The sequence below is a fragment of the Oncorhynchus mykiss genome, chromosome 27, assembly GCF_013265735.2.
Source record: "Oncorhynchus mykiss isolate Arlee chromosome 27, USDA_OmykA_1.1, whole genome shotgun sequence".
Lineage (NCBI taxonomy): Eukaryota > Metazoa > Chordata > Actinopteri > Salmoniformes > Salmonidae > Oncorhynchus > Oncorhynchus mykiss.
The window spans coordinates 41,169,421-41,241,509 of record NC_048591.1 but is presented as its reverse complement, the minus strand read 5'-3'; the positions used below and the strand labels follow the sequence as shown (position 1 = coordinate 41,241,509).

The 72,089-nt window shown below is 45.0% G+C and overlaps 3 protein-coding genes across 3 annotated transcripts; 1 reads left to right on the top strand and 2 right to left on the bottom strand.

Moving 5' to 3' along the window:
* The first annotated feature begins 14,206 nt into the window (after positions 1 to 14,206).
* Positions 14,207 to 18,495, top strand: LOC110507278 (extracellular calcium-sensing receptor-like). Its single transcript, XM_021587162.2, has 11 exons — positions 14,207 to 14,436; positions 14,544 to 14,835; positions 15,039 to 15,281; positions 15,443 to 15,541; positions 15,710 to 16,025; positions 16,109 to 16,281; positions 16,437 to 16,667; positions 17,139 to 17,262; positions 17,357 to 17,550; positions 17,668 to 17,946; positions 18,067 to 18,495. The coding sequence occupies exons 1-11, from the start codon at positions 14,207 to 14,209 to the stop codon at positions 18,493 to 18,495; spliced, it is 2,610 nt and encodes an 869-aa protein (XP_021442837.2).
* Positions 18,496 to 37,814: 19,319 nt separating this feature from the next.
* LOC110508050 (extracellular calcium-sensing receptor-like) lies at positions 37,815 to 46,710 on the bottom strand. Its single transcript, XM_021588498.2, has 11 exons — positions 46,481 to 46,710; positions 46,083 to 46,374; positions 45,678 to 45,920; positions 45,484 to 45,579; positions 44,997 to 45,312; positions 44,741 to 44,913; positions 44,355 to 44,585; positions 44,032 to 44,155; positions 43,744 to 43,937; positions 43,353 to 43,631; positions 37,815 to 38,276 (listed from the first exon to the last, which is right to left on the bottom strand). Exons 1-11 carry the CDS (start codon positions 46,708 to 46,710, stop codon positions 37,848 to 37,850), a joined length of 2,607 nt encoding a protein of 868 aa, XP_021444173.2. The 3' UTR covers positions 37,815 to 37,847.
* A 9,335-nt stretch (positions 46,711 to 56,045) lies between these two features.
* On the bottom strand, positions 56,046 to 61,024 carry LOC110508049 (extracellular calcium-sensing receptor-like). Its single transcript, XM_036965615.1, has 11 exons — positions 60,776 to 61,024; positions 60,374 to 60,665; positions 59,885 to 60,127; positions 59,635 to 59,733; positions 59,151 to 59,466; positions 58,895 to 59,067; positions 58,509 to 58,739; positions 57,951 to 58,074; positions 57,663 to 57,856; positions 57,278 to 57,556; positions 56,046 to 57,164 (listed from the first exon to the last, which is right to left on the bottom strand). Exons 1-11 carry the CDS (start codon positions 61,003 to 61,005, stop codon positions 56,736 to 56,738), a joined length of 2,610 nt encoding a protein of 869 aa, XP_036821510.1. The 5' UTR covers positions 61,006 to 61,024; the 3' UTR covers positions 56,046 to 56,735.
* Between the last annotated feature and the right edge of the window lie 11,065 nt (positions 61,025 to 72,089).

Below are 72,089 nucleotides of genomic sequence, written 5' to 3'. Positions count from 1 at the left end.
ACTTCTGCTTCTTATGATACATTTTTTTTGACTGTCCCTTTTGTTATTTATGAATGTGTTATTCAATGTGTTTCTATGGGCTATAGAAGTAAAGGCCACAATATATATTTTATCAAATACATTTGTTAAATATTTGTTTTATAAATAAAGGGGTCCTACATTTTTAAAAATCAAATAGGTAAATGACCAACAGTATGACCATCTTAAAAAAATATAATGTCAGTTTAGAACCCCCCACGCAGCGCCTTAGATTCTGAAGAATTAACGGTGTTATTCCCATATACAGTGCCTTGCGAAAGTATTCGGCCCCCTTGAAATTTGCGACCTTTTGCCACATTTCAGGCTTCAAACATAAAGATATAAAACTGTATTTGTTTGTGAAGAATCAACAACAAGTGGGACACAATCATGAAGTGGAACAACATTTATTGGATATTTCAAACTTTTTTAACAAATCAATAACTGAAAAATTGGGCGTGCAAAATTATTCAGCCCCCTTAAGTTAATACTTTGTAGCGCCACCTTTTGCTGCGATTACAGCAGTAAGTCGCTTGGGGTATATCTCTATCAGTTTTGCACATCGAGAGACTGACATTTTTTCACATTCCTCCTTGCAAAACAGCTCGAGCTCAGTGAGGTTGGATGGAGAGCATTTGTGAACAGCAGTTTTCAGTTCTTTCCACAGATTCTCGATTGGATTCAGGTCTGGACTTTGACTTGGCCATTCCAACACCTGGATATGTTTATTTTTGAACCATTCCATTGTAGATTTTGCTTTATGTTTTGGATCATTGTCTTGTTGGAAGACAAATCTCCGTCCCAGTCTCAGGTCTTTTATAGACTCCATCAGGTTTTCTTCCAGAATGGTCCTGTATTTGGCTCCATCCATCTTCCCATCAATTTTAACCATCTTCCCTGTCCCTGCTGAAGAAAAGCAGGCCCAAACCATGATGCTGCCACCACCATGTTTGACAGTGGGGATGGTGTGTTCAGCTGTGTTGCTTTTACGCCAAACATAACGTTTTGCATTGTTGCCAAAAAGTTCAATTTTGGTTTCATCTGACAAGAGCACCTTCTTCCACGTTTGGTGTGTCTCCCAGGTGGCTTGTGGCAAACTTTAAACGACACATTTTATGGATATCTTTAAGAAATGGCTTTCTTCTTGCCACTCTTCCATAAAGGCCAGATTTGTGCAATATACGACTGATTGTTGTCCTATGGACAGAGTCTCCCACCTCAGCTGTAGATCGCTGCAGTTCATCCAGAGTGATCATGGGCCTCTTGGCTACATCTCTGATCAGTCTTCTCCTTGTATGAGCTGAAAGTTTAGAGGGACGGCCAGGTCTTTGTAGATTTGCAGTGGTCTGATACTCCTTCCATTTCAATATTATCGCTTGCACAGTGCTCCTTGGGATGTTTAAAGCTTGGGAAATCTTTTTGTATCCAAATCCGGCTTTAAACTTCTTCACAACAGTATATCGGACCTGCCTGGTGTGTTCCTTGTTCTTCATGATGCTCTCTGCGCTTTTGACGGACCTCTGAGACTATCACAGTGCAGGTGCATTTATACGGAGACTTGATTACACACAGGTGGATTGTATTTATCATCATTAGTCATTTAGGTCAACATTGGATCATTCAGAGATCCTCACTGAACTTCTGGAGAGAGTTTGCTGCACTGAAAGTAAAGGGGCTGAATAATTTTGCACAACCAATTTTTCAGTTTTTGATTTGTTAAAAAAGTTTGAAATATCCAATAAATGTCGTTCCACTTCATGATTGTGTCCCACTTGTTGTTGATTCTTCACAAACAAATACAGTTTTATATCTTTATGTTTGAAGCCTGAAATGTGGCAAAAGGTCGCAAAGTTCAAGGGGGGCGAATACTTTCGCAAGGCACTGTATAGTTCCTGTGTCAAACGATGTCTTGGCATTAGAAAACAAAGCAGCATTTCTCTTGTGTTTCTCCATTTGTGAATGAGAAATAAGATCTAGTGGTGGTGGGCTTGGATTTCTGATTTGCCTACCGGAAGCTTTTCTGTCAGCTCCTGGGATGCTCTGAATTAATTCCATTATATCCTGTTCTCTTTCCCAGTCTTTGCTCTTTTTTCAGCCATATTTTTCCCATTTACCTGGAATTCTGACGGTAGAATTGTGTCTAGCGTTTACCTGGCATTCTGACGGTAGAATTGTGTCTAGCATTTACCTGGCATTCTGACGGTAGAATTGTGTCTAGCGTTTACCTGGCATTCTGACGGTAGAATTGTGTCTAGCATTTACCTGGCATTCTGACGGTAGAATTGTATCTAGCGTTTACCTGGCATTCTGACGGTAGAATTGTGTCTAGCGTTTACCTGGCATTCTGACGGTAGAACTGTGTCTAGCATTTACCTGGCATTCTGACGGTAGAATTGTGTCTAGCGTTTACCTGGCATTCTGACGGTAGAATTGTGTCTAGCATTTACCTGGCATTCTGACGGTAGAACTGTGTCTAGCGTTTACCTGGCATTCTGACGGTATAACTGTGTATAGCCAGTATGCGAGCGTATCCAATCGGTTCCTCTGGCCTCAACTCTGCACCACTGCTCATAGCTCTCTCTCTCTCAATTCAATTCAATTCAATTCAATTCAAGGGCTTTATTGGCATGGGAAACATATGTTAACATTGCCAAAGCAAGTGAGGTAGACAACATACAAAGTGAATATATAAAGTGAAAAACAACAAAAGTTAACAGTAAACATTACACATACAGAGGTTTCAAAACAGTAAAGACATTACAAATGTCATATTATATATATATATATACAGTGTTTTAACAATGTACAAATGGTTAAAGGACACAAGATAAAATAAATAAGCAGAAATATGGGTTGTATTTACAATGGTGTGTGTTCTTCACTGGTTGCCCTTTTCTCGTGGCAACAGGTCACAAATCTTGCTGCTGTGATGGCACACTGTGGAATTTCACCCAGTAGATATGGGAGTTTTTTAAAATTGGATTTGTTTTCGAATTCTTTGTGGATCTGTGTAATCTGAGGGAAATATGTCTCTCTAATATGGTCATACATTGGCAGGAGGTTAGGAAGTGCAGGTCAGTTTCCACCTCATTTTGTGGGCAGTGTGCACATAGCCTGTCTTCTCTTGAGAGCCATGTCTGCCTACGGCGGCCTTTCTCAATAGCAAGGCTATGCTCACTGAGTCTGTGCATAGTCAAAGCTTTCCTTAATTTTGGGTCAGTCACAGTGGTCAGGTATTCTGCCGCTGTGTACTCTCTGTTTAGGGCCAAATAGCATTAAAGTTTGCTCTGTTTTTTTGTTAATTCTTTCCAATGTGTCAAGTAATTATCTTTTTGTTTTCTCATGATTTGGTTGGGTCTAATTGTGCTGTTGTCCTGGGGCTCTGTAGGGTGTGTTTGTGTTTGTGAACAGAGCCCCAGGACCAGCTTGCTTAGGGGACTCTTCTCCAGGTTCATCTCTCTGTAGGTGATGGCTTTGTTATGGAAGGTTTGTGAATCGCTTCCTTTTAGGTGGTTGTAGAATTTAACCTCTCTGATCTCCCAAACCCGGATCCGGTATCGTGACTACAGCCTCAAGCTCATTACCATAACGCAACGTTAAGTATTCATGAAAATCGCAAATGAAATGAAATAAATATGCCATCTCTCAAGCTTAGCCTTTTGTAAACAACACTGTCATCTCAGATTTTCAAAATATGCTTCTCAACCATAGGAAAACAATAATTTGTGTAAAAGTAGCTAGCTAGCGTAGCATTTAGCGTTAGCATTAGCGTTAGCATCCAGCACGCAACATTTCAACAAAAACATAAAAGCCTTCAAATAAAATAATTTACCTTTGAAGAACTTCTGATGTTTTCAATGAGGATACTCTCAGTTAGATAGCAGATGCTCAGTTTTTCCAAAAAGATTCTTTGTGTATTAGAAATAGCTCCGTTTTATACATCACATTTGGCTACCAAAAAAAAACGAAAATTCAGTCCTCAAAACGCGAACTTTTTTCCAAATTAACTCCATAATATCGCCTGAAAACATGGCAAACGTTGTTTAGAATCAATCCTCAAGGTGTTTTTCACATATCTCTTCAATGATATATCGTTCATGGAAGCATGGTTTCTCCCCTCAATCAAATGGAAAAGTACAAGCAGCTGGCAATTGCGCACCGAATTCCACGCAGGACACCAGGCGGACACTTGGAAAATGTAGTCTCTTATGGTCAATCTTCCAATGATATGCCTACAAATACGTCACAATACTGCTAACACCTTGGGGGAACGACAGAAAGTGTAGGCTCATTCCTTGCGCAATCACAGCCATATAAGGAGACAATGGAAAACAGAGCTTCAGAAATTCTGCTCATTTCCTGGTTGACGCATCATCTTGGTTTCGCCTGTAGAATGAGTTCTGGGGCACTTACAGACAATATCTTTGCAGATTCTGAAACTTCAGAGTGTTTTCTTTCAAAAACTGTCAAGAATATGCACAGTCGAGCATCTTTTCGTGACAAAATATCGCGCTTAAAACGGGAACGTTTTTTATCCAAAAATGAAATAGCGCCCCTAGAGATCAAAGAGGTTAACGGCTCTTTTCTGGATTTTGATAATTAGTGGGTATCGGCCTAATTCTGCTCTGCATGCATTATTTGGTGTTCTACGTTGTACACGGAGGATATTTTTGCAGAATTCTGCGTGCAGAGTCTCAATTTGGTGTTTGTCCCATTTTGTGAAGTCTTGGTTCCCCAGACCTCACAACCATAAAGGGCAATGGGCTCTATGACTGATTCAAGTATTTTTAGCCAAATCCTAATTGGTATGTTGAAATTTATGTTTCTTTTGATGGCATAGAATGCCCTTCTTGCCTTGTCTCTCAGATCGTTCACAGCTTTGTGGAAGTTACCTGTGGCGCTGATGTTTAGGCCAAGGTATGTATAGTTTTTTGTGTGCTCTAGGGCAACAGTGTCTAGATGGAATTTGTATTTGTGGTCCTGGTGACTGGACCTTTTTTGGAACACCATTATTTTGGTCTTACTGAGATTTACTGTCAGGGCCCAGGTCTGACAGAATCTGTGCATAATATCTAGGTGCTGCTGTAGGCCCTCCTTGGTTGGTGACAGAAGCACCAGATCATCGGCAAACAGCAGACATTTGACTTCGGATTCTAGCAGGGGGAGGCCGGGTGTTGCAGACTTTTCTAGTGCCCGCGCCAATTAGTTGATATATATGATGAAGAGGGTGGGGCTTAAGCTGCATCCCTGTCTAACCCCACGACCCTGTGTGAAGAAATGTGTGTGTTTTTTGCCAATTTTAACCGCACACTTGTTGTTTGTGTACATGGATTTTATAATGTCGTATGTTTTACCCCCAACACCACTTTCCATCAGTTTGTATAGCAGACCCTCATGCCAGATTGAGTCAAAGGCTTTTTTGAAATCAACAAAGCATGAGAAGACTTTGCCTTTGTTTTGGTTTGTTTGGTTGTCAATTAGGGTGTGCATGGTGAATACATGGTCTGTTGTACGGTAATTTGGTAAAAAGCCAATTTGACATTTGCTCAGTACATTGTTTTCATTGAGGAAATGTACGAGTCTGCTGTTAATAATAATGCAGAGGATTTTCCCAAGGTTACTGTTGACACATATTCCACGGTAGTTATTGGGGTCAAATTTGTCTCCACTTTTGTGGATCTCTCTCTCTCTCTCTCTCTCTCCTCTGACTTCAACTTTCTGGCAAATGTTAGCTTGCTAGCTACATAACCAGAGAGTTTCTCTGAAACTGTTGGATTACAATTTCTCAGTTTCTCTCCCTTGCTTTGTTGGCTGTAGTGATTGATAGGACTGGGGGCATTGAGGAAACAGAAAAGAGGCAACAACATTTTTTGAGGGAGGAGTATGTAGCTAGCTAGTGTCGTTGGTTGAATCTCACGTCACTTGTCACGACGTGCTGACCTCCTCGCACTGATGTGACTCATCTGCCTGCATCAGCTGCAGCGCTCTGTCTCAGCAGTACACACACACACGCCGCTCTGTACCATCCCAATGACTGTATATGAAACTCCCCTCGCACCACTCAACTTGGAAGTTGCCCACAAACCCACAAGCCGCGACCAATACATTGTCAACCGTGACATCATTTTCAAAAGTAGCTCAATTTAGCAGTAAAGCCGAGGACATGGCAACCCTGGCATGCAACATGGCATGCAACCCTAGCTTGTTACCCTGGCATGCAACCCTGGCATGCAACCCTGGCATGTAACACTGGCTTGTAACCCTGGCATGCAACCCTGGCATGTAACCCTGGCTTGTAACCCTGGCATGCAACCCTGGCATGTAACCCTGGCATGCAACCCTGGCATGCAACCCTGGCATGTAACCCTGGCATGTACCCCTGGCTTCTAACCCTGGCATGCAACCCTGACATGTTTTATTTATTTTAGTTTTTTCGATGGCAGGATTTTTTATTTATTTAATTTCACCTTTATTTAACCAGTTAGGCTAGTTGAGAACAAGTTCTCATTCACAACTGCGACCTGGCCAAAATAAAGAAAAGCAGTGCGATACAATTAACATCACAGAGTTACACACAGAATAAACAAACATACAGTCAATAATTGTCACGTTCTGACCTTTATTTCCTTTGTTTTGTATTTATTTGATATGGTCAGGGCGTGAGTTGGGTGGGCAGTCTATGTTTGATTTTCTATGATTTGGGGATTTCTATGTTTCGGCCTAGTATGGTTCTCAATCATTGGCAGGTGTCATTAGTTGTCTCTGATTGAGAATCATACTTAGGTAGCCTGGGTTGCACTGTTTGTTTGTGGGTGATTGTCTATGTCAGTGGCTTGTGTCAACACAGGTCTCATTTGTAGCGTCACGGTCGTCATTGGTTTATTGTTTTTGTATAGTGTTGCAGTGTTCAGTGTTTTCTTTATTAAAATTCACTATGAACACATACCACGCCGCATTTTGGTCCTCTGATCCTTCTCGCCTCTCCTCTTCAGATGAAGAGGAGGAAGACCGTGACAGAATCACCCACCACAACAGGACCAAGCGGCGTGGTAACGGGCAACAGCAACAGCAGCGAAAAGAGGAATGGACATGGGAGGACGGTTTGGATGGCAAGAATATGGACTATACAACTTGGGAGGAAATAGACAGGTCGGCGGTCGACCCAGGAAGAGTGCCGGAGCCTGCCTGGGATTCGCTGGAGCAGTGCGAAGAGGGTTATAGGAGAATGGAGTTGGAGAGACAAGCACGGCGGCGCGGTAGGAAGCCCGAGAGTCAGCCCCGAAAATGTATTGGGGGGTGGCACACAGCAAGTGTGGCGAAGCCAGGTAGGAGACCTACACCAACTTCCTGTGCTTACCGGGGGGCTAGAGAGACCGGGCAGGCACCGTGTTATGCTGTGAAGCGCACAGTGTCCCCAGTGCGGGTGCATAGCCCGGTGCGGTACATTCCAGCTCCGCGTATCGGCCAGACTAGAGTGAGCATTGAGCCAAGTGCCATGAAGCCGGCTCTACGCAGCTGGTCTCCAGTGCGTCTCTTTGGGCCGGCTTACATGGCACCAGCCTTGCACATGGTGTCCCCGGTTCGCCTGCATAGCCCAGTGCGGGCTATTCCACCTCGCCGCACTGGCAGGGCGACCGGGAGCATGCAACCAGGTAGGGTTGGGCAGGCTCGGTGCTCAAGAGCTCCAGTGCGCCTGCACGGTCCGGTCTATCCGTCACCACCTCCACGCACCAGCCCTCCGGTGGCAGCCCCCCGCACCAGGCTGTCTCTCCGGCTCATCCTTACAGGTGCTCCTTCCTGTCCAGCATTGCCGGAGCCTTCCTCCTCTCCAGCGCTGTCGGAGTCTCCCGCCTCTCCAGCACTGCCAGAGCCTTCCTCCTCTCCAGCGCTGCCGGAGTCTCCCGCCTCTCCGGCGCTGCAAGAGCCTTCCTCCTGCCCAGAGCTGCCGGTGCCCCTCAGCCCCAAGGCGCCAGAGCCCCTCTGTCCCGAGCAGCTGCCCCTCTGTCCCGAGCAGCTGCCCCTCTGTCCCGAGCAGCTGCCCCTCTGTCCCGAGCAGCTGCACTTCTGTCCCGAGCAGCTGCACCTCTGTCCCGAGCAGCTGCACCTCTGTCCCGAGCAGCTGCACCTCTGTCCCGAGCAGCTGCACCTCTGTCCCGAGCAGCTGCACCTCTGTCCCGAGCAGCTGCCCCTCTGTCCCGAGCTGCCCCTCTGTCCCGAGCTGCCCCTCTGTCCCGAGTTGCCCCTCTGTCCCGAGTTGCCCCTCTGTCCCGAGTTGCCCCTCTGTCCCGAGTTGCCCCTCTGTCCCGAGTTGCCCCTCAGTCCAGTGGGGTCATTTAGTAGGGTCGCCACAGAAGCGGACAAGTTGGGGGACTAAGACTATGTTGAAGTGGGGGCCACGTCCAGCACCAGAGCCGCCACCGCGGACAGATGCCCACCCAGACCCTCCCCAATAGGTTCAGGTTTTGCGGCCGGAGTCCGCACCTTTGGGGGGGGGGGGGGGGGGTACTGTCACACCTTGACCATAGTTTTCTTTGTATGTTTTGGTTGGTCTGGGGGTAATCTGAGTGGGCATTCTATGTTGGATGTCTTGTTTGTCTATTTCTATGTCTGGCCTGATATGGTTCTCAATCAGAGGCAGGTGTTAGTCATTGTCTCTGATTGGGAACCATATTTAGGTAGCCTGTTTGGTGTTGGGTTTTGTGGGTGATTGTTCCTGTCTCTGTGTTTGCACCAGATAGGGCTGTTTAGGTTTTCGCACGTTTATTGTTTTGTTAGTTTATTCATGTATAGTGTCTTTATAAATTAAACATGAATAACCACCACGCTGCATTTTGGTCCACCTCTCCTTCACCGCAAGAAAACCGTTACAATAATGCAATAGAAAAAGTCTATACAATGTGTGCAAATGAGGTAGGATAAGGGAGGTAAGGCAATACATAGGTAGTAGTGGCGAAATAATTACAATATTGCAATTAAACATTGGGGTGATAGATGTGCAGAATATGCGTGTGCAAGTAGAGATTCTAGGGTGCAAAGGAGCAACATTTTTTAAATAAATAACAATATGGGGTTGAGGGTAGTTGGATGGGCTATTTACAGATGAGCTATGTTGTAACGATTGTCGTTGGTGGAAGAAGGAGTAGACCAAAGCGCAGCGTGGTACGTGTTCCTGATACCTTTAATAAACTGAACACTGAATACAAACAAACAAGAGAATACAGGAAAACCTGAAACAGTCCCGTATGGTGAAAACACTGAAACGGAAAATAACCACCCACAAACAAAAGTGGGAAAACAGGCTACCTAAGTATGGTTCTCAATTAGACAACGATCGACAGCTGCCTCTGATTGGGAACCATACCAGGCCAAACACAGAAATATAAACACAAGAACAAAACATAGAATGCCCACCCCAACTCACGCCCTGACCAAACTAAAATAGAGACATAATAAAGGAACTAAGGTTAGGACGTGACATATGTAGGCTGTTTACAGATGAGCTATGTACAGGTGCAGTGATCTGTGAGCTGTTCTGACAGCTGGTGCTTAAAGGTAGTGAGGGAGATATGAGTCTCCAGCTTCGGTGATTTTTGCAGTTCGTTCAAGTCATTGGCAGCAGAGAACAGGAAGGAAAGGCGGCCGAAGTAGGAATTGGCTTCGGGGGTGAACGGTGAAATATACCTGCTGGAGCGCGTGCTGCGGGTGGGTGCTGCTATAGAGACCAGTGAGCTGAGATAAGGCGGGGCTTTACCTTGCAAAGTCTTATAGATGACCTGGAGCCAGTGGGTTTGGCGATGAATATGAAGCGAGGGCCAGCCAACGAGAGCATACAGGTCGCAGTGGTGGGTAGTATATGGGGTTTTGGTGACAAAACGGATGGCACTGTGATAGACTGCATCCAATTTGCTGAGCAGAGTGTTGGAGGCTATTTTGTAAATGACATCACCGAAGTAAAGGATCGGTTCCTTTGATTCTAGATTTAATTTTGGATTGGAGATGCTTAATGTGAGTCTGGAAGGAGAGTTTACAGTCTAACCAGACACCTAGGTATTTGTAGTTGTCCACATATTCTAAGTCAGAACCATCCGGAGTGGTGATGCTGGATGGGCGGGCAGGTGTGGGCAGCAATCGGTTGAAGAGCATGCATTTAGTTTAACTTGCGTTTAAGAGCAGTTGGAAGCCACGGAAGGAGAGTTGTATGTCATTGAAGCTCGTCTGGAGGTTAGTTAAAACTTGTTATTGCTGGGGGGCCGTATTGAGTAGCTTGGATGAATAAGGTGCCCAGAGTAAACTGCCTGCTACTCAGGCTCAGTTGCTAATATATATGCATGTAATTAGTAGATTTGGATAGAAAACACTCCGTTTCTAAAACTGTTTGAACGATGTCTTTGAGTATGTTAAATGAATTAATTTGCTCTATGTTTTAATACCCAATTAAAATTAAACACTCTGTCAATTCATAAGGATTTGTAATTCCCTTATTCTATAATGATAGACAGAGCCCAGTCTTAAAATCAGACAGCAGAGTTTATTCAAGAGAGTACTCAGTACTTACACATTTTACCACAGGTTATAAACTGAAAATAACGTCAGCGTTTTCTAAATGTTCCTTTTCTAAATGTCTCTTCTTGACACTGGTAGAAAGGTTCTATAGTTCTCAAGCCTTCCCTCCTCGCCTAGAGCCAAGGTCAGCCAGTGTAGATCAGCATTCTAGTCAGTCTGGAGATATAGTTCATTCATTTGTACCAAGGAACAGACCGTCATTGTTCTAAACTCTTGACCACATTCACCACATTATATTCAGTACTGGGATCAAGAAAGAAAATTCATACATGTACAGTGACATAATAGTATTCTGATTAGTACATCCTGATTGAAATGTATACATAATTAGTCATTATAGATAAAAATTCCCTTTAACAGAGTATAACAGAACTCATATGGCAGGCAAAAACCTGCGAAAAAATCCAACCAGGAAGTGGGAAATCTGAGGTTTGTAGTTTTTCAACTCTTTGTCTATCGAATATGCAGTGTCTTTGGGGTCAAATTGCACTTCCTAAGGATTCCACTAGATGTCAACATTCTTTAGAACCTTGTTTGATGCTTCTACTGTGGTCTGGCAGAGTGGCAGGAGCTGACCACGCCCATTCACGTGAGAATTAGCATGAGTTCCATTGCATTTCTGAAGACAAAGGAATTCTCTGGTTGGAACATTATTGAAGATTTATGATAAAAACCTCCTAAAGATTGATGCTTTACATCATTTGACATGTTTCTACGAACTGTAATATAACTTTTTTGACTCTTCGTCTGAACTAAGCAATCGTGCATTGAGCATTTGGAGCATTGGATTACTGGGCTAAATGTGCAAACAAAAAGGAGTCATTTTGGACAAAAATTATGGACATTAACGAACAAAACAAACATTTATTGTGGAACTAGGATTCCTGGCAGAGCATTCTGATGAAGATCATCAAAGGTACGTGAATAATTATAATGCTATTTCTGACTTCTGTTGACTACACAACATGGCGGATATCTGTTTGGGTTGTTTTGGTCTTTGGTAAAGCTTTTTTGAAATATGACACAGCGGTTGCATTAATGAGAAGTTTATCTAAAGTTCCATGCATAACAGTTGTATCTTTTAGCAATGTTTATTATGAGTATTTCTGTAAATTGAGATCTCTGCAAAATAACCGGATGTTTTGGAACTACTGAACGTAACGCATACTGAGATTTTTTTATATAAATATGATCTTTATCGAACAAAACATACATTGTGTAACATGAAGTCCTATGAGTGTCATATATGAAGATCATCAGATGTTAGTGATTCATTTATCTCTATTTCTGCTTTTTTCTTTGGCTTGAAAAATGGCCTTGTTTTTCTGCCCCTAGGCACTCACCTAACATAATAGTTTGGTGTGCTTTCGTCGTAAAGCCTTTTTGAAATCGGATACTTTGGTGGGATTAACAACAAGATTACCGTTAAAATGGTATAAGATACTTGTATGTTTGAGGAATTTTAATTCTGAGATTTCTGTTGTTTTGAATTTGGCACACTGCACTTTCACTGGCTGTTGTCATATCGATCCCGTTAGCGGGATCTCAGCCCAAAGAGGTTTTAAATCTCACTACATGGCCTGGTGTGTCAATGTCAGGCTGGGACAGGATGTGGAGTGCATCCTGCATTTTTGGGCACCATATTTTGGACACCTTGTTGTCGGGGAAGAGTTTATCCTCTTTGTTTAATTTCCCATTTGGGTCAATGAGGATGGCCACCTCAGTTGGTTTTACCAGAGTAGTTGGTTTACGGTCTGGGGCTGGGGTACACAGGGTCTGTGTAGAAGGAGGGGTGTGTGTGGGGGACCGGAGAACTTCTCTCTTTAGTAGGTGTCCCCATATGAGCCTCCTTGCTGACTGGGGGTGTGGGTGAAGGGTTGGTGAGGGGCTGCAGTTTCTCTCTATGAGTCTCTACAGTCTGCTCTATCTGCTGTGGCACCCTCTTGATGACAGACAACTCCTTTAACATCTCCTTCTTTACCTGCACCAGCTCTCTCCTCATGGTGGCTTTTACCTCCTCAAGCGCTGTGGTAAGGCTCTCTCTCAGCTCCTAGACAGAGTTCTTCATCTGGGACCTGCACTGGTTGATCCTGTCCTGTAGAAGCTCTGTGTCTGGGCTGTAGGTGGTGTAGCTGAGGGGCTGCTCCTTTAGGTCAGTAACCCATACCTCTAACTCTAACAGAGAGAGCCTGTATCTCAGCAGGCAGATGGTGGTCTTGACTATGTTGGTTGTAGGCAGGTAGGGGGCAGGATAGACCTGTTGTGTGGGTATAGGTCTGGGTCTGGGCTGGTGCTGTTGGTGTGCCTGAGGAGAGAGGTCAGGGGGCTGTCCTTGTCATTTTTGTATTCCGCTATCTTCCTTAGGGTGGGGAAGTCCTGCACAAAAGAGCTGAGTGCAGCATCACTGCCCTGGACCATGATAATGCCGTTCTGGTGCATGTTTACCATCAGAAACCTGTTTTCCTGGTCCTTCTCGCTGTCCTCAAAACTGTGTATTTGCCTTCCCTTGCAGATGCCTTTCTTTGTTCTACAACTGAAATGCCTGGTTCCAGCTGTAGTGTGGTCTGTGTAAAATAACAGGTTTGTAACAGTCCTGTTGTGTGAGCAGTCTGCAAAGAAAGCATCCCGGTTCTTCATCAGAATTCTGTGTTTAAAATGGATTCTTCCCTTCTCTGATTTGATTTCTGCTTGAAATTCAAAAAAAGGGGGGAAAGTCTCTGTCTGCTGCTGCGGGTGTTGCCATGGTTACCACCAGTAAACAGTTGGAGTTAGATGGTAAGCTAGCTGGCACATTTGACACACATGTGTTAAACTCACTCTTGACAACCAGAAAGTTATAAAAAGTCAGGAGCTGTTCTTCTGCATGACTCTCTCTCTCTCTCTCTCTCTCTCTCTCTCTCTCTCTCTCTCTCTTTCTCTGTCTCTCACGCTCTCTCTGTCTCTATCTCGCTCTCCCGTTCTCCCTCACTCTCTCTCTCTCACTCTCTACCCATCTCGCCAATCCATTTAGCCACAATTAATAAAATAATTTAAAGTACAGTATGATGTAATATTGTCTGAATGGATCCATCAGATGTTGTTGAAGAACAGATACTGTATCTCCTGTACTACACATTACCTTCAATAACATCACCCTCACAGGCTTTCTCCAATTACCCCCAATTACCTGCTCCCCAAGTTATCCTCCAATAACAAGTCCCCAATTAACCCCCTCCTGCCCCGTCCTCCCTACAAGCACCGTGTGCTTGTTTTTTAGCCGGGGGCTCATTTCTCCCTATATCAGCAGCTCCCCTTCTCTCCTCTTCCTCTCCCTCTTTCACTCTCACACTCTCTGCAGGAGATGCCAGACTGACAGACACTCATCCTCTCTCTCTCTCTGTCTGTCTGGCTCACCAGGATAAGGCTTGCTGTTGCCAGATAGGGCAGAGGTAGAACAAGATTTTGTGTGTCAATCACTGTTTTTTCACATCTGGTTACAGGTGTCTGTGGTGTATATCTTCACTGATGGCACTTTTTGTTAATATCGTTCTGTTTACAGAGTGTTCTGTCTGCAAGTTCTTGGTTTGGTCTCTCTCCAACAGGTGACGGAACTCTCCCAGTCTTCAGACTTATCTCTCTCCAGGTGATGAGCCTGTGTGGCTGGCTGTGGCTGCTCTACTGTCTCCATGTCCCTGGGTCTGTCTGGGGTCTGGATGGAGGTGGAGAGGGGGCTTGTCGGCTGGAAGCTAAGCCCGTCTCCGGCAGTGTTTATCGGGCAGGAGATGTGGTCATTGGGGGCCTGTTCCCGATCCATGTAGAAGCCCCTCTACCAGAGCAGGAGTTCAGGAGCATTAAGGGAAATTCTACCTGTACAATGTATGCAGCTTGTTTGATAACAGCTTTTTGTCATTGTGTTTTCACTTGAAGGTAATGTGTATTCAGTTATCTCATCTCTCTGTTTCTTCCTTTCTTCTGTCTGTCAGGTTCAACCAGCGTGCTTACCGCTGGCTCCAGACTATGATCTTTGCTGTGGAGGAGATTAACCGTGACCCAGCCCTCCTGCCTAACCTCAACCTGGGGTTCCTGGCATCTGACACATGCTTGTCAGAGGGCACCACCCTGGGGGCGGCCCTAGCCATGGTGACCGGCAAGGAGGCCTCTGTGGTGGGCACAGAATGTGGCACAACCCCTGAGGTTCCCATCATCATCGGGGATGCCCGCTCCTCAGCTTCCATCGTGGTGGCACAGACCCTCGGGCCGTTTGATTTACCCATGGTGAGGCAGGGGTTGGATTACAGGTTGGGATGAGATGATGACTCTTTTCACAGTACATTTCAATCTCTATCTAGATTTCTCTCTCTCTAACATTTACTTTCCTTCTCCCTCTGCTCTCAGTCATTTACAAATTATAATTATCCTTAACTCTCGCTCTCTCTCTCTCTCTCTCTCTCTCTCTCACTCACTCTCTTCTCTCCCAGGTGAGTTACTTTGCCACCTGTGCGTGTTTGAGTGACACCTGGAGGTACCCCTCATTCTTCCGTACGGTACCCAGCGATGCCTTCCAGGCTCGGGGCATGGCCAAGCTGCTGCGTCAGCTGGGCTGGGTGTGGGTGGGGCTGTTGTCAGGGGATGGTGACTATGGCAAGTTTGGGGTTCAGCTGCTTCTCCAAGAGCTCCAGGGATCTGGGGTGTGTGTCGCTTACTCTGAGGTCATTCCCAAGGTACGACCTCACTCTGATGATCTGACAATGTACACTCTCTCTTTTGCTCTATCTTTCTCTCTCTTTCACTCTGACTCCCCGTCTCTTCTAATCTAACATATACGCTTTCTCTGATTTTCTCTGACTCTCTTCCCTTTCTCTCACTGATGGTCATCCCCAAGGTACCGTCTAAGAGACAGATCAGGCACATAGTGGATACCATCAAAGGATCTACTGCCAGAGTGGTGGTGGCGTTTGTAGGATTCACAGGTCATTCAGGGGTGAGCAGTTACCAGTCAGAGTATTGTTAATGATTTGTAACACAGCTCTATCAGTGTCCTTGTGTCTTACCATGTCTTGATGCCCTTTACAGACACAATCATTTCCTTATTGATAATCATGCATTTCATCTTGACTATCTAGATCTCTTTAACGATTTCATTCTCCAGGCCCTGATGGAAGAGGTTGTCCGTCAGAACATTACAGATAAGCAGTGGATTGCCTCAGAGGCCTGGGTCACCTACTCTACTATCGCCTCCCAAAAAAACATGCCCTCTCTTGCCGGGACAATCGGTTTTGCACTGAAGAAAGCTGACATTCCCGGCCTGGGTCCTTTCCTAACACGCCTCCATCCAGACGGGAACTACCAGAAGTCCGACCCCTTCCTGAGGGAATTGTGGGAGGCGATGTTTGGGTGTTCTCTGGGGGTTGACCCCAGCGTGACACTGCCGTCCCGGCGACAGTGTACTGGGTCAGAGGTCATACGTGAGGGAGACTTTACACCTAAAGCTCTGTTTTTTAGTCCTGGTTCCCAATGTTATCTCAGTAAAATAAAGTGTCAATCCTAGGTGAGGGGGAGAGCCAGTATGCTGACGTGTCTCAGCTGAGAGCCAGCTACAATGTGTACAAGGCTGTGTACGCCATCGCCTACGCCATACAGGATATGATGGCCTGTCGACCAGGGGATGGAGTCTTTAATGGTGGACAGTGCCCTGATATCAGGAAGCTTCAGCCCAGCCAGGTGAGAATAACATGTTGATCTGTTTTCAAGTTAAGAACACTAATGTTTCCAGTCAGGATACAGTGAAAACACTTTGTAAGGTTTGAATACTAAAGAACAAAAGCCACAACTGGTTCTAACTCTTAATCCTGTTCCAATGCCCTTTTCTCTTTGAGATTGTTCATTACCTGAGGGGAGTGAACTTCAGTACTCCTGTGGGGGAATCTTTCCACTTCGACATTAATGGTGATCCGCCTGCCTCTTATGACATCATCAACTGGCATGTGACCCCCGAGGGGACGGCAGAGTTTGTCCAGGTCGGACATTTTCTGTCCTCTGAGGGATCGGACGACCAGTTTCACATCGACATGGATAAAGTGGTGTGGGGTGGGGGCAGCGGAGATGAGGTTAGAACTGTTCAGTTTGGTGTGTGTGTGTGTGTGTGTGTGCGTGCGTTATAATTTTTTATTTTATCACCCTGAGGCAACCATACAGAAAAGAGAAAGACATAAAGTAGACCTCAGAGTGAAAGCTCTGACATCGACATCTTTTATTTTAATTTAACATTCATTTATTGAGGCAAGTCAGTTAAGAACAAATGTTATTTACAATGACAGACAACCCCGGCATGATGCTGGGCCAATTGTGCATTGCCATATGGGACTCTGAATCACCGCCTAATGTGATACAGCCTGGATTCGAACCAGGGACAGTAGTTGCACCTCTTGCACTCATATGCGCCTTAGACTGCAGCGCAACTGGTCATTTTCCTGACATAATCCCCAGAGGGGTCCAGCAAGCCTGCCTGTCTGTGAAATAATTATGATAATAGCAATGACTTTGAAAATGATGGCTTCATCCTCTCCCACCTCTGATAGGTCCCTGTGTCTGTATGCAGTGCTGACTGTCCCCCTGGTACCAGGCATGCGGTACAGAAGGGGAGGCCTGTGTGCTGCTTTGACTGTCTGTCCTGTGCTGAGGGAGAGATCAGCAACACAACAGGTAGTCTATCAACTGTTCTGATTCCAATTCATATTTTTCCTCAACCCTGATTGGTCCTGATTTGGACTCCTCATTCTTCTTCCTTCTCTATCAGGGTCAGTTGAGTGTATCAGGTGTCCAGAGCGGTTCTGGTCCAACCCTGATCGTACGGCCTGCATCCCCCAGCTGGAGGACTTCCTCTCCTACAGCGACACCATGGGCGTCATCCTGTCTGTCATCTCAGTTTCCGGGGCAACACTCACAGCCGGTGCCCTGGCCACCTTCCTCTACCACCGTCACACGGCCCTGGTGAGTTGAATCATATGATCATATATAGAGGTACTGGACAGAGACGAGATTGTGTCATATAACGATGGGATTTTTGACATGTCATTGTGTAAATTATCTTTCTCTGTCTCGTTCCAGGTGAAAGCAAACAACTCTGAGCTCAGCTTCCTGCTCCTGCTGTCACTCAAGATCTGCTTCCTGTGTGCACTGGTTTTCATTGGCCAGCCGAAGCCATGGACGTGCATGCTGAGACATACTCTGTTTGGTATAAGCTTTGTGTTCTGCATCTCCTGTCTGCTCAGCAGGACTGTGGTGGTGCTGGTGGCCTTCAGGGCCACTCTGCCTGGAGAGAACCTGATGAGATACTTCAGCCCCACCCAGCAGAGGATGGGTATCTCACTCTGCACACTCATCCAGGTGAACATCTAGTTTTTACTATATTCTTTAGGAATGTAGTTGTTTCCTTCATTGACCATATTATTTGTTGTTGTGATAACTGTGCTTGCGTTTTTCTTCCACCTCCGTTCCCTTCCACAGGTGCTGATCTGTGTATTGTGGCTGGCCTTAGCTCCACCCCGACCTGCTGAGAGGGGGGACAGAGAGGGTCGGGGCCCGAGGGTCGTCCTGGAGTGTGAAGTGGGCTCTGTGGTCGGCTTCTCTCTGGTGCTGGGCTACATCGGCCTTCTGGCCTCCCTCTGTCTCCTTTTAGCCTTCCTGGCCAGGAAACTCCCAGACAACTTCAACGAGGCCAAGTTCATCACCTTCAGCATGCTGATCTTCTGTGCCGTGTGGATCTCCTTCATCCCTGCCTACGTCAGCTCTCCTGGGAAGTACACAGTAGCTGTAGAGATCTTTGCCATCCTGGCCTCCAGCTTTGGGCTGCTGTTCTGTCTGTTTGCTCCAAAGTGTTACATCATCCTTCTGAGACCAGAGAGAAACACCAAGAAACACATGATGTCCAAATAGAATCTACCAAGAAACACATGATGTCCAATTAGAAACCTCCAAGAAATACATGATGTCCAATTAGAAACCACCAAGAAATACATGATGTCCAATTAGAAACCACCAAGAAATACATGATGTCCAATTAGAATCCACCAAGAAACACATGATGTCCAATAATAAACCACCAAGAAACACATGTTGTCCAATTAGAAACCACCAAGAAACACATGATGTCCAATTAGAAACCACCAAGAAACACATGATGTCCAATTAGAAACCACCAAGAAACACATGATGTCCAATTAGAAACTTCCATGAAATACATGATGTCCAAATATTAACTTCAACATTCTCACATCGTGATTTAGGGCTCGTTGATATTCATTTCAACAGAGGAATGTCCATTCTGTTTGGACATATTAATTCCCTGCTCTAACTTCACTATATTACTTTGTTAATATTAGAATGTGTTCTTATAAAGTGTCATAATGAAACACGTCTATATGAACAATACCAATAAAGATGACTTAGTGTCTACTCATGCTGGAAGAGTTAGTATTGAGTCTGTCTGACAGAACTTAGACCCCCTACACATGATTCCTTCGTCACCCAGTCAGTGTGTGTGTGTGTGTGTGTGTGTGTGTGTGTGTGTGTGTGTGTGTGCGTGCGTGCGTGCGTGAGTTACTACCCAGTAGCACCACCACAACGTGTAGAGTTACTACCCAATAGCACCACCACAACGTGTAGAGTTACTACCCAGTAGCACCACCACAACGGGTAGAGTTACTACCCAATAGCACCACCACAACGGGTAGAGTTACTACCCAATAGCACCACCACAACGGTTAGAGTTACTACCCAATAGCACCACCACAACGGGTAGAGTTACTACCCATTAGCACCACCACAACGGGTAGAGTTACTACCCAATAGCACCACCACAACGGGTAGAGTTACTACCCAGTAGCACCACCACAACGGGTAGAGTTACTACCCAATAGCACCACCACAACGTGTAGAGTTACTACCCAATAGCACCACCACAACGGGTAGAGTTACTACCCAATAGCACCACCACAACGGGTAGAGTTACTACCCAATAGCACCACCACAACGGGTAGAGTTACTACCCAGTAGCACCACCACAATGGGTAGAGTTACTACCCAGTAGCACCACCACAACGGGTAGAGTTACTACCCAATAGCACCACCACAACGGGTAGAGTTACTACCCAGTAGCACCACCACAACGGGTAGAGTTACTACCCAGTAGCACCACCACAACGGGTAGAGTTACTACCCAATAGCACCACCACAACGTGTAGAGTTACTACCCAATAGCACCACCACAACGGGTAGAATTACCACCACAGTCCAGTAAGCTATCTGGGCCTCAGTAGCAGCATTCTGGGTCCAGTAAGCTATCAGGGCCTCAGGTCATTATCAAGGAATTCTCCCTATGCCACCAGAAGACCATCAGTGACCCAATTAGAGTCCCAGAGAGTCCCAATTAGAGGCCCCATTTGATGCCCCATCAGAGGTCCAATTAGAGGCACCATTAGAGGGACAATTAGAGGTTCCATCAGAGGCACAATTAGATACCCTATTAGAGAACAAATAATAGGCCCCATCAGAGGCCCACTTAGAGACCCACTAGAATCCCAATTAGAGGTGTATTAGAGAAACCCATTAGAGGCCCCATCAGAGTCCCCATTAGAGTCCCCTTTAGATATCCATTAGATGTCCAATTAGAGGCCCCATTAGAGTCCCAATTAGAGGCCCCACCAGAGGCCCAATTAGAGTCCCCATTGGAGGCCCCATCAGAGGCTCAATTAGAGGCCCCACTAGAATCCCAATTAGAGGCCCCATCAGAGGCCCAATTAGAGTCCCCATTAGGGAACCAATTAGAGTCCCCATTAGAGGCCCCATTAGAGTTCCCTTTGGAGCCCATGGTATCACTATCAGTCCTTCAGGGGGAACAGTAGAAACTGAGCCCAGGTGAATGGCTTATTGTCTTTCACCATAGTGAACAGGTGAAAGACAGGATTTAAAGAGACCTGTGAAGAGATGATCAAGTGGTAGAGGAAGAGGAACAAATAAAATCATATCAAATCAAATGTTATTGATCACATACACATGGTTACCAGATGTTATTACGAATGCAGCAAAATGCTTGTGCTTCTACAGTAGTTCCAACATTTATCCAACAACTACCTAATACACACAAATCTTAAGGGGTGAATGAGAATATGTATATATAAATAGCGCCATAGGCAAGGTGCAATAGATGGTATAAAATACAGTATACACATATGATATGAGTAATGTAAGATAAGTAAGCATTATTAAAGCGCCACTTTTTAAAGTGGCTAGTGATACCATTATTAAAGTGGCCAGTGATTGGGTCTCAACGTAGGCAGCAGCCTCTCTGAGTTAGTGATTGCTGTTTAGCAGTCTGATGGCCTTGAGATAGAAGCTGTTTTTCAGTCTCTCGGTCTCAACTTTGAAGCACCTGTACTGACCTTGTCTTCTGGATGGTAGCAGTGTGAACAGGCAGTGGCTCGAGTGGTTTTGTCCTTGATGATCTTTTTGGCCTTCCTGTGACATCGGGTGCTGTAGGTGTCATGGAGGGTAGGTGGTTTGCCCCCGGTGATGTGTTGTGCAGACTGCACTACCCTCTGGAGAACCTTACGGTTGAGGCAGATGCAGTTGCCATACCAGGCGGTGATACAGCTCGACAGGATGGTCTCGATTGTGCATCTGTAAGTTTGTCAGGGTTTTGGGTGACAAGCCAAATTTCTTCAGCCTCCTGAGGTTTAAGAGGCGCTGTTGAGCCTTCTTCACCACACTGTCTGTGTGGGTGGACCATTTCGGTTTGTCTGTGATGTGTACGCCGAGGAACTTAAAACGTACTACCGTCTCCACTGCTGTCCCTTCGATGTGGATAGGGGGGTGCCCCCGTTGCTGTTTCCTGAAGTCTGCGATCATCTTCTTTGTTTTGTTGACGTCAGAAAGTCCAGGACCAAGTTGCACAAGTTGGGTAGAGACCCAAGGCTTCCAGCTTGATGATGAGATTGTAGGGTATTATGGTGTTTAAAGCTGAGCTGAAGTCAATGAACAGCATTCTTACGTAGGTATTCCTCTTGTCCAGATGGGATAGGGCAGCGTGCAGTGTGATGGCGATTGCATCGTCTGTGGACCTGTTGGGGTGGTATGCAAACTGAAGTGGGTCTAGGGTGGCTGGTAACGTGGAGGTGACATGATCCTTGACTAGTCTCTCAAAGCACTTCATGATAACAGCAGTGAGTGCTACGGGGCGGTAGTCATTTTGTTCAGATATCTTTGCCATCTTGGGTACAGGAACAATGGTGGCCATCTTGAAGAATGTAGGGACAGCAGACTAGGATAAGGATTGATTGAATCTGTCCGTTAACACACCAGCCAGCTGGTCTGCGCATGCTCTGAGGACTAGGGATGCCGTCTGGGCCAGCAGCCTTGCGTGGGTTAAAACGTTTAAATGTTTTACTCATGTCGGCCAAGGAGAAGGGGGGTGGGGGGGGCGCAGTCGTTGTTAGTGGTCCGCGACAGTGGCACTGTATTATTCTCAAAGTGGGCAAAGAAGGTGTTTGGTTTGTCTGGAAGTGTGACGTTGGCGTCCGTGACGTGGCTGGTTTTCGTTTGTAGCCTGTGATTTCTTGTAGACCTTGCCACATACGTCTCGTGTCTGAGCTGTTGAATTACTGAGCCATTGAATTACACTACAGTACAGACCTCAGAATGTTTACTGTATTACAGGCCTGGCTGGTAGACCCCTCAGAATGTTTACTGTATTACAGGCTTGGCTGGTACGCCCCTCAGAATGTTTACTGTATTACAGGCCTGGCTGGTAGACCCCTCAGAATGTTTACTGTATTATAGGCCTGGCTGGTACGCCCCTCAGAATGTTTACTGTATTACAGGCCTCGCTGGTACGCCCCTCAGAATGTTTACTGTATTACAGGCCTGGCTGGTAGACCCCTCAGAATGTTTACAGTATTACAGGCCTGGCTGGTACGCCCCTCAGAATGTTTACTGTGTTACAGGCCTGGCTGGTACGCCCCTCAGAATGTTTACTGTGTTATAGGCCTGGCTGGTACGCCCCTCAGAATGTTTACTGTGTTACAGGCCTGGCTGGTACGCCCCTCAGAATGTTTACTGTATTATAGGCCTGGCTGGTACGCCCCTCAGAATGTTTACTGTTTCACAGTGTATGAAACATCTTGCAGCACATTAGAGGTTTGAGATAATGTTCCCTTCCCCTCTCCTCATCTGAATCAAACCAGCTCTAGGGTACATGAGATTCCCTTCCCCTCTCATTGTCTGAATTAAACCAGCTCTCTCACTGTTTCTCCCTCTCCTCTGGAAACAACCAAACTAAGGGCTAACAACCAAACTAAGAACTAACTACCAAACTAAGGGCTAACAACCAAACTAAGGGCTAACGACCAAACTAAGGGCTAACTTCCGACCTAATGGCTAACAACCTAACTAAGGGCTAACAACCAAACTAAGGGCTAACAACCAAACTAAGAGCTAACAACCAAACTAATGGCTAACAGAAATGACCATACATCCGAAACATTGATATGATCCACCAGGTAGGAATGATCGAACATTGCTTCATTAAAAACCTCTGGGATATGTGGGACGGTAGCGTCCCACCTTGCCAACAGCCAGTGAAATTGCAGGGCGCCAAATAAAAAATAAAATAAATCCCATAATTGAAATTCCTCAAACATACAAGTATTTTACACCATTTTAAACTTCTTGTAAATCCAGCCACAGTGTCCGATTTCAAATAGGCTTTACGCAGAAAGCACACCAAACGATTATGTTAGGTCAGCACCTAGTCACAGAAAACCATAAAGCCATTTTCCAGCCAAGGAGAGCCCTCACAAAAGTCAGAAATAGCGATTAAATGAATCACTAACCTTTGATGATCTTCAACAGATGGCACTCACAGGACTTCATGTCACACAATAAATTTGTGTTTTGTTCGATAAAGTTAATATTTATGTCCAATAACCTCATTTGAAATTGGTGTGTTATGTTCGGGAAATGCATTGTCTCAAACAAACATCCGGTAAAAGTACAGAGAGCCACATCAAGTTACAGAAATACTCATAACAAACATTGATAAAATATACAAGTGTTATGCATGGAAATATAGATAAACTTCTCCTTAATGGAACTGCTGTGTCAGATTTCAAAAAGGCTTTACGGCGAAAGCACACCTTAAGATTATGTTAGGTCAGCAACTAGCCACAGAAAAACATTCCAAAAATGGAGAGGCGTCACAAAAGTCAGAAATAGCATTATAAATATTCACTTTCCTTTGATGATCTTCATCAGAATGCACTCCCAGGAATCCCAGTTCCACAATAAATGTTTGTTTTGTTCGATAAAGTCCATCATTTATGTCCAAATACCTACCTTTTTGTTCATGCGTTTAGTTCACAAATCCAAACTCACGAGGCGCGGGCGTAGAAACATGTCAAACGATGTATAGAATCAATCTTTAGGTTGTTTTGTTATAAATCTTCAATAATGTTTCAACTGGACAATTCCTTTGTCTTTAGAAATCAATGGAATGCAGCTAACTCTCACGGGCGTGCACGAGACTGAGCTCATGGCACTCTGCCAGACACCTAGCTCAAACAGCTCTCAATATCTCCCCCTCACAGTAGAAGCCTGAAGCAAGGTTCTAAAGATGGTTGACATCTAGTGGAAGCCGTAGGAAGTGCAATATGACCCCATAGACACTGTATATTCAATAGGCAATTACTTGAAAAACTACAAACCTCAGATGTCCCACTTCCTGGTTGTTTTTTTTTCTCAGGTTTTTGCCTGCCATATGTGTCATGCGTAGATGTAATAGGTGGCAGGGAAGTCAGGCGCAGGAGAGTCAAATGGAGTGTAAAATGGAGTCTTTTAATAAAGTCCACGGAGTATGCTCCATAACACTAAATGTACATAAACATGGGTACAAGGACCCGACGCACACCTATACAACAATCACACTACACTGACAATAAAACAATCTCTGACAAAGACATGAGGGGAAACAGAGGGTTAAATACACAACAGGTAATGAATGGGATTGAAAACAGGTGTATGGGAAGACAAGACAAAACCAATGGAAAATGAAAAAAGGATCAATGATGGCTAGAAGACCGGTGACGTCGAACGCCGAGCACCGCCCGAACAAGGAGAGGCAACGACTTCGGCAGCAGTCGTGACAGTACCCCCCCCCTGACGCGCGGCTCCAGCTGCGCGTCGACACCGGCCTCGGGGACGACCCGGAAGGCAAGGTGCAGGGCGATCCGGATGGAGACGGTGGAATTCTGATAACATGGAAGGATCTAACACGTCCTCCACCGGAACCCAGCATCTCTCCTCCGGCCCGTACCCCTCCCAGTCCACGAGGTACTGAAGGCCCCTCGCCCGACGTCTCGAATCCAAAATGGATCGAACAGAGTACGCCGGAACCCCCTCGATGTCTAGAGGAGGCGGAGGAACATTACGCACTTCAGCCTCCTGGAGCGGGCCAGCCACCATCGGCCTGAGGAGAGACACATGGAACGAGGGGTTAATACGGTAATGAGTGGGTAGTTGTAACCTATAACATACCTCGTTCACTCTCCTCAGGACTTTAAACGGCCCCACAAACCGCGGACCCAGCTTCCGGCAGAGAAGGCGAAGGGGCAGGTTTCGGGTCGAGAGCCAGACCCTGTCCCCTGGTGCGAACACTGGGGCCTCACTGCGGCGACGGTCTGCGCCAATTTTCTGGCGCCTTATGGCACGCTGAAGGTGGACGTGGGCTGCCTCCCAGGTCTCCTCAGCGTGCCGAAACCAATTGTCCACCGCAGGGGCCTCGGTCTGGCTCTGATGCCAAGGAGCCAGAACCGGCTGATACCCTAATACACATTGAAAGGGAGTAAGGTTAGTGGAGGAGTGACGTAGCGAGTTCTGAGCCATCTCTGCCCAGGGCACGAACTTCGCCCACTCCCCCGGCCGATCCTGGCAATAAGACCGCAGAAACCTACCCACATCCTGGTTAACTCTCTCCACCTGCCCATTACTCTCGGGGTGAAAACCTGAGGTAAGACTAACCGAGATCCCCAGACGCTCCATGAACGCCTTCCAGACCCTTGATGTGAACTGGGGACCCCGATCAGACACAATATCCTCAGGCACCCCATAGTGCCGGAAAACGTGTGTAAACAGGGCCTCTGCAGTTTGTAAGGCCGTAGGGAGACCGGGCAAAGGGAGGAGACGACAGGACTTAGAAAACCGATCCACAACGACCAGGATCGTGGTGTAACCCTGTGAAGGTGGAAGATCGGTCAAAAAATCCACCGACAGGTGTGACCACGGCCGTTGAGGAACGGGTAGAGGTTGTAGCTTACCTCTGGGCAGGTGTCTAGGAGCCTTGCACTGGGCGCACACCGAGCAGGAAGAAACATAAATCCTCACGTCCTTAGCTAAAGTGGGCCACCAGTATCTCCCGTCAAGACAGCGCATCGTCCGACCTATCCCAGGATGACCAGAGGAGGGTGACGTGTGAGCCCAATATATCAATCGGTCGCGTACAGCAGACGGAACGTACAGACGACCAGCTGGACACTCAGGGGGAGAAGGCTCTGCACGTGACGCCCGCTCAATGTCCGCGTCCAGCTCCCACACTACTGGCGCCACCAAACACGAAGCTGGGAGTATGGGAGTGGGATCCATGGACCGCTCCTCTGTGTCATACAGCCGAGACAATGCGTCTGCCTTAACGTTCTGGGAGCCTGGTCTGTAAGAAAGAGTAAACACAAAACGAGTGAAAAACATGGCCCACCTTGCCTGGCGAGGATTCAATCTCTTTGCCTGCCGGATATACTCCAGATTGCGGTGGTCAGTCCAGATGAGAAAAGGGTGTTTAGCCCCCTCAAGCCAATGCCTCCACACCTTCAAAGCTTCTACGACAGCTAACAGCTCCCGGTTCCCCACATCATAGTTTCGCTCCGCCGGGCTGAGCTTCTTAGAAAAGAAAGCACAGGGGCGAAGCTTCAGTGGCGTACCCGAACGCTGAGAGAGCACTGCTCCTATCCCAGCTTCGGATGCGTCCACCTCCACTATGAATGGCAAAGAGGGATCCGGATGAGCCAGCACAGGCGCAGAAGTAAACAGAGTCTTCAGGTGCTCAAAAGCCCTGTTCGCCTCAGCCGACCACTGCAAGCGCACCGGGCCCCCCTTTAGCAGTGAGGTAATGGGAGCTGCCACCTGACCAAAACCCCGGATAAACCTCCGGTAGTAATTGGAAAACCCCAAAAAACGCTGCAACTCCTTTACCGTGGTTGGAGTCGGCCAATTACGCACGGCTGTAATGCGGTCGCTCTCCATCTCCACTCCTGAAGTGGAAATCCGATGCCCTAGGAAGGAGATGGATTGTTGGAAAAACAAGCATTTCTCAGACTTGACATATAGATCATGCTCCAACAGGCGACCAAGCACCCTGCGCACCAGGGACACATGCTCGGCGCGTGTAGCAGAGTATATCAGAATATCATCGATATACACCACTACACCCTGCCCGTGCAGGTCCCTGAAGATCTCATCTACAAATGATTGGAAAACTGATGGAGCATTCATCAACCCATATGGCATGACCAGGTACTCATAATGACCTGAGGTGGTGCTAAATGCCGTCTTCCACTCATCACCCTTCTTAATACGCACCAGATTGTACGCACTCCTGAGATCCAATTTTGTGAAAAAACGTGCCCCGTGCATTAACTCAATAATTGATATTGATCAGAGGTAGCGGGTAACTATATTTCACTGTGATTTTATTAAGACCTCGATAATCAACGCACGGGCGTAAACCGCCATCCTTTTTTTTTTCAAAAAAGAAACTCGAAGAGACGGGTGAAATGGATGGCTGAATGAACCCCTGATGCAGGGATTCAGAGATATATGTCTCCATAGCCTCCGTCTCCGCTTGCGACAGGGGATACACGTGACTCTTGGGATATGCAGCGTCTACCAGGAGATCTATCGCACAATCCCCCAGTCGATGGGGTGGTAATTGAGTCGCCTTCTTTTTACAGAAGGCGAGAGCCAAATCGGCATATTCGGGGGAAATGCGCACGGTGGAGACCTGGTCTGGACTTTCCACCGTAGTAGCACCAACGGAAACCCCTAAACACCTACCTGAGCATTCTCGCGACCACCCTGTGAGAGCCCTCTGTGGCCAAGAAACAGTGGGGTTATGACAAACTAACCAGGGTAGGCCTAGCACCACAGAATACGCAGGAGAATCAATAAGGAAAAGACTAATCTTCTCCTTGTGACCCTCCTGCGTTATCATACACAAAGGTGCGGTTACCTCCCTGATAAACCCTGACCCTAATGGTCGACTATCTAAGGCATGAATAGGGAAAGGCATATCCACAGGAACAATAGGGATCCCTAAACTATGAGCTAGACTTTTATTAATGAAATTTCCAGCCGCACCCGAATCTACTAGCGCCTTATACTGGGAATGCAGTGAAAAGTCAGGAAAAGAGACAGAGACAAACATTAGTGCAGCAGAGGGCTCTGGATGAGAATGGTGCCTACTCACCTGGGGTGACGCCAGAATGCCCTGCCTGCCCTCTCTATTCCCAGAGGAACCAACCCGGCACCGACCAGCAGTGTGCTCTCTGCGACCTTGAATGGTGCTCGAGCGGGAACCCCCTCCGGTCTCCCTGCGCACCATCCCTCCCAATTCCATAGGTTCGGGAGAGAGGGTGCGGGAGGATGGAACAACCAGACCCCGATCTAGACGTCCACGAGTAGCCAGCATGTTGTCCAGCCTGATGGACATGTCCACCAGCTGGTCGAAGGTGAGGGTGGTGTCTCTACAGGCCAGCTCCCAACGGACGTCCTCGCGTAGACTACAACGGTAATGGTCGATCAGGGCCCTGTCGCTCCATCCAGCGCCAGCAGCCAAGGTCCTAAACTCCAAGGCAAAATCCTGTGCACTCCTCGTCTCCTGCCTCAGATGATAGAGAAGCTCACCCGCTGCTTTGCCTTCAGGTGGGTGATCGAATACTATCCGGAATTGGCGGGTGAACTCCTCAAAATGGTCCAGCGCCGCAACCTCCCTACTACACACAGCGCTGGCCCATTCCAGGGCTTTCCCGGTGAGGCATGAGACGAGGGCGTAACTCTTCTCACGGTCAGATGGTACTGGGGAGGCCGTGGCTAGATACAAGTTCAGTTTAAGGAGGAAACCCTGGCAGCCGGCAGTATCTCCGTTGTATCCCGTAGGTAGGGATAAATGGATCCTCGATTCCGGAGAGGAAAATTCGTTCACGGGAGATTCCGGTTGTGGTGGTGGTGGCGCTGGAGAAACTCCCTGTCTCTCCCAGCGATCCATTTTCATGGCAATGTGATCCATGACGGAGCTGATAACGTCAATCTCCCTAGCTTGTTCCTGAACGCGTTCCTCCAGCTCCATGGGCATAGTGTCCTCTCCTGCTGACTTCATATATTTGGTCAGAGATTCTGTCATGCGTAGATGTAATAGGTGGCAGGGAAGTCAGGCGCAGGAGAGTCAAATGGAGTGTAAAATGGAGTCTTTTAATAAAGTCCACGGAGTATGCTCCATAACACTAAATGTACATAAACATGGGTACAAGGACCCGACGCACACCTATACAACAATCACACTACACTGACAATAAAACAATCTCTGACAAAGACATGAGGGGAAACAGAGGGTTAAATACACAACAGGTAATGAATGGGATTGAAAACAGGTGTATGGGAAGACAAGACAAAACCAATGGAAAATGAAAAAAGGATCAATGATGGCTAGAAGACCGGTGACGTCGAACGCCGAGCACCGCCCGAACAAGGAGAGGCAACGACTTCGGCAGCAGTCGTGACAATATGAGTTCTGTTATACTCACAGACATCATTCAAACAGTTTTAGAAACTTCAGAGTGTTTTCTATCCACATCTACTAATGTTATGCATATTCTAGCTTTTGGGCCTGAGAAGCAGGCAGTTTACTCTGGGCACCTTATCTTGTTGAGTGTAGGGGGCAGTATTTTGATGTTTGGATGAAAAACATACCCACATGAAACTGCCTATTTCTCAGGCCTAGAATATAGAATATGCATATAGTTGTCAGATAAGGATATAAACCCTCTAAAGTTTCCAAAACTGTCAAAATATTGTCTGTGAGTATAACAGAACTGATATTGCAAGCAAAAACCTGAGGAAAATCCAACTAGGAAGTGTTGTTTTTCCTGAAAGCTCTCTGTTCCAATGCATGCCTTCATTTAATTTAAAGGGACATCAACCAGATTCCTTTTCCTATGGCTTCCCGGTGGTGTGAACAGTCTTTAGACATAGTTTCAGGATTTTATTTTGAAAAATGAGCGAGAAAGATCACGTGCATAGCTGGGTGCCAGCAGCGTTTTGCATGCGCCAACAGAGTGGAGTAGACATTTTCTCTCTCTCTCCTATTGAAGAAGATACAGTCCGGTTGAAGTATTATTGATTAGATATTGTAAAAACAACCTGAGGATTGAATATAAAAAACATTTGACATGTTTCTACGAACTTTACGGATACTATTTGGAATTTTCGTCTGCCTCGGCTCGAGCCTGTGGATTTCTGAACATAACGCGGCAACCAAATTGAGGGAGTTTGGATATAAAAATAATCTTTATGGAACAAAAGGAACATTTATTGTGTAACTGGGAGTCTCGTGAGTGCAAACATCCGAAGATCATCAAAGGTAGGCGATTCATTTTATTGCTTTTCTGGCTTTCGGGAACAATCTCCCTTTGCTGCCAGCTGTTTGTAATGTTTTGTCTACTGAGATAGATGTCTTTACATAAACGCTTGGTATGCCTTCGCCAAAAAGCTTTTTTGAAATCTGACACGCCAGGTGGATTAACAACAAGCTAAGCTGTGTTTTGTTATATTGCACTTGTGATTTCATGAAAATAAAATATTTTTAGTAATTTAATTTGAATTTGGTGCTCTGCAATTCAACGGATGTTGACGAAAATGATCCCGCTAATGGGATGGGTGCGTCAAGAAGTTATTATCCAAGCTACTCAATACTGCCCCCCAGTCCCCAAAAAGTTAAAACTAATCTAAATTGTGTTAAGGGTATTATCCATTTTTAGCTAGATGAAAGTACGTTTGCTAACGTCTCTTCCTCCCTGCCATAGGTGTGTCTGAAAGAACCCCTACCTGTGTGTTCTCACGCTCGGCTGGGTCCTCTACATGTACACTACAGTACAGACCTCTACAACGACACTACAGTACAGACCTCTTCTATAAGGACACTACAGTACAGACCTCCTCTATAAGGACACTACAGTACAGACCTCCTCTACAACGACACTACAGTACATACATCCTCTATAAGGACACTACAGTACAGACCTCCTCTATAAGGACACTACAGTACAGACCTCCTCTATAAGGACACTACAGTACAGACCTCCTTCATAAGGACACTACAGTACAGACCTCCTCTACAACGACACTACAGTACAGACCTCTTCTATAAGGACACTACAGTACAGACCTTCTCTATAAGGACACTACAGTACAGATTTCCTCTACAATGACACTGCAGTACAGACCTCCGCTATAAGGACACTACAGTAGAGACCTCCGGTCATGACCAAAGGTTTTGAGAATGACACAAATATACATTTTCACAAAGTTAGCTTTTTCATTGTCTTTAGATATTTTTGTCAGATGTTACTATGGATACTGAAGTATAATTATAAGCATTTCAAAAGTGTTTACATTCAATTACATGAAGTTGATGCAAAGAGTCAATATTTGCAGTGACCCTTCTTTTTCTAGGCCTCTGCAATCCGCACTGGCATGCTGCCAATTAACTTCTGGACCACATCTGACTGATGACAGCCCATTCTTGCATAATCAATGCTTGGAGTTTGTCACAATTTGTGGGTTTTTGTTTGTCCACCCGCCTCTTGAGGATTGACCACACGTTCTCAGAGGGATTAAGGACTGGGGAGTTTCCTGGACATGGACCCAAAATATCGATGTTTTATTCCCCAAGCCATTTAGTTATCACTTTTTCCTTATGGCAAGGTGCTCCATCATGCTGGAAAAGGCATTGTTCGTCACCAAACTGTTCCTGGATGGTTGGGAGAAGTTGCTCTCGGAGGATGTGTTGGTACCATTCTTTATTCATGGATGTGTACTTAGGCTAAATTGTGAGTGAGCCCACTCCTTTCGCTGAGAAGCAATCCCACACATGCATGGTCTCAAGATGCTTTACTGTTGGCATGACACAGGACTGATGGTAGCGCTCATCTTGTCTTCTCCGGACAAGCTTTTTTCCGGATGCCCCAAACAAACAATCGGAAAGGGGATTCATCAGAGAAAATGACTTTACCCCAGTCTTCATTAGTCCAATCCCTGTACCTTTTGCAGAATGTCTGTCCCTGATGTTTTTCCTGTAGAGAAGTGGCTTCTTTGCTGCCCTTCTTGACACCAGGCCATCCTCCAAAAGTCTTCACCTCACTGTGCGTGCAGATGCACTCACACACACAAACTTTCTTGGGCTCCCTGAAGCCTTCTTCACAACAATTGAGGAGGTCTGCCCTCCTTGAAGTTCTTGATGATCCGATAAATAGTTGATTTAGGTGCAATCTTACTGGCAGCAATATCCTTGCCTGTGAAGCCCTTTTTGTGCAAAGCAATGATGACGGCATGCGTTTCCTTGCAGGTAACCATGGTTGACAGAGGAAGAACAATGATTCCAACCACCACCCTCCTTTTGAAGCTTCCAGTCTGTTTTTCGAACACAATCAGCATGACAGAGCGATCTCCAGCCTTGTCCTTCATCAACATTCATACCTGTGTTAACGAGAGAATCACTGACATGATCTCAGCTGGTCCTTTTGTGATAGGGATGAAATGCAGTGGAAATGTTTTTGGGGGATTCAGTTACTTTGCATGGCAAAGAGGGACTTTGAAATAATTAATTGCAATTGATCTGATCACTCTTCATAACATTCTGGAGTATATGCAAATTGCCATCATACAAACTGAGGCAGCAGACTTTGTGAAAATGTATATTTGTGTCATTCTCAAAACGTTTGGCCATGACTGTACAGTAGAGACCTCCTCTACAAGGACACTACAGTACTGTACAGACCTCCTCTACAAGGACACTACATTACAGACCTCCTCTGTATGGACACTACAGTACATACCTCTACAAGGATAAAACACTACAGAAAACCTCTACAAGGACATTACAGAACATACCTCATCTATACGGACACTGCAGTCACAGCTGATTCGCGCGCGTCTGTGACTACAATTGCTACTGTTGGCTTTACACAATTTAACATCTTGGAACAAAGCCAAACCTTGACTATGTCTTATGTGACAGTTTATAGATTAAATTATAGTGTTTTTTTGTGTGTTTTTTTTTTTACATAATTAGATGCAAACAATGGTTGGTATTTTCTCATGGTTTAGACAATTCATTTTCAATGTTTGTGTCCTATTAAGATAGGGTGCTACACTGATCATACCTTCTAGATCAGGTTAGGAACCTGGAAGGGTTTATATTTCCAGTATGGTATAGTACTGTATGTGTTGATGTACTACTGTAAGGCCAGGTCACACTGGGAAATCACTGCCCCCTGCTGGACAGATAGATGCTACTGTAAGGCCAGGTCACACTGAGACATCACTGCCCCCTGCTGGAGAGATAGATGTTACTGTAAGGACAGGGCACACTGGGATATCACTGCCCCCTCCTGGATAGATAGATACTACTGTTCCCTGGTGGTAGATATACATTTGAAGTCAGAAGTTTACATACACCTTAGCCAAATACATTTAAACTCAGTTTTTCACAATTCCTAGTAAAAACTCCCTGTCTTAGGTCAGGTAGGATCATCACTTTATTTTAAGAATGTGAAAAATCAGAATAATAGTAGAGAGAATTATTTATTTCAGCTTTAATTTATTTCATCACATTCCCAGTGGGTCAGAAATGTACATACACCCAATTAGCATTTGGTAGCATTGCTTTTAAATTGTTTAACTTGGGTCAAACGTTTTGGGTAGCCTTCCAGAGTTTTTGCCCATTCCTCCTGACGAAGCTGGTGTAACAGAGCCAGGTTTGTAGGCCTCCTTGCTCGCACACGCTTTTTCAGTTCTGCTCACACATTTTCTATACGATTGAGGTCAGGGATTTGTGATGGCCACTCCAATACCTTGATTTTGTTGTCCTTAAGCCATTTTGCCACAACTTTGGAAGTATGCTTGTGGTCATTGTTCATTTGGAAGACCCATTTGCCACCAAGCTTTAACTTCCTGACTGATGTTTTGAGATGTTGCTTCAACATGTCCACCTAATTTTCTTTCCTCATGATGTGATCTATTTTGTGAAGTGCACCAGCCCCTTCTGCAGCAATGCACCCCCACAACATGATGCTGCCACCCACGTGCTTCACGGTTGGGATGGTGTTCTTCGGCTTGCAAGCCTCCCTCTTTTTCCTCCAAACATAACGATGGTCATTATGGCCAAACACTTCTATATTTGTTTCATCAGACCAGAGGACATTTCTCAAAAAAATACGATCTTTGTCCCCATGTGCAGTTGCAAACTGTATTCTGGATTTTTTATGGAGGTTTTGGAGCAGTGGCTTCTTCCTTGCTAAGTTGCCTTTCAGGTTATGTCGATATAAGACTTGTTTTACTGTGGATATAGATACTTTTGTACCTGTTTCCTCCACCATATTCACAAGGTCCTTTGCTGTTGTTCTGGGATTGATTAGCACTTTTCGCACCAAAGTATGTTAACCTATAGGAGACAGAACACGTCTCCTTCCTGAGCAATTTGGCAGCTTTGTTGTCCCATGGTGTTTATACTGTACTTGCGTACTATTGTTTGTACAGATGAACGTGGTACTTTCAGCCATTTGGAAATTCCTCCCAAGGATGAACTAGACTTGTGGAGGTCTACAATTTTTTTCTGAGGTCTTGGCTGATTTGTTTTTCTTTTCCATGATTTCAAGCAAAGAGGCACTGAGTTTGAAGGGTAGGCCTTGACTATAGTTTGATGAGAGGGACTATAGTTTGTTAACAAGACATTTGTGGAGTGGTTGAAAAACAAGTTTTAATGACTCCGACCTAAGTGTATGTAAACTTCTGACTTCAACTGTATGCGTGTCATGTTGACGTATCTAGCTATAAGTTAAACCTGACCAATCAAATGGATAGGTGTAAGCAATTATGGTCATTCCATATGCTCTTAACTAGGTGTCTTTGCTAGACAGACACAGAGAGAATGAGGGGGGAGAAAGTGAGAAAGATAGGATGAAAGTGAGAGTGAGAGAGGTGTGAAGAGAGTGGAAGACAGAGAGAGATTAATGGGGAGAGAGAAACAGAGAGAGAAAGACAGAAGTACAAGTGTATTTAGACCTGAGTAGTTCAACAACTCGTCTCTTCCAACTTGTTAAGCAATCACATGTACCTACGGGTTAAGGATGGCCAGCCACACAGGAGGGGTGATTTTTGCTAAGGAGGAGAAGGAGGCCGTGCTGATCTAGATGCATGCTGGCCATTTCGGAGTGAAGCGCATATTTACCAAAATCAATCTATGCTTCTTCTGACGGGGAATTGTCAAGGAGGTGGACAGCTGGGCCAGCTGAAATAACCTTTTGTTTATCAATCACATTCTTTTCTATCTTCGTCCAGTGTATGTATTACGGGTCTCGTCCCGGGCATTTATTCCAGGTACTCCTCGCTCTTTTGTTTGGGTTTCAACCCTGTGTTTTGTATCCGTATTTGTTTCGGTCTTTGTCCCCGTGCCTTTACATGGCACGCTGTAATTTGGGTCAATAAAACCCCTATTACCCATTACTACACCTGTCTCCCGATACTTATACCAAACGTGACAAAAGTTTATGTATTGAAATCTTAAGTGTTGTCAGATTGGTTTTCACAGCTGTTTCACAAGGTGTTCATTATTGTACGTTCTAAGGTGTCCTTTGAGGTTCCACATTGTTCATTGTTGTATCCCATATGACCTACAACAGATACATATTCAACCACAAGGGTTTACTAATGAGCCATGCAAAAATATATATATTTTTATAATAGAGGACTACTGAAATGATATTATTTCAGTGTAAATGAAAATAGAAACAGGACAGCCAGACAAGCCGGTGTCTGAATCAAATGAATTTCCATATGAATGGAGTGTAAATTAGCAGACGTTGTGATCTGTAAGGTAAGTAACTTTAATGTGTCGAGCAGATGGCATGTTTTCTTTTATATTTCTGAAACGTAGCATCGTTTAAGACGTGGATTTCATGTTGTTGTCATGTTCACAAGGCACACAAAAGTAGTTTAAAGTCATGTTTTCATTTTATTAGCAAAACAAAACTCGTTTAATGAACAGCCAAAATGTCACGGATATCAGCGTTGTTTGCATAGTGGGGGTGAAAAGAATGCAATTAGGCTGTAAAAATTACCTCCAAAATGTTAATCATTAGGTCATCACACATTTGAAATAGCAACGGACGTTAACAGTTTATCGAATCCTATTGGTGATGGGGGGGGGGAACACTTTTTGGCTGTGGGACAATATTTGGCATGGCAGGGACCATTTCCTTCAATAAAAGAAGTCACTCCCCCTTTCTGCGGGGCCCCATATCCTTCCATAACTGGAGGCCCCCCTCTCTTTCTGCAGGGCCCCATATCCTTCCGTAACTGTAGCCCCCCCCCACCCTCCCCCTCTGCGGGGCACCAGTTCCTTCCATAACTGGAGGCCCTCCGCCCTCTCTCTGCAAGGCCCCATATCCTTCCATAACACGACCACCCCTCTGCGAGGCCCCATATCCTTCCATAACGGGACCACCCCTCTGCGGAGCACCATATCCTTCTATAACAGGACCACTCCTCTGCGAGGCCCCATATCCTTCCATAACAGGACCACTCCTCTGCGAGGCCCCATATCCTTCCATAACAGGACCACTCCTCTGCGAGGCCCCATATCCTTCCATAGCTGGAGGGAGCTCCAGAAGAGGAAAGTATAATGATCGAATGACAGCCACAGCAGAGAGCACTGATACTCTGGCCCCGCTCATTGCTCTGGTCCCTCTCATCACTCTGGCCCATCTCATCACTTTAGTCCCTCTCATCACTCTGGCCCCTCTCATCTCTCTGGTCCCTCTCATCACTCTGGCCCATGTCCTCACTCTGGTCCCTCTCATCACACTGGCCCCTCTCATCACTCTGGTTCCTCTCATCACTCTGGCCCCTCTCATCACTTTGGTCCCTCTCATCACTCTGGTCCCTCTCATCAATCTGGTCCCTCTCATCACTCTGGTCCCTCTCATCACTCTGGCCCCTCTCATCACTTTGGTCCCTCTCATCACTCTGGTCCCTCTCATCAATCTGGTCCCTCTCATCACTCTGGCCCCTCTCACACTCTGGCCCCTCTCATCGCTCTGGCCCCTCTCATCGCTCCTGGTCCCTCTCATCGCTCTGGTCCCTCTCATCACTCTGGCCCCTCTCATCACTCTGGCCCCTCTCATCGCTCTGGCCCCTCTCATCGCTCTGGTCCCTCTCATCGCTCTGGTCCCTCTCATCACTCTGGCCCATCTCATCACTCTGGCCCCTCTCATCACTCTGGTCCCTCTCATCGCTCTGGCCTCTCTCATCACTCTGGTCCCTCACATCACCCTGGCCCCTCCCATCACTCTGGCCTGTGTTATCCTGGAGGGCTACAGGCTGGTCAGCCAGGATCTAGGAGACAGCCAGAAGATGATTTCTGACAGAACAGTGAAAGAGGAGGAGAATGAAAGTTTGTGGACCTGCAGTGAAAGAGCACATTTAATTAGGGAAGCTGTCAAACACTACAAAGATCTGAGAGATGTATAAGAGGACAAGCTGAGAGAGGATCAATGTAAAAATGATGGATCTTTCATTAAAATAACTGACTCTGAGGAGGGACAACAGCACACTCCTGTGGTAGATAACTGACTCTGAGGAGGGACAACAGCAGTCTCCTGTGGTAGAAAACGGACTCTGAGGTGGGACAACAGCAGTCTCCTGTGGTAGATAACGGACTCTACTGAGGGACAACATCACACTCCTGTGGTAGATAACTGACTCTGAGGAGGGACAACAGCACACTCCTGTGGTCAATATAGATCTGTTTCTTGGTGGTTTCTAATTGGACATCATGTGTTTCTTGGTGGTTTATAATTGGAAACATGTGTTTCTTGGTGGTTTCTAATTGGACATCATGTGTTTCTTGATGGTTTCTATTTGGACATCATGTGTTTCTTGGTGTTTCTCTCTGGTCTCAGAAGGATGATGTAACACTTTGGAGCAAACAGACAGAACAGCAGCCCAAAGCTGGAGGCCAGGATGGCAAAGATCTCTACAGCTACTGTGTACTTCCCAGGAGAGCTGACGTAGGCAGGGATGAAGGAGATCCACACGGCACAGAAGATCAGCATGCTGAAGGTGATGAACTTGGCCTCGTTGAAGTTGTCTGGGAGTTTCCTGGCCAGGAAGGCTAAGAGGAGACAGAGGGAGGCCAGCAGGCCGATGTAGCCCAGCACCAGAGAGAAGCCGACCACAGAGCCCACCTCACACTCCAGGACGACCCTCGGCCCACGACCCTCTCTTCCTCCCCTCTCAGCCGGTTGGGGTGGAGCTAAGGCCAGCCACAATACACAGATCAGCACCTGTGTAAGGGAATGGAGGTGGAAGGAAAACGCAAGCACAGTTATCACAACAACAAATGATATGTTCAGTAACCACGTTGTCATCCACAGTTTTTATGTGAGTAAAATTATACCGCGTATAAAAAAATACAACAGCTGTGATGGAAACAGGAAGTTTCAGTACAATGTTATAAATCACGACAGATAATTTGTTAATTCGACATGGTTGGATATTTTTGTGTTGAGAAATGAATGTTGGAGGAAACACCTTGGTGCGCTAGAACGGATCTATTAACCGTCATTATCAAAGTAAATTTGGAGTCACTCAGTGAGTTTGTTCCTCCATGCAGTTTATTAGGCTATAGATGAAATAAGTGATGATGAAGTTCACAGGGTGCTGAAAGTGCACGGTATGAGCTTGACGTTCCTTTCCAATAAATGTTGAAGGTCATATTCTGGTGACATGATGATCGATGCTTGACTGCCGTTTAACAAATAAAAATATGATTTTCCATAATAATCTCGCCATGTAGACCACCCTACCCACACATCCTACCAGCACTGTATCTGGGAGCCGTTAGCTAGGGTTCACGTACCAAGACCAGAGTGGTGCAATGCTATTTAACTCAACAGTTTGGGAAAAAACTCTCAGTAGGAGTTGAAAATGCATGGAAACACTTTGAACATTCAACTTTTATTCGGTACATGAAATTTAAACAAAAAAGTACATGTTCTGTGCACTACGTCATCTCCCACTAATTTTTATCCTCGACAAGTCTGTTTGGTGGAAACGCCACTGGTGGGAAAAGGGGCATATTTTATTTTTGCAGATCTTTGAATATTCGCATGAAGATCTGTCGCCAATTGGATGGAAACCTAGTTTCATTAAGGTGATATGTGATTGTCTCACCTAGATATGGATGGAAACCTAGTTTCATTAAGGTGATATGTGATTGTCTCACCTAGATATGGATGGAAACCTAGTTTCATTAAGGTGATATGTGATTTTCTCACCTAGATATGGATGGAAACCTAGTTTATTAAGGTGATATGTGATTGTCTCACCTAGATATGGATGGAAACCTAGTTTCATTAAGGTGATATGTGATTGTCTCACCTAGATATGGATGGAAACCTAGTTTATTAAGGTGATATGTGGTTGTCTCACCTAGATATGGATGGAAACCTAGTTTCATTAAGGTGATATGTGATTGTCTCACCTAGATATGGATGGAAACCTAGTTTCATTAAGGTGATATGTGATTGTCTCACCTAGATATGGATGGAAACCTAGTTTCATTAAGGTGATATGTGATTTTCTCACCTAGATATGGATGGAAACCTAGTTTATGTAGGTATCTGTAAGCTCTGGACAAGAGCGTCTGCTACTGTAAATAACTAACATGAAGATCTGTCCATTGGATGGAAACCTAGCAACTGAAGGAAATAATTAAGATCCAATGAAGCCATTTAAAAATAAAAAATATAAAATACTTTCTGGGTAACAATTAGGTGTGATTGTTTTCAATTAAAAGGTAAAAAAAATATTCAAAAAAATGGCTTCTTAGCAAAGAGCAATTTATCATACAAGAATGTAGCTAGGACTGTCTGGGAGTGGTCTGAGTGGGGAGGGGAAAACTGAAAATGAGCTGTTGTTGGCATAGAGATTTGGAACTCTCTATCTTTATGGTCTTGCAAAGTTGACGTCCTCGCCCCGAGTGGAAATCTAAAGGAATCCCCATTAAAATCCATCTGTTTTTAAGCTAGATGTTTTATTTCACAGGCTGCATCACAATCCACAGCATCCGCCCAATGGTGGCCGTCCACATCTGCAGTGGAAGGTGGCCGAGCTACAGTGGTGATTGCCAGATGGTGAGACACCCTGATAATGACGAAAATGTCTGTAGCATCAAAGGACTCGTCTGAGCGTGGGGGACTCGTTTAGTTCACAGGACTCGTTTAGTTCACAAATCCAAACTCACGAGGCGCGGGCAAGTCCAGGTGAAGGTTCAGAAGAAATGTTCAAAAAGTTATATTACAGTTCACAGAAACATGTCAAACGACGTAGAGAATCAATCTTCAGGATGTTTTTAACACAAATCTTCAATAATGTTCCAACCTGAGAATTCCTTTATCTTCAGAAATGCAATGGAATGCAGGTCGTTCTCACAGGCGCACGATCAGCTCACGGCCTTCTGCCAGACCTCTGGTTGAAACAGCTCTCATTCTCTCCCCCTTCATAGTAGAAGCCTGAAACAACGTTCTAAAGATGGTTGACATCTAGTGGAAGCCTTAGGAAGTGCAATATGCCCCCATAGACACTGTCTATTCGATAGGCAATGAGTTGAAAAACTACAAACCTCAGATTTCCCACTTCCTGGTTGGATTTTTCTCAGGTTTTCGCCTGCCATATGAGTTCTGTTATACTCACAGATATCATTCAAGTTTTAGAAACTTCAGAGTGTTTTCCATCCAAATCTACTAATACTATGCATATTTTAACTTCTGGGCCTGAGTAGCAGGCAGTTTATTCTGGGCACGCTTTTCATCCGAACGTGAAAATGCTTCCTCCTATCCCAAACAGGTTAAAAACAGAAGCTGGACTGCAACATTCTAGTAGCCTGGCTAGGACTGTAGAATGGGTCTGTACACTTTTTTTTCTTTTTTTTCTTCTATTAGCCACGTTATGACTGACTTGTGGTCATTGCCCTTGCTAGTTTGATTGTATTGACATTCCCAGCCTTAGTTACAGTTTTGTAAAAAATATTGAGTCATTGAAACTGAAACTGTGCATCCCGAATGGAGGCAGTAAACAATGTACCAGGCCAGCTGTGATTTACAGCCTGATAACAATATTTGTTAAACCACCAAGAAATGTATTGTTGAATTAAATTAATCATGCACTGAACTGCATCCGTCTATTCTGCCCACTATGCCTTACATTATGTAATGGATTTTTTTTGTCAAAAAGAACCTAAGATGGTTTTGAAGCATAAACTGGGAATTTGACATTTGTGACTGATATGACTGGCTGTGTGTTTCATATCTGCGAAGTAGTTAAAACACAGTCAGTTCCTCTGGCACCGAAGACGTGGATGTCGATTAAGGCAGCCCCCCGCACCTCTCTGATTCAGAGGGGGTTGGGTTGAATGCGGAAGACACATTTCAGCTGAAGGCATTCCGTTGTACAACTGACTAGGTATCCCCCTTTCCCGTTCCCTTTCAAGGATGAACTAATCTGTAGATTAGATGTACCATCTGGTGATGTCACCAGGCAGGCCAAAACTCCATCCTGCCAAAACAGACTGGAATTTCAGACTTCTTTTCAAACATCACTTACACTCAGTGGTGTAAAGTACTTACGTTAAAATACTTTAAAGTACTACTCAAGTCGTTTTTTGGAGTGTACTTTACTATTTATATTTAATTCACTATATTGCTAAAGAAAATAATGTACTTTTTAATCCATACATTTTCCCTGACACCAAAAATGACATTTTGACAGGAAAATGGTCAAATTGACACAAACATCAAGAGAACATCCCTGGTCATCCCTACTGCCTCTGATCTGGAGGACTCACTAAACACAAATGCTTTGTTTGTAAATTATGTCTGAGTGTTGGAGTGTGCCGCTGGCAAACCGTCAATAAAAAATGTTTTAAAAATTGTGCCATTGGTTTACTTAATATAAGGACACTTTTACTTTAACTTTTGACACTTAAGTACATTTGATCAATTCCAGTTACTTTTGTTAATTAAGTATATTTAAAACCAAATACTTTTAGACTTTCACTCAGGTGGTATTTTACTGGGTGACTTTCGCTTTTACTTGAGTTGTTTTCTATTAACTCTTCATCCTACCCCCCTCCTTTTTCGAACATTCTGTTAAAAATCGCGCAACTTTTCAGCGTCCTGCTACTCATGCCAGGAATATAGTATATGCATATGATTAGTATGTGTGGATAGAAAACACTCTGAAGTTTCTAAAACTGGTTAAATCACGGCTGTGACTATAACAGATCGTGTGTTTCATCGAAAAGCGCAAGAAAAACTGCTCACTGAAAGCTAAAAATAATATCCATGCGTCACTTTCATGGATTGTTAAAAGGGCACAAAATTAATTATGGACCTGCATGCAATTCCTACAGATTCCACACGATGTCGCCATTGTCGTCATTATCCGGGGAGTTTTTTGTTGGTAAATCCAACTAACTGGATTCCATTTCTTCCGGTCTCCGACAGGATGTTTTGAAGTGCACATTTTCAGCCATTGATTTGAAGACGAGGAGCTATTGAATACACATCGCCCTGTAATCATTTTGATAGATTATAAACGTTTACTAATACCTAAAGTTGGATTACAAAAGTATTTCGAAGTGTTTTGTGAAAGTTTATCGTCGACTTTTTTCATTTTAAAAAATGACGCTGCGTTTTAAAACAATGTTTTTTTCTGAATTACACAGCTTCCATAGATGGCTATTTTGGGTATATATGGACCGATTTAATCGAAAAAAAGACCCAATAGTGATGTTTATGGGGCATATAGGAGTGCCAAGAAAGAAGCTCGTCAAAGGTAATGAATGTTTTATATTTTATTTCTGCGTTTTGTGTAGCGCCGGCTACGCTAAATCTTTGTTTACGTCGCATTCAGGCATTTTGGGGTGTTGCATGCTATCAGATAATAGCTTCTCATGCTTTCGCCGAAAAGCATTTTAAAAATCTGACTTGTTGGCTAGATTCACAACGAGTGTAGCTTTAATTCAATACCCTGCATGTGTATTTTGATGAACGTTTGAGTTTTAACGAGTACATTTAGCATTTAGCGTAGCGCATTTGCATTTCCAGGTGCCTACTTGAGACATCTGCGTCTCAAGTAGGAGCAAGAATTAAAGAATCTTCACTTTTACTCAAGTATGACGAGTGAGTACTTTTTCCACCATTTCCTATACAAAAAGGGCATTATCATCATTCACACAATTTCACAGTATTATTCCAAACTCATAGTGTGGAAATATATATAAAACACAGGAATATCAAGATTTTGACTCCACTGGGCATTTCAATTCCCATAGAATACAGTAAAAACTAGATGTTCACCTGGATGAGTGTGCAGAGTGAGATACCCATCCTCTGCTGGGTGGGGCTGAAGTATCTCATCAGGTTCTCTCCAGGCAGAGTGGCCCTGAAGGCCACCAGCACCACCACAGTCCTGCTGAGCAGACAGGAGATGCAGAACACAAAGCTTATACCAAACAGGGTGTGTCTCAGCATGCACGTCCACGGGTTCGGCTGACCAATGAAAACCAGAGCACACAGGAAGCAGAGCTTGAGTGACAGCAGGAGCAGGAAGCTGAGCTCAGAGTTGTTGGCTTTCACCTGGAATGAGACAGAGAAAGATAATTTAGACAATGACATGTCAAAAATCCCAATATTACACAATCTCATCTCTGTCCAGTACCTCTATAAATGATCATATGATTCAACTCACCAGGGCCGTGTGACGGTGGTAGAGGAAGGTGGCCAGGGCACCGGCTGTGAGTGTTGCCCCGGAAACTGAGATGACAGACAGGATGACGCCCATGGTGTCGCTGTAGGAGAGGAAGTCCACCAGCTGGGGGATGCAGGCCGTACGATCAGGGTTGGACCAGAACCGCTCTGGACAGCTAATACACTCAACTGACCCTGATAGAGAAGGAAGAAGAATGAGGAGTCCAAATCAGGACCAATCAGGGTTGAGGAAAAATATGAATTGGAATCAGAACAGTTGATAGACTACCTGTTGTGTTGCTGATCTCTCCCTCAGCACAGGACAGACAGTCAAAGCAGCACACAGGCTTCCCCTTCTGTACCGCATGCCTGGTACCAGGGGGACAGTCAGCACTGCATACAGACACAGGGACCTACCAGAGGGGGGAGAGGACAAATGTATGATCATCATCATGATCATTTTCATCATTGCAATTGTCGTCATCAACATAATCATTTCTATTAACATCATCATTACACACACACACACACACACACACACACACACACACACACACACACACACACACACACACACACACACACACACACACCAAACTGAACAGTTCTAACCTCATCTCCGCTGCCCCCACCCCACACCACTTTATCCATGTCGATGTCAATCTGGCCGCCCGATCCCTCAGAGGACAGAAAATGTCCGACCTGGACAAACTCTGCCGTCCCCTCGGGGGTCACATGCCAGTTGATGATGTCATAAGAGGCAGGCGGATCACCATTAATGTCGAAGTGGAAAGATTCCCCCACAGGAGTACTGAAGTTCACTCCCCTCAGGTAATGAACAATCTCAAAGAGAAAAGGGCATTGGAACAGGATTAAGAGTTAGAACCAGTTGTGGCTTTTGTTCTTTAGTATTCAAACCTTACAAAGTGTTTTCACTGTATCCTGACTGGAAACATTAGTGTTCTTAACTTGAAAACAGATCAACATGTTATTCTCACCTGGCTGGGCTGAAGCTTCCTGATATCAGGGCACTGTCCACCATTAAAGACTCCATCCCCTGGTCGACAGGCCATCATATCCTGTATGGCGTAGGCGATGGCGTACACAGCCTTGTACACATTGTAGCTGGCTCTCAGCTGAGACACGTCAGCATACTGGCTCTCCCCCTCACCTAGGATTGACACTTAATTTTACTGAGATAACATTGGGAATTTGGACAAAAAATATGAGATTTAGGTGTAAACTCTCCCTCACCTATGACCTCTGACCCAGTACACTGTCGCCTGGACGACTGGGTCATGCTGAGTTCAACCCCCAGAGAACACCCAAACATCTCTTCCCACATTGACTTCAGGAAGGGGTCAGACTTCTGATAGTTCCCATCTGGATGGAGACGTGTTAGGAAAGTCCCCAAGCCGGGAATGTCAGCTTTCTTCAGGGCAAATCCAATGGTCCCGGCAAGAGAGGGCAGGTTTTCAGGGGAGGAGAGAGTAGAGTCAGTGACCCAGGCCTCTGAGGCAATCCACTGCTTATCTGTAATGTTCTGACGGACAACCTCTTCCATCAGGGCCTGGAGAATGAAATTGTTAAAAAGATCAAGATAGTCAAGATGAAATGCATGATTATCAATTAGGAAATGATTGTGTCTGTAAAGGGCATCAAGACACGGTAAGACACAAGGACACTGATAGAGCTGTGTTACAAATCATTAACAATACTCTGGTAACTGGTAACTGCTCACATGTGCATCCTTTGTGATAGCAAATGCCACCACCACTCTGGCAGTCGATCCTCTGATGGTGTCCACGATGTACCTGATACGTCTCTGAGATCCTACCTACGGTGATGACCATCAGTGAGATTAGATTAGAAGAGAGGGGAAGTCAGAGTAAAACAGATAGTGTCCATTGTCAGATCATCAGGGTGAGGTCGTACCTTGGGGATGACCTCAGAGTAGGCGACACACACCCCAGATCCCTGGAGCTCTTGGAGAAGCAGCTGAACCCCAAACTTGCCATAGTCATCATCCCCTGACACCAGCCCCACCCACACCCAGCCCAGCTGATGCAGCAGCCTGGCCATGCCCCGAGCCTGGAAGGCATCGCTGGGTACCGTACGGAAGAATGAGGGGTACCTCCAGGTGTCACTCAAACACGCGCAGGAGGCAAAGTAACTCACCTGGGAGAGAAGAGAGTGAGAGACAGAGAGAGTCAGAGAGAATTAGAATTTAAAAAAGAGACAGAGATGGTAAATAAATGTTAGAGAGATTAATCTAGATTAATATTGAAATGTATTGTGTAAGAGAGCCTAACCCAGTCTGTTATTCAACCCCTGCCTCACCATGGGTAAATCAAACGGCCCAAGGGTCTGTGCCACCACGATGGAAGCTGAGGAGCGGGCATCCCCGATGATGATGGGAACCTCAGGGGTTGTGCCACATTCTGTGCCCACCACAGAGGCCTCCTGGCCAGTCACCATGGCTAGGGCTGCCCCCAGGGTGGTGCCCTCTGACAGGCATGTGTCAGAAGCCAGGAACCCCAGGGTGAGGTTAGGCAGGAGGGCTGGGTCACGGTTAATCTCCTCCACAGCAAAGATCATAGTCTGGAGCCAGCGGTAAGCACGCTGGTAGAAACTGACAGAAGAAAGGAAGAAACGGAGAGATAAGAGTTAAACCGAATACACATTACCTTCAAGTTAAAACACAATGACAAAAAGATGTTATCACACAAGCTGCATACATTGTACAGGTAGAATTTTCCTTAATGCTCCTGAACTCCTGCTCTGGCGAAGGGGCTTCCACATGGATGGGGAACAGGCCCCCAATGACCACATCTCCTGCCCGATAAACACTGCCTGAGACGGGCTTAGCTATTAGCCGACAAGCCCCCTCTCCACCTCCATCCAGACCCCAGACACACCCAGGGACATGGAGACAGTAGAGCAGCCACAGCCAGCCACACAGGCACATCACCTGGAGAGAGACAAGTCTGAAGACTGGGTGAGTTCCGTCACCTGTTGGAGAGAGAGCAAACCAAGACATTGCAGACAGAACACTCTGTAGACAGAAAAACATGAACAAAAGTGCTATCAATGAAGATATACACCATTCAACACAGACACCTGTTGTTTCAGAGTAACCAGACATGTGAAACAACAGTGATAGACACACAATACCTTGTTCTACCTCTGCCCTACCTGGCAACAGTAAACCTTATCCTGGTGAGACAGACAGACAGACAGAGTGTCTGTCAGTCTGGTATCTCCTGCAGAGAGTGTGAGAGTTAAAGAGGGAGAGGAAGAGGAGAGAAGGGGAGCTGCTGATATAGGGAGAAATGAGCCCCCGGCTAAAAAACAAGCACACGGCCACCAGGGGGTGCTTGTAGGGAGGGAGGGGCAGGAGGGGGTTAATTGGGGACTTGTTATTGGAGGATAACTTAGGGAGCAGGTAATTGGGGGTAATTGGAGAAAGCCTGTGAGGGTGATGTTATTGAAGGTAATGTGTAGCACAAGAGATACAGTATCTGCTCTTCAACAACATCTGATGGATCCATTCAGACAGACATTACATCATACTGTATATATAAATTATTTTATTAATTGTGTCTAAATTTATTGGCGAGATGGGTAGAGAGTGAGAGACAGAGAGTCAGAGAAAGAGAGAGAGAGAGAGAGAGAGAGAGAGAGAGAGAGAGAGAGAGAGAAGAAAGAAGGAAGACAGAGATATATTCCTCCTCTAAACTATGTGTTCTCTGAGACTGTTCCATTGACAGCAGGTTTTTGTGGGATATAATTGCATGTAATTAAAGAGTGGCTGTGACAATGAAGTTAATCACTTTAATTGTGCTGACGAAGTCGGTATTAGTGTGTGTGTACAGAATGTGTATGTGTGTGTGTCCAGCTGCCAAAGAGCCAGAGCTCCTCAGTCCAGAGCTCCTATGTCCAGTGCTGCCAGAGCCTTCCTCCTCTCTAGCGCTGCCGGAGTCTCCAGTCTGCCCAGCGCCGCCTGAGCTGCCCATCTGCCCAGCACCGTCTGAGCTGCCCGTCTGCCCAGCACCGTCTGAGCTGCCCGTCTGCCCAGCACCGTCTGAGCTGCCCGTCTGCCCAGCACAGTCTGAGCTGCCCGTCTGCCCAGCACCGTCTGAGCTGCCCGTCTGCCCAGCACCGTCTGAGCCGCACGTCTGCCCAGCGCCATCTGAGCCGCCCGTCTGCCCAGCGTCATCTGAGCCGCCCTCTTCCCAGCGCCATCTGAGTCGCCCGCCAGTCAGGAGCTGCCAGAGCCGCCTGCCAGTCAGGAGCTGCAAGTGCCGCCCGCCAGCCAGGAGCTGCCAGAGCCACCCGCCAGCCAGGAGCTGCCAGAGCCACCGCCAGCCAGGAGCTGCCAGAGCCGTCAGCCAGCCAGGAGCTGCCAGAGCCGTCAGCCAGCCAGGAGCTGCCAGAGCCGTCAGCCAGCCAGGAGCTGCCAGAGCCAACAACCAGCCTGAGCTGCCTCTCAGTCCTGAGCTACCCCTCAGTCCTGAGTTACCCCTCAGTCCTGAGCTACCTATCAGTCCTGAGCTACCCTTCAGTCCTGAATTACCTCTCAGTCCTGAGCTACCCCTCAGTCCTGAGCTACCCATCAGTCCTGAGCTACCCCTCAGTCCTGAGCTACCCCTTAAGTCCAGAGGTGTCCCTCAGTCCGGTGGGCCTGTTGTTTAGTGTTCCCAGGTCAGGGTCGGCGGCAAGGGTCGTCGTTCCTAGGAGACCATGGGTGGACTAAGACTATGGTGGAGTGGGGTCCACGTCCAGCGCCAGAGGCGCCACCGCGGACAGATGCCCACCCAGACCCTCCCCTATAGGTTCAGGTTTTGCGGCCGGAGTCCGCACCTTCGGAGGGGGATACTGTCACGTTCTGACCCTAGTATTTGTGTTATTTGTTTGTTTGAATTGGTCAGGACGTGAGTTGGGTGGGCATTCTATGTTTTGTGTTTCTAGTTTGGTTTTCTGTGTTCGGCCTAGTATGTTTCTCAATCAGAGGCAGGTGTCGTTAGTTGTCTCTGATTGAGAATCATACTTAGGTAGCCTGGGTTTCACTGTTGTTTAGTGGGTGATTGTTTCCGTGTCTGTGTTTTACATCACACTGTTTTCAGTTTCGGTTATTCACGTTACGTTTATTGTTTTTGTATGGAGTGTTGAATGTTCTGTTGAATGTTCTGTGTTCTGTTGAATCTGACAATTAATCTTAATGGTTGAACAGTCGTCTCAAATAAAACTGTGAAGGACCTCGGCGTTACTCTGGACCCTGATCTCTCTTTTGAAGAACATATCAAGACCATTTCAAGGACAGCTTTTTTCCATCTACGTAACATTGCAAAAATCAGAAACTTTCTGTCCAAAAATGATGCAGAAAAATGTATCCATGCTTTTGTCACTTCTAGGTTAGACTACTGCAATGCTCTACTTTCCGGCTACCCGGCTAAAGCACTAAATAAACTTCAGTTAGTGCTAAATACGGCTGCTAGAATCCTGACTAGAACCAAAAAAATTCCACTGGGATTCTCTGCCTCTAACCCTTTACTGGGGCTCTCTCATACCATCCCTGGGAGGGGTGCGTCACCTGAGTGGGTTGAGTCACTGATGTGATCATCCTGTCTGGGTTGCCCCCCCCCCTCCCCCTCCCCCCCTCTGCCGTGGCGGAGATCTTTGTGGGCTATACTCAGCCTTGTCTCAGGATGGTAAGTTGGTGGTTGAAGATATCCCTCTAGTGGTGTGGGGGCTGTGCTTTGGCAAAGTGGGTGGGGTTATATCCTTCCTGTTTGGCCCTGTCCGGGGGTGTCCTCGGATGGGGCCACAGTGTCTCCTGACCCCTCTTTTCTCAGCCTCCAGTATTTATGCTGCAGTAGTTTATGTGTCGGGGGGCTAGGGTCAGTTTGTTATATCTGGAGTACTTCTCCTGTCCTATTCGGTGTCCTGTGTGAATTTAAGTGTGCTCTCTCTAATTCTCTCTTTCTTTCTCTCTCTCGGAGGACCTGAGCCCTAGGACCATGCCTCATGACATGATGACTCCTTGCTGTGCCCAGTCCACCTGGCCGTGCTGCTGCTCCAGTTTCAACTGTTCTGCCTTATTATTATTAGACCATGCTGGTCATTTATGAACATTTGAACATCTTGGCATTGTTCTGTTATAATCTCCACCCGGCACAGCCAGAAGAGGACTGGCCACCTCACATAGCCTGGTTCCTCTCTAGGTTTCTTCCTAGGTTTTGGCCTTTCTAGGGAGTTTTTCCTAGCCACCGTGCTTCTTCACCTGCATTGCTTGCTGTTTGGGGTTTTAGGCTGGGTTTCTGTACAGCACTTTGAGATATCAGCTGATGTACGAAGGGCTATATAAATACATTTGATTTGATTTGATTTGTTCAGTTTATGTGTTTAAATAAATAACCATGGACACTTACCATGCCGCATATTGGTCCTCCGATCCTTCTCGCCTCTCCTTTTCAGACGAAGAGGAGGAAAACCATTACAACTGTATTATTGACTGTACGTTTTGTTTATTCCATGTGTAACTCTGTGTTGTTGTATGTGTCGAATTGCTATGCTTTATCTTGGCCAGGTCGCAGTTGCAAATGAGAACTTGTTCTCAACTAGCCTACCTGGTTAAATAAAGGTGAAATATAATAATAATAAAAATAAAAAAATATTAAGCATGTTCTAAATTCTCAGTGCTATCTATTGAGCATGTTCTAAATGATCATGCTACATGTTAATTAAGCATGTTCTAAAATATCCGTGCTATCAATTAAGCACCAGGAGCAGATATAGCCTTTGGTTCACTCACGACCTGACTGCCCTTGACCAGCACAAAAACATCCTGTGGCTTACTGCATTAGCATTGAATAGCCCCCGTGATATGCAACTTTTCAGGGAAGTTAGGAACCAATATACACAGGCAGTTTGGAAAGCAAAGGCTAGCTTTTTCAAACAGAAATTTGCATCCTGTAGCACAAACTCCAAAAAGTTCTGGGACACTGAAGAATAAGAGCACCTTCTCCCAGCTGCCCACTGCACTGAGGCTAGGAAACACTGTCATCACTGATAAATCCACGATAATTGAGAATTTCAATAAGTGTTTTTCTACGGCTGGCCATGTTTTCCACCTGGCTACCCCTACCCCAGTCAACAACTTGCCCAAGCCTCCCCCATTTCTCCTTCACCCAAATCCAGATAGCTGATGTTCTGAAGAGCAGCAAAATCTAGACCCCTACAAATCAGCAGGGCTCGACAATCTGGACCCTCTGCAAACCCTATTGCTAACCCGGTCAACCTATCTTTCGTATCATCTGAAATCCCCAAAGATTGGAAAGCTGCTGCGGTCATCCCCCTCTTCAAAGGGGGAGACACTCTAGACACAAACTGTTTCAGACCTATATCTATCCTACCCTGCCTTTCTAAGGTCTTCGAAAGCCAAGTTAACAAACATATCACAGACCATTTCGAATCTCACCGTACCTTCTCCGCTATGAGATCTGGTTTCCGAGCTGGTCATGGGTGCACCTCAGACAGGCTCAAGGTCCTAAACGATATCATAACCGCCATCGATAAGAGACAATACTGTGCAGCCATATTCATCGACCTGGCCAAGCCTTTCGACTCTGTGTGGTGTTATATTTCTGCTTTACCAAATGAGGAGAGTTACAAACCACACACCAGTCAGAGTTATACTTAAACTACATATTTAATAATAATAAACTTTGCAATAGCCTTTTTGACTTTCAATGATGCGCTATCTCTAATGAACCATTGAAAGTGACTACAGAAAAATACAAAGATTATTTTATAGCCAAGATACACCCCTCTCAACTCAAATGACGAACCACAGATCTTATCCCTTAGCCAGATAACATTCACTATAAATTATCGTTCAGTTTGGTCCCTCAGACGAGGTTCTAATCTCGTTCCTGGTACTTCATAGTACAAAAACACCAACTCATCCAATGGCATATATCAATTATCAACTCTAGATACTCCCATCTCAAGTAAACCACCTCTTGACCCCACTCCTGAACAAGCTCACTGAGGGGAGTGAGCCTCTAGGTCATACACTGTCCCAGGATAAGTGTAAGATCAGAGAGGACATACAATGTTTCCAGACACTGCCATACACCTCCCCCCAATGGGAAAAGGAGGGAGTGACTGGCGCACAGACATTGTGGAGACTTTGGTTCCCCATTAATCACGACATCCCTTCACATGGTTTAGGAATAGGTAAAGACACATTCACATATGAAGACAACGTTCCATTCCGTTCTCTTCCCTTTCTGATATTCTGCGTAGCACCAGGGACATGTGAAAGACAAGCCTGACCTCTCCCCTCTCTGGGCCCCAAGTGACTGAGCCCAAGCTTAGGGAAAAGTGCAACTGCCAACATTGTAGTCCAAAAGGATACATTCTAGTGACAAGTATCTCACATAAGCATATTAAGCAAATAAAACATCTTAATTATCTATGTTACCCAACTAAATCTGATTCATCCGCCACATCTGTCAATCACCACATTCTTATTGGCAGACTCAACAGCCTTGGTTTCTCAAATGACTGCCTTGCCTGGTTCACCAACTACTTCTCAGCTGGAGTTCAGTGTGTCAAATTGGATTGGAGGGCATGCTGTCCGGGCCTCTGGCAGTCTCTATGGGGGTGCCACAGGGTTCAATTATCGGGCCGACTCTTTTCTCTGTGTACATCAATGATATCGCTCTTGCTGCTGGTGATTCTCTGATCCACTTCCACACGGACAACACCATTCTGTAAACTTCTGGCCCATCTTTGGACACTGTGTTAACTTGTTGAGTGTAGGGGGCAGTATTTTTGTTTTTGGCTAAAAAACGTACCCATTTCAAACTGCCTATTTCTCAGGCCCAGAAACTAGAATATGCATATAATTCACAGATTAGGATAGAAAACACTCTAAAGTTTCCAAAACTGTCAAAATATTGTCTGGGAGTATAACAGAACTGATATTGCAGGCGAAACCCTGAGGAAAATCAAACCAGGAAGTGGTTTATATTTTGGTACAAGCCCAGATCCCCGTGATTTGCGTGAGGAGGAGGCAGAGAAAAAGGTGTCAAAGTGCGGACTGCCTTCTGAGAATTCGTAGGCGATCGAATAAACCCCCACTTCCCTCCATTCTGCTAGCAAACGTGCAATCTTTGGAGAATAAAATTGCAGAACTACGCGGAAGAGTAAACTACCAACAGGGCATTAAAAACTGTAACATTCACACACAGAGACGCATACCAAGCTCTCCCTCGCCCTCCATTTGGCAAATCTGACCGTAATTATATCCTCCTAATTCCTGCTTACAAGCAAAAATTAAAGCAGGAAGAACCAGTGACTAGATAATAAAAAAGTGATCAGATGAAGCAGATGCTAAGCTACAGGACTGTTTTGCTTGCACAGACTGGACTATGTTCCGGGATTCCTGTGACCGTACTTACATACCCCAACCAGAAGCTATGGATCACAGGCAACATCCGCACTGAGCTAAAGGCTAGAGCTGCCGCTTTCAAAGAGCAGGACTCTAACCCGGAAGCTTATACGAAATCCAGCTATGCCCTCAGACGAACCATCAAACACGCAAAGCTTCAATACAGGACTAAGATCAAATCATACTACACCGGCTCTGATGCTCGTCGGATGTGGCAGGGCTTGCAAACCATTACAGACTACAAAGGGAAGCACAGCCAAGAGCTTCCCAGTGACATGAGCCTATCAGATGAGCTAAACTACTTCTATGCTCACTTCAAGGCAAATAACACTGAAACATGCATGAGGGCACCAGCTGTACCGGAAGACTGTGTGATCACGCTCTCAGCAGCCGATGTGAGTAAGAGCTTTAAACAGGTCAACATTCACAAGGCCGCAGGGCCAGACAGATTACCAGGACGTGTACTGTGAGCATGCTCTGATCAACTGGAAAGTATCTTCACTGACATTTTCAACCTTTCCCTGTCCGAGTCTGTAATACCAACATGTTTTAAGCAGACCACCATAGTGCCTGCGCCTTAGAACACTAAGGTAACGTGCCTAAATTACTACCGACCCAAGCACTCACATCTGTAGCCATGAAGTGCTTTGAAAGGCTGGTCATGGCTCACATCAACACCATTATCCTAGAAACCCTAGACCCACTTCAATGTGCATACCGCGCCAACAGATCCACAGATGATGCAATCTCTACTGCACTCCACACTGCCCTTTCCTACCTGGACAAAAGGAACACCTGTGTGAGAATGCTTTTCATTGACTACAGCTCAGCGTTCAACACCATAGTGCCCTCAAAGCTCATCAATAAGCTAAAGACCCTGGGACTAAAGACCTCCCTCTGCAACTGGATCCTGGACTTCCTGACGGGCCGCCCCCAGGTGGTGAGGGTAGGTAACAACACATCCACCACGCTGATCCTCAACACAGGGGCCCCTTAGGTAGCCTGGGTTTCACTGTTGGTTTGTGGGTTTTTGTGTCCGTGTGAGTGTTTGTCGCCACACGGTACTGTTTCGGTTTCGTTCATGTTCACATGTATTGTTTTGTATTTTATAGTGTTCAGTTTATTTATTAAAGTAATCATCATGAACACTTACAACGCTGCATCTTGGTCCGATCCTTACTCCTCCTCGGACGAGGAGGAGGAAAACCCTTACACAACTGCTCGGCCTCCGACCGCAAGGCACTACAGAAGATAGTGCGAACGGCCCAGTATATCACTAGGGCAAAGCTTCCTGCCATCCAGGAGCTCTATACCAGGCCGGGCCAGAGGAAGGCCCTAAAAATTGTCAAAGACTAAAGCCACCCTCTTCACAGACTGTTCTACCTCAAAGCCATAAGACTCCTGAACATCTAATGAAATGGCTACACAGACTATTTGCATTGCCCCTTGACCCATTCCCCATCTTTACACCGCTGCTACTCTCTGCTGTTGTCATCTGTACATAGTCACATGACTCTACCTAAATGTACTACCTTAACAAACCGGTGCCCGCGAACATTGACTCTGTACCGGTACCCCCTGTATATAGTCTCCACATTGACTCTGTACCGGTACCCCCTGTATATAGCCTCCACATTGACTCTGTACCGCTACCCCCTGTATATAGTCTCCACATTGACTCTGTACCGGTACCCCCTGTATATAGTCTCCACATTGACTCTGTACCGGTACCCCCTGTATATAGTCTCCACATTGACTCTGTACCGGTACCCCCTGTATATAGTCTCCACATTGACTCTGTACCGGTACTCCCTGTATTTAGTCTCGCTACTGCTGTTTTACAGCTGCTCTTTAATTACTTGTTACTTTTATATCTTATTCTTGTCTGTATTTTTTGGGGTTGTGGCCTCGTAAGTAAGCATTTACTGTAAGGTTGTATTTGACACATGGGACAAATAACATTTTATTCGATTTTGTGATTTGATGAGGAACCAAAAAAGGACATTGGGAGTCTTACTCATTGATTATTGATGAAAGTACTGATGTCACGACAAAGAAGCAGCTGGGTGTTCTGGTAAAAACAACACAGCAATAAACCCTTTCAAATCATAAGCACATTTGGAGGAATAATAATCATTCCAGCTGCTGATTCACTAACCTTTGCCAATGCCTTGTTCTTGATGACGATAAACTGCATCGGTCTAGCCACAGATGGCTGCAACACAGCTTTATTCTAAAAATGACTAAATAGTTATTTTCCCGTCGTAAATCTACACACAAAACCCCACAATGACAAAGCAAAAAGAGGTTTTTAGAAATGAATGCAAATGTATGTAAGAAAAACTGAACTGTCCCATATACATCATTTTCAGACCCTTAACTCAGTACTTTGTTGAAGCACTTTTGGCAGTGATTACAGCCTTGAGTCTTCTTGGGTATAACGAGGGAGTGATCGGGAGTGGAGAGGTTCCCACAGTGGGTAAGCAGACAGTGGAATGTGCCTGTTTTCATTTTCTTATACGATGAGGGACAGACACACTCATATGCACACACACACACACACACACACACACACACACACACACACACACACACACACACACACACACACACACACACACACACACACACACACACACACACACACACACACAGACACACACATACACACACACACACACACACACACACACACACACACACACACACACACACACACACACACACACACACACACACACACACACACACGCACACACTCACACTGACTGGGTGACGAAGGAATCATGAGTAGGGGGTCTAAGTTCTGTCAGACAGACTCAATACTAACTCTTCCAGCATGAGTAGACACTAAGTAAACTTTATTGGTATTGTTCATATTTCATTCTGACACACTATAAGAACACATTCTAATATTAACAAAGTGAAGTGAAGGAGGAAAATAATGTTTCCAAACAGAATGGACATTCCCATGTTGATTCTCAACGAGCCCTAAATCACGATATGAGCATGTGTAAGTTAATATTTGGACATCATGTGTTTCTTGGTGGTTTCTAATTGGACAATATGTGTTTCTTGGTGGTTTCTAATTGGACATCATGTGTTTCTTGGTAGTTTCTAATTGGACATCATGTGTTTCTTGGTGGTTTCTATTTGGACATCATGTGTTTCTTGGTGGTTTCTAATTGGACATCATGTGTTTCTTGGTGGTTTCTAATTGGACATCATGTGTTTCTTGGTGGTTTCTATTTGTCCATCATGTGTTTCTTAATGGTTTCGAATTGGACATCATGTGTTTCTTGGTGGTTTCTATTTGTCCATCATGTGTTTCTTAATGGTTTCGAATTGGACTTCATGTGTTTCTTGGTGGTTTCTATTTGTCCATCATGTGTTTCTTGGTGGTTTCTAATTGGACATCATGTGTTTCCTGGTGGTTTCTATTTGTCCATAATGTGTTTCTTGGTGGTTTCTAATTGGACATCATGTGTTTCTTGGTGGTTTCTATTTGGACATCATGTGTTTCTTGGTGGTTTCTATTTGGACATCATGTGTTTCTTGGTGTTTCTCTCTGGTCTCAGGAGGATAATGAAACATTTTGGAGCAAACAGACAGAACAGCAGCCCAAAGCTGGAGGCCAGGATGGCAAAGATCTCTACAGCTACTGTGTACTTCCCAGGAGAGCTGACGTAGGCAGGGATGAAGGAGATCCACACGGCACAGAAGATCAGCATGCTGAAGGTGATGAACTTGGCCTCATTAAAGTTGTCTGGGAGTTTCCTGGCCAGGAAGGCTAAGAGGAGACAGAGGGAGGCCAGAAGGCCGATGTAGCTTAGCACCAGAGAGAAGCCGACCACAGAACCCACCTCACACTCCAGGATGACCCTCGGGCCCCGACCCTCTCTGCCCCTCCTCTCAGCAGGTCGGGGTGGAGCTAAGGCCAGCCACAGCACACAGATCAGCACCTGTGTAAGGGAACGGAGGTGGATGGAAAACTAGGTATCTAGTAAACAAATAATATGGTCAATGAAGGAAACAACTACATTCCCATAGGATACAGTAAAAACTAGATGTTCACCTGGATGAGTGTGCAGAGTGAGATACCCATCCTCTGCTGGGTGGGGCTGAAGTATCTCATCAGGTTCTCTCCAGGCAGAGTGGCCCTGAAGGCCACCAGCACCACCACAGTCCTGCTGAGCAGACAGGAGATGCAGAACACAAAGCTTATACCAAACAGGGTGTGTCTCAGCATGCATGTCCACGGCTTCGGCCGGCCAATGAAAACCAGTGCACACAGGAAGCAGAGCTTGAGCGACAGAAGGAGCAGGAAGCTGAGCTCTGAGTTGTTGGCTTTCACCTGTAAAGCGACAGAAAATGATAATTTAGACAGAAGTCCCATCCTTATATGACACAATCTCATCTCTGTCCAGTACCTCTATATATGATCATATGATTCAACTCACCAGGGCAGTGTGACGGTGGTAGATGAAGGTGGCCAGGGCACCGGCTGTGAGTGTTGCCCCGGAAACTGAGATGACAGACAGGATGACGCTCATGGTGTCGCTGTAGGAGAGGAAGTCCACCAGCTGGGGGATGCAGGCCGTACGATCAGGGTTGGACCAGAACCGCTCTGGACACCTAATACACTCAACTGACCCTGATAGAGAAGGAAGAAGAATGAGGACTCCAAATCAGGACCAATCAGGATTGAGGAGAAATATGAATTGGAATCAGAACAGTTGATAGACTACCTGTTGTGTTGCTGATCTCTCCCTCAGCACAGGACAGACAGTCAAAGCAGCACACAGGCTTCCCCTTCTGTACCGCATGCCTGGTACCAGGGGGACAGTCAGCACTGCATACAGACACAGGGACCTACCAGAGGGGGGAGAGGAAGAAGTTATCATCATCATCATCATCATCATTGCTATTATCATCATCATTACACACAGACACAGACAGGCTCGCTGGGCCCCTCTGGGGACTATGCCAGGACAATGACCAAACAAATATCTCACGTTCAGAATCATGTTGATGATAGAGCTTTCTGTCTGAGATAACGTACCACTGTTATTTTTTTGTTTTTTTTCAGGCTTTCTCTCTTCTGTCTGTCTGCCTCAGGGTGATTAACTCAATAAATCTCACACTCAAACACACACACACACACACACAAACACACACACACACGCACACACACACACACACACACACACACACACAAACACACACACACACACACACACACACACACACACACACACACACACACACACACACACACACACACACACAAACTGAACAGTTCTCACCTCATCTCCGCTGCCCCCACCCCACACCACTTTATCCATGTCGATGTGAAACTGGTCGTCCGATCCCTCAGAGGACAGAAAATGTCCGACCTGGACAAACTCTGCCGTCCCCTCGGGGGTCACATGCCAGTTGATGATGTCATAAGAGGCAGGCGGATCACCATTAATGTCGAAGTGGAAAGATTCCCCCACAGGAGTACTGAAGTTCACTCCCCTCAGGTAATGAACAATCTCAAAGAGAAAAGGGCATTGGAACAGGATTAAGAGTTAGAACCAGTTGTGGCTTTTGTTCTTTAGTATTCAAACCTTACAAAGTGTTTTCACTGTATCCTGACTGGAAACATTAGTGTTCTTAACTTGAAAACAGATCAACATGTTATTCTCACCTGGCTGGGCTGAAGCTTCCTGATATCAGGGCACTGTCCACCATTAAAGACTCCATCCCCTGGTCGACAGGCCATCATATCCTGTATGGCGTAGGCGATGGCGTACACAGCCTTGTACACATTGTAGCTGGCTCTCAGCTGAGACACGTCAGCATACTGGCTCTCCCCTTCACCTAGGATTGACACTTTATTTTACTGAGATAACATTGGGAGTCAGGACAAAAAAAGTGAGCTTTAGGTGTAAAGTCTCCCTCACGTATGACCTCTGACCCAGTACACTGTCGCCTGGAAGGCAGTGTCACGCTGGGGTCAACCCCCAGAGAACACACAAACATCTCCTCCCACAATTCCCTCAGGAAGGGGTCGGACTTCTGGTAGTCCCCGTCTGGATGGAGGCGTGTTAGGAAAGGCCCCAAGCCGGGAATTTCAGCTTTCTTCAGGGCAAAACCGATTGTCCCGGCAAGAGAGGGCAGGTTTTTTGGGGCGGCGATAGTAGAGAAAGTGACCCAGGCCTCTGAGGCAATCCACTGCTTATCTGTAATGTTCTGACGGACAACCTCTTCCATCAGGGCCTGGAGAATGAAATTGTTAAAAAGATCAAGATAGTCAAGATGAAATGCATGATTATCAATTAGGAAATGATTGTGTCTTTAAAGGGCATCAAGACACGGTAAGACACAAGGACACTGATAGAGCTGTGTTACAAATCATTACCAATACTCTGACTGGTAACTGCTCACCCCTGAATGACCCGCGAATCCAACAAATGCCACCACCACTCTGGCAGTAGATCCTCTGATGGTGTCTGCAATGTGCCTGATCTTTCTCTTAGATGGTAACTTGGGGATGACCATCAGTGAGAGAAAGGTAAGAGTGTCAGAGAAAATCAGAGAGAGCGTTTCTATTAGATTAGAAGAGAGGGGGAGTCAGAGTGAAAGAGCGAGAGCAAAAGAGAGAGTATACTGTCAGATCATCAGAGTGAGGTTCTACCTTGGGGAGGACCTCAGAGTAGGCGACACACACCCCAGATCCCTGGAGCTCTTGGAGAAGCACCTGAACCCCAAACTTGCCATAGTCACCATCCTCTGACACCAGTCCCACCCACACCCAGCCCAGCTGACGCAGCAGCTTGGCCATGCCCCGAGCCTGGAAGGCATCGCTGGGTACCGTACGGAAGAATGAGGGGTACCTCCAGTTGTCACTCAAGCATGCACAAGTGGCAAAGTAACTCACCTGGGAGAGAACAGAGAGAGAGATAGAACACACACAGAGAGAGAGAGAGAGAGAGAGATAGAGAGAGAGAGTTAATTGCCTGTAGAGCTCCAAAATAGTAGTCAATGAGACTGAGAATTATAATTTGTAAGAGGCAGATGGAGAAGGAATTAAACTTTAGAGAGAGGGAAATCTAGAAAGAGATTGAAATGTAACGTGAAAAGAGTCATCATCTCATCCCAACCTGTAATCCAACCCCTGCCTCACCATGGGTAAATCAAACGGCCCGAGGGTCTGTGCCACGACCATGGAAGCTGAGGAGCGGGCATCCCCGATGATGACGGGAACCTCAGGAGTTGTGCCACACTCTGTGCCCACCACGGAGGCCTCCTTGCCGGTCACCATGGCTAGGGCCGCACCCAGGGTGGTGCCCTCTGACCGGCATGTGTCAGAAGCCAGGAACCCCAGGTTGAGGTTAGGCAGGAGGGCTGGGTCACGGTTAATCTCCTCCACAGCAAAGATCATAGTCTGGAGCCAGCGGTAAGCACGCTGGTTGAACCTGACAGACGGACGAAAGGAAGAAACGGAGAGATAAGAGTTAAACTGAATACACATTACCTTCAGGTGAAAACACAATGATAAAAAGCTGTTATCACACAAGCTGCATACATTGTACAGGTAGAATTTCCTTTAATGCTCCTGAACTCCTGCTCTGGTAGAGGGGCTTCCACATGGATGGGGAACAGGCCCCCAATGACCACATCTCCTGCCCGATAAACACTGCCGGAGACGGGCTTAGCTTCCAGCCGACAAGCCCCCTCTCCACCTCCATCCAGACCCCAGACAGACCCAGGGACATGGAGACAGTAGAGCAGCCACAGCCTGCCACACAGGCTCATCACCTGGAGAGAGATAAGTCTGAAGACTGGGAGAGTTCCGTCACCTGTTGGAGAGAGACCAAACCAAGAACTTGCAGACAGAACACTCTGTAGACAGAAAGACATGAACAAAAGTGCTATCAATTAAAATATACACCATACAACACAGACACCTGTAACCAGACATGTGAAACAACAATGATAGACACACAACCTTGTTCTGCTTCTGACCTACCTGGCAACAGTAAATCTTATCCAGGTGAGACAGACAGACAGACAGACAGAGAGAGAGGATGAGTGTCTGTCAGTCTGGCATCTCCTGCAGAGAGTGTGAGAGTGAAAGAGGGAGAGGAAGAGGAGAGAAGGGGAGCTTCTGATATAGGGAGAAATGAGCCCCCGGCTAAAAAACAAGCACACGTAGGGAGGACGAGGCAGGAGGGGGTTAATTGGGGACTTGTTATTGGAGGATAACTTGGGGAGCAGGTAATTGGGGGTAATTGGAGAAAGCCTGTGAAGGTGATGTTATTGAAGGTAATGTGTAGTACAGGATCTGTTCTTCAACAACATCTGATGGATCCATTCAGACAGATATTACATCATTCTGTACTATTTTTATTTTACCTTTATTTAGCACGGCAAGTCAGTTAAGAACAAATTATTATTTTCAATGATGGCCTTGTAGGTTTAAACTGCCTTGTTCGTGGGCAGAACGACAGAGTTTTACCTTGTCAGCTCGGGGATTCAATCTTGCAACCTTTCGGTTACTAGTCCAACGCTCTAACCACTAGGCTACTTGCCACCCTTATTAAATCCCCACACCAATTGAAATCCACTTTTTCAAGCTGAAAGGTGCCAAGAGTTTACCCATGATGTTGCACAATGACGTTGGTCGATAAGTTATCGTTTTAGTCAAAATGTGATACATTGTTAAAACAGAGTCTGACATACAATGATGTGAGGTCCCAGCCGCACAAGCTAAACCTCATCCACCCGGCAAAACTCATCTTGTCCTTCCAGAAGAGAAAACACATTTCTCCACCGCCAGGGATGCTCAAACCTAAGACGCAAGGGTATGAGTGAACAGATGAAAACCCCCATTTTGATTGGCTCAATATGCAAGAATGCTATCCATGCACTATCACGCAGCCTTTGCCTATTGGCTATGATGCTGCCTTCAGCATAAGACAACGATGAGGACATCCCCTTTAAGTGTGTACAAGGAACATTACGAATATGCTGAGTACTGGACTTTGTTATTGTTATTTTACCAGGATATTAACACAGAGATGACATCACACCAATGAATGCACAGCGGACAATAATATTCAGGTGTCATACGGACTGAGGCTGCTTCCTTGTGGGGCTACAATGCATTGAATCCCTACATGGGACAAATATACCTATATGCGCTGAGTAAATCAAACATTAGGAACACATTCCTAATATTGAGTTGCCCCGCCACCCCCCTCATTTTTCAATTCGTCGGGGCATGGACTCTACAAGGTTCCGAAAGCGTTTCACAGGGATGCTGGCCCATGTTAACTCCAATGCTTCCCACAGTTGTGTCAAGTTGGCTGGATGTCCTTTGGGTGGTGGACCATTCTTGATACACACAGGAAACTGTTGGAAATGTAAAACCCAGCAACTGTTGCAGTTCTTGACACAAACCATTGCACCTGGCACCTACTACCATACCCTGTTCAAAGGCACATACATATTTTGTCTTGCCCATTCACCCTTTCTCTGAATGGCACACATACACAATCCATATCTCAATTGTCTCAAGGCTTGAAAATCATTATTTAACCTGTCTCCTCCCGTTCATCTACGCTGATTGAAGTGGATTTAACAAGTGACATCAATAAGGTCAGTCTATGTCATGGAAAGAGCAGGTGTTCTTAATGTTTTGTACACTCAGTGTAAGTTGGAAGCTATTCCCCTACAATTTGTTTGTTTGTTGCGACTGCTAAGGAGAGATGGCCAGTCCCATATGAGCGAGTACACAGTTGTTTATTTTTCTTCCTGTTGATTTGTGTCCTCCTTTTGGGCAAGCTTTCGAATTTATCTCCCAGGGAGGACTTGGCCTACAGGGCATGATGAACAATATAGATTATACACTGAATTTTTTTGCACATGCAATTTTTTGTTGTTGTATGTAGTATGGCATACTTAAATGCCTGCAGTTCCTATTTGACTGTTTATCTGTTGTTATGTTCACTTTCTACCTTTTAAAAAAAATATCTTCATTACCCAACCTAAACAATGAATATCTGAAGATGAAAACATGGGGCAGGGGGATGGGGTTAGGGATGTGGGGTCTAGGAGGAAGGGGTTAACCTCTTCGAGCCATGTGAGACGCTAGCGTCTCACCTAGTCAACAGGAAATGGAAGTGCGCAATGCCAAATGCTAATATAACTCGATAAAACTCAAACTTTCATTAAAACACACATGCAGGGTACTGAATTAAAGCTACACTCGTTGTGAATCTAGCCAACATGTCAGATTTTTAAAATGCTTTTCGGCGAAAGCATGAGAAGCTATTATCTGATAGCATGCAACGCCCCGAAATACCTGATGGGGACGTAAACAAAATAATTAGCGTAGCCGGCGCTACACAAAACGCAGAAATAAAATATAAAACATTCATTACCTTTGACGAGCTTCTTTGTTGGCACTCCTACATGTCCCATAAACATCACAATTGGGTCTTTTTCCCGATTAAATCCGTCCATGTATACCCAAAATGTCAATTTATATAGCCCGTCTGATCCATGGAAAAGCTCCGTTCCAAAACGCAACGTCATTTTTTAAAATTAAATAAGTTTCCTATATTCTTTGACAAAACACTTCAAACTACTTTTGTAAACCAACTTTAGGTATTTGTAAACGTTAATAATCGATTAAATTGGTCACTGGGCGATCTGTATTCAATAGCAGCTACTCTTGAAATCATCGTCCTTTGTCTCTCTCCCATAAGTCTCTTCCTGTTAACTGGACGAAAGGAAGGGCCTATTTCTCATTACACTAAGGATTTAAACCTATTTTCTCTTGCGATAGACAATTCAGAGACTGGCAGATGAATACTTTTTGGGGGTTTTTGTGACCTGTTCACGTTCTGTTATAGTCACAGACATGATTAAACCAGTTTTAGAAACTTCAGAGTGTTTTCTATCCACACATACTAATCCTATGCATATACTATATTCCTGGCATGAGTAGCAGGACGTTGAAATGTTGCACGATTTTTAACAAAATGTTGAAATAATTCAGGGGAGCCCTAAGAGATATACGCAATCGCAAAACATAATAATTTGTTGTTTATGAAGGCCTTGGTTAATAACATTAGAACACAATGATTGAGACCACTGTGTTCTTGGGAACCTTCAATGATGCAGAAATGTTTTGGTACCCTTCCCCAGATCTGTGCCTCGACACAATCCTGTCTTGGAGCTCTACAGGCAATTCCTTCAACAGCATGACTTGCTTTTTGCACCGTCAACTGTGGGACCTTATAAAGACAGGTGTGTGCCTTTCCAAATCATGTCCAATCAATTGAATTTACCACAGGTGGACTCCAATCAAGTTTAAGAACATTTTAAGGATGATCAATGGAATCAGGATGCACCTGGGTTTCATTTTGAGTCTCATAGCAAAGGCTCTGAATGCTTATGTAAATATAGTATTTCTGTTGTTTTTTTTTTATATAAAAATGTGCTAAAATATCTAAAAACCTGTTTTCACTTCATCATTATGCGGTATTGTGATGTCATTATGGGGTATTGTGATGTCATTATGCGGTATTGTGATGTCATTATGGGGTATTGTGATGTCATTATGCGGTATTGTGATGTCATTATGGGGTATTGTGTGTAGATTGACGAGGAAAACATGTCATTGAATCTATTTTAGAATAAGTCTGTATCATATCGACATGTGGAAAAAGTTATGAGGTCTGAGTGCTTTCCGAATGCACTGTATGACCATTTTATAGACGCTATAATTGCATGATGTATTATTTAGTGTTTTGCCAACCGCGCTTCCTGTCTCCCCAAGATGAACATGATGTATTATTTAGTATTTTGCCAACTGCGCTTCCTGTCTCCCCAAGATGAACATGATGTATTATTTAGTATTTTGCCAACTGCGCTTCCTGTCTCCCCAATATGAACATGATGTATTATTTAGTATTTTGCCAACTGCGCTTCCTGTCTCCCCAAGATGAACATGATGTATTATTTAGTATTTTGCCAACTGCGCTTCCTGTCTCCCCAATATGAACATGATGTATTATTTAGTATTTTGCCAACCGCGCTTCCTGTCTCCCCAAGATGAACATGATGTATTATTTAGTATTTTGCCAACCGCGCTTCCTGTCTCCCCAAGATGAACATGATGTATTATTTAGTATTTTGCCAACCACGCTTCTTGTCTCCCCAAGATGAACATTATGTATTATTTAGTATTTTGCCAACCGCGCTTCTTGTCTCCCCAAGATGAACATTATGTATTATTTAGTATTTTGCCAACCGTGCTTCCTGTCTCCCCAAGATGAAGGACTTTTAACACTGACGTTTTGCTTCACTACACACTCAACTGCTTTCATTGGTGTCACATTAGCTAGAAACCACAAGTATCCAGATAATGAAAAGGCACATGTGACATTCAATTCAAGGAACTTACAAAATAGTTACATAACATTTGCAGTGTGCATGATCATAAGCCAAGTCATTGTAGCCTTTCATTTCACTTCCCCTGTGAGAACCATGAGCAACGGACTGCCTTGGCTCTGCTGTACCGCAGCAGAAGCCTGCCGGCAGTCTACCTACCAAAGGTTGCACCGTGTCCATTACAAAGTAGAAAAATGCATATCAGCAATCTTTCGATAGTTATCCATATTACCGGAGCTTCATCATATTAATTCACACTATTTTTATGGCAGATTCAAGGCTGCATTTTATGGAAGATGTCAAAACATTGGAGATAAGAATAGATGGCAAAGTCAAAAAGGCCAGTGGTTTCCATCTGTGGTGAAGTTTTCCCTAAATCAATGCTTATGACAAATCCAGCACTATATCCAGCCATAGGGCCGGCTGACTAATTATTTTGAATACCTTTTAGTAAAACAAGCACAATAGCAGATAAGGTTAGCATGCTAGCTAACTGGGGCGGCAGGGTAGCCTAGTGGTTAGAGCGTTGGACTTGTAACCGGAAGGTTGCGAGTTCAAACCCCCGAGCTGACAAGGTACAAATCTGTCGTTCTGCCCCTGAACAGGCAGTTAACCCACTGTTCCCAGGCCGTCATTGAAAATAAGAATTTGTTCTTAACTGACTTGCCTGGTTAAATAAAGGTAAAATAAAATAAAATAAAAAAAACTTCACTGACAGCTTTCTGTGCCTTATTTCAAATCAAATCCAATCAAAATGTATTTGTCACATATCACATATCACTCTAGTCTCTCCCATCACTCTGGCCTCACTTATCACTCTGGCCTCTCCTATCACTCTATTCTCTCCCATCACTCTGGCCTCTCCCATCACTCTAGTCTCTCCCATCACTCTGGCCTCTCCTATCACTCTGGCCTCTCCCATCACTCTGGCCTCACTCATCACTCTGGCCTCACTCATCACTCTGGCCTCTCTCATCACTCTGGCCTCACTCATCACTCTGGTCTCTCTCATCACTTTGGCCTGTGTTAGCCTGCATGGCTACAGCCTATACAGCCTGGCCTCCAGTGACCGAGCTTCTCAGATCCTTTCTCCTACCAGAGAGCTGTGTGAAGGTACTTCCCAGGGGCCAGGGTCTAGGAGGCAGGCAGGGGTGGCTTTAACTGACTCTGAGGTGGCACAACATTACACTCCTGTGGTAGATAACTGACTCTGAGGAGGGACAACATTACACTCCTGTGGTAGATAACTGACTCTGAGAAGGGACAACAGCACACTCCTGTGGTAGATAACTGACTCTGAGAAGGGACAACAGCAGTCTCCTGTGGTAGATAACGGACTCTGAGAAGGGACAACAGCACACTCCTGTGGTAGATAATTGACTCTAAGAAGGGACAACAGCAGTCTCCTGTGGTAGATAACTGACTCTGAGGAGGGACAACAGCAGACTCCTGTGGTAGATAACTGACTCTGAGGAGGGATAACAGAACACTCCTGTGGTAGATAACTGACTCTGAGGAGGGACAACAGCAGTCTCCTGTGGTAGACAACTGACTCTGAGGAGGGACAACAGCAGTCTCCTGTGGTAGATAACTGACTCTGAGGAGGGACAACAGCAGTCTCCTGTGGTAGATAACTGACTCTGAGGAGGGACAACAGCAGTCTCCTGTGGTAGATAACTGACTCTGAGGAGGGACAACAGCAGTCTCCTGTGGTAGATAACTGACTCTGAGGAGGGACAACAGCAGTCTCCTGTGGTAGATAACTGACTCTGAGGAGGGACAACAGCAGTGTCCTGTGGTAGATAACTGACTCTGAGGAGGGACAACAGCAGTCTCCTGTGGTAGATAACTGACTCTGAGGTGGCACAACATAACACTCCTGTGGTAGATAACTGACTCTGAGGAGGGACAACAGCAGTCTCCTGTGGTAGATAACTGACTCTGAGGTGGGACAACAGCAGTCTCCTGTGGTAGATAACTGACTCTGAGGAGGGACAACAGCAGTCTCCTGTGGTAGATAACTGACTCTGAGGTGGGACAACAGCAGTCTCCTGTGGTAGATAACTGACTCTGAGGTGGGACAACAGCAGTCTCCTGTGGTAGATAACTGACTCTGAGGAGGGACAACTGTACTCGAGTAAAGGCTTAACTGTATAAACAACAGAGACAGAATGCAATATGGAATTGTATTAAATAGTTTCGATGTATGGCCTCCAAGGAATGCTTCTCAGAGCTAGATGCCTTTTGTTGGGCAGCTGGGATTGAGCTGGGATTGAACCCACCCCTCAACACTGGGGAAGGGAGTTCCAATGTAGGGTCTTTATTAAGGCTATTATAGCTGCTGGTGGAGGGGAGGTGGATGGATGTTGAAAACTGTTACTGAAAAATAGCAAGTGATAGAGCATGGGTAAACCTCCCAAGATGTCACCCATTGGTTGAGAGAAGAAGGTGCCAGAGTGAGCCCATTGGTTGAACAGCAAGCGTGAGGATTGTGCATTGTTGTGCCTTGCTTATAGACTTTAAGGTCAATGAGTGAATGACATTCAACACATGGCTAATAGGGTAGAGGAGGAGAAACAAGACGCTATGATTATATGTGTTTTTTAAATGTAACCTTTATTTAACTAGGCAAGTCATTTAGGAACAAATACTTATTTACAATGATGGCCTACCCCGGACAACACTGGGCCAATTGTGCGCCGCCCTACGGGACCACCAATCCCAACCAGATGTGAACCAGGGACTGTAATAACACCTCTTGCACTGGTATTACAGTGCCTTAGACCCCTGCGCCACTCTGGAGAACATCATGATGATGACATGTTTGTGTTCATTCTCACTGTGATGATGACATGTTCGTTTTCATTCTCACTGTGATGATGACACGTTTGTATTCATTCCCACTGTGATGATGACATGTTTCTATTCATTCTCACTGTGATGATGACATGTTTCTATTCATTCCCACTGTGATGATGACATGTTTCTATTCATTCCCACTGTGATGATGACATGTTTCTATTCATTCCCACTGTGATGATGACATGTTTCTATTCATTCCCACTGTGATGATGACATGTTTCTATTCATTCCCACTGTGATGATGACATGTTTCTATTCATTCCCACTGTGATGATGACATGTTTCTATTCATTCCCACTGTGATGATGACATGTTTGTATTCATTCTCACTGTGATGATGACATGTTTCTATTCATTCTCACTGTGATGATGACATGTTTGTTTTCATTCCCACTGTGATGATGACATGTTTGTATTCATTCCCACTGTGATGATGACATGTTTCTATTCATTCTCACTGTGATGATGACATGTTTGTGTTCATTCCCACTGTGATGATGACATGTTTCTATTCATTCTCACTGTGATGATGACATGTTTCTATTCATTCTCACTATGATGATGACATGTTTGTATTCATTCTCACTGTGATGATGACATGTTTGTGTTCATTCCCACTGTGATGATGACATGTTTCTATTCATTCTCACTGTGATGATGACATGTTTGTATTCATTCCCACTGTGATGATGACATGTTTGTGTTCATTCCCACTGTGATGATGACATGTTTGTATTCATTCTCACTGTGATGATGACATGTTTGTATTCATTCTCACTGTGATGATGACATGTTTCTATTCATTCCCACTGTGATGATGACATGTTTCTATTCATTCTCACTGTGATGATGACATGTTTGTATTCATTCCCACTGTGATGATGACATGTTTGTGTTCATTCCCACTGTGATGATGACATGTTTCTATTCATTCCCACTGTGATGATGACATGTTTGTATTCATTCCCACTGTGATGATGACATGTTTGTATTCATTCTCACTCTGATGATGACATGTTTGTTTTCATTCCCACTGTGATGATGACATGTTTCTATTCATTCTCACTGTGATGATGACATGTTTCTATTCATTCCCACTGTGATGATGACATGTTTGTATTCATTCCCACTGTGATGATGACATGTTTCTATTCATTCCCACTGTGATGATGACATGTTTCTATTCATTCTCACTGTGATGATGACATGTTTGTATTCATTCTCACTGTGATGATGACATGTTTCTATTCATTCCCACTGTGATGATGACATGTTTCTATTCATTTCCACTGTGATGATGACATGTTTGTATTCATTCCCACTGTGATGATGACATGTTTCTATTCATTCCCACTGTGATGATGACATGTTTCTATTCATTTCCACTGTGATGATGACATGTTTGTATTCATTCCCACTGTGATGATGACATGTTTCTATTCATTCTCACTGTGATGATGACATGTTTGTGTTCATTCCCACTGTGATGATGACATGTTTGTGTTCATTCTCACTGTGATGATGACATGTTTGTGTTCATTCCCACTGTGATGATGACATGTTTCTATTCATTCTCACTGTGATGATGACATGTTTGTATTCATTCCCACTGTGATGATGACATGTTTCTATTCATTCTCACTGTGATGATGACATGTTTGTGTTCATTCCCACTGTGATGATGACATGTTTGTGTTCATTCTCACTGTGATGATGACATGTTTGTGTTCATTCCCACTGTGATGATGACATGTTTCTATTCATTCTCACTGTGATGATGACATGTTTGTATTCATTCTCACTGTGATGATGACATGTTTCTATTCATTCCCACTGTGATGATGACATGTTTCTATTCATTCCCACTGTGATGATGACATGTTTCTATTCATTTCCACTGTGATGATGACATGTTTGTATTCATTCCCACTGTGATGATGACATGTTTCTATTCATTCTCACTGTGATGATGACATGTTTCTATTCATTCCCACTGTGATGATGACATGTTTCTATTCATTCTCACTGTGATGATGACATGTTTGTGTTCATTCCCACTGTGATGATGACATGTTTCTATTCATTCCCACTGTGATGATGACATGTTTCTATTCATTCTCACTATGATGATGACATGTTTGTATTCATTCTCACTGTGATGATGACATGTTTCTATTCATTCTCACTGTGATGATGACATGTTTGTGTTCATTCCCACTGTGATGATGACATGTTTCTATTCATTCTCACTGTGATGATGACATGTTTGTATTCATTCCCACTGTGATGATGACATGTTTGTGTTCATTCCCACTGTGATGATGACATGTTTCTATTCATTCCCACTGTGATGATGACATGTTTCTATTCATTCTCACTATGATGATGACATGTTTGTATTCATTCTCACTGTGATGATGACATGTTTCTATTCATTCTCACTGTGATGATGACATGTTTGTGTTCATTCCCACTGTGATGATGACATGTTTCTATTCATTCTCACTGTGATGATGACATGTTTGTATTCATTCCCACTGTGATGATGACATGTTTGTGTTCATTCTCACTCTGATGATGACATGTTTGTTTTCATTCCCACTGTGATGATGACATGTTTCTATTCATTCCCACTGTGATGATGACATGTTTGTATTCATTCTCACTGTGATGATGACATGTTTGTATTCATTCTCACTCTGATGATGACATGTTTGTTTTCATTCCCACTGTGATGATGACATGTTTCTATTCATTCTCACTGTGATGATGACATGTTTCTATTCATTCTCACTGTGATGATGACATGTTTGTATTCATTCCCACTGTGATGATGACATGTTTCTATTCATTCTCACTGTGATGATGACATGTTTGTGTTCATTCTCACTATGATGATGACATGTTTGTGTTCATTCTCACTGTGATGATGACATGTTTCTATTCATTCTCACTGTGATGATGACATGTTTCTATTCATTCCCACTGTGATGATGACATGTTTCTATTCATTCTCACTGTGATGATGACATGTTTCTATTCATTCCCACTGTGATGATGACATGTTTGTATTCATTCTCACTGTGATGATGACATGTTTCTATTCATTCCCACTGTGATGATGACATGTTTCTATTCATTCTCACTGTGATGATGACATGTTTGTGTTCATTCTCACTGTGATGATGACATGTTTCTATTCATTCCCACTGTGATGATGACATGTTCGTTTTCATTCTCACTGTGATGATGACATGTTTCTATTCATTCCCACTGTGATGATGACATGTTTGTATTCATTCTCACTATGATGATGACATGTTTCTATTCATTCCCACTGTGATGATGACATGTTTCTATTCATTCCCACTGTGATGATGACATGTTTCTATTCATTCCCACTGTGATGATGACATGTTTGTGTTCATTCCCACTGTGATGATGACATGTTTCTATTCATTCCCACTGTGATGATGACACGTTTGTATTCATTCCCACTGTGATGATGACACGTTTGTATTCATTCCCACTGTGATGATGACATGTTTGTATTCATTCTCACTGTGATGATGACA

Bases quoted from the DNA above. Each gene is read 5' to 3' on its own strand.
- LOC110507278 (XM_021587162.2), top strand. From the start codon at position 14,207: ATGAGCCTGTGTGGCTGGCTGTGGCTGCTCTACTGTCTCCATGTCCCT. The intron at 14,437-14,543 runs GTATGCAGCTTG...TCTGTCTGTCAG, and splicing joins GGAAATTCTACCTGTACAAT to GTTCAACCAGCGTGCTTACC. The intron at 17,947-18,066 runs GTGAACATCTAG...TCCCTTCCACAG, and splicing joins CACTCTGCACACTCATCCAG to GTGCTGATCTGTGTATTGTG.
- LOC110508049 (XM_036965615.1), bottom strand. From the start codon at position 61,005: ATGAGCCTGTGTGGCAGGCTGTGGCTGCTCTACTGTCTCCATGTCCCT. The intron at 59,068-59,150 runs GTGAGGGAGACT...TGTCAATCCTAG, and splicing joins TACTGGGTCAGAGGTCATAC to GTGAAGGGGAGAGCCAGTAT. The intron at 57,165-57,277 runs GTGAACATCTAG...TCCCTTACACAG, and splicing joins CACTCTGCACACTCATCCAG to GTGCTGATCTGTGTGCTGTG.
- LOC110508050 (XM_021588498.2), bottom strand. From the start codon at position 46,710: ATGTGCCTGTGTGGCTGGCTGTGGCTGCTCTACTGTCTCCATGTCCCT. The intron at 45,921-46,082 runs GTGAGGCAGGGG...CTTCTCTCCCAG, and splicing joins GGCCGTTTGATTTACCCATG to GTGAGTTACTTTGCCTCCTG. The intron at 45,580-45,677 runs GTACGACCTCAC...TCATCACCGTAG, and splicing joins ACTCTGAGGTCATCCCCAAG to GTAGGATCTCAGAGACGTAT.